Here is a 69,114-nt window from a genome sequence, read left to right as displayed (position 1 = left end):
GGAAAACTGTCCTACAAATCACCTTCAAGGGACATGTTTAAGGTTCTAGGCTTATAAAAAGGGCTCCAGGGATAAATTAATTATCCACTGACAGTTTTAGCTAAACATTAAACATCTGGCAGGTTCTAGGGAAGCAGGGGTGGGGAGAATAATTGGATAATTAGGGGTACTCAGCATCCCAAAAAAATGTGTTCTACCAAGAACCTTCTCCGACAGAAAAGTCAGATTGTTCAGTAACAAAGTGTTCCTCAAAAGGTTCCTCACATCATTCTTCACAACAGTTTTAGCTTCATGAAAGAGAAATCCTGTTATAGGGTTCTACATAGAACCTTTAAGGGTTCTGCCAAACATACAAACCAAAGAAAACCTTCAGAGTTCTAGCGTTTTTTCCTCTAAAAGTGTAGCTACAACAATGAGGAACATGCATCCTGTCAAAAGGGTCCCCAAGGGTTCTTTGGACAGTTAAGGGTTTGTGCTACTTAGAACCTTTACCGATGGTGAAAGAAGTTCTTCATCTTCCTCCGAGTGAGTAACTAATGACCAGCTGGATCACATCTGGATCTTTATTTGAGAAGGAAAAACAAGGTGTAAATGAGGAGCTGTGTGTACCTGAAAGCCTGATACACACAGCGCAAACGTGTTTACACACACACACACACACACACACACACTCTGCAGGAGCGTATTAATGAGGACTTTTAATAAAAGGTACAATAAAAATGGACTGAAATGATTTGAGAAGTTGTAAATGTGAACAGCGGACGTTTAAACTTTATGATCATGATTGAAACTGGGTTTAAATGACGAACATCACAGAACCACAAACACACAACAGCTCGTCTTCGCTAGCTTCTCGTTAGCCGACGTCTTCTCCTGAACCGACTCGGGAATATGAGACACGCGGAGAGATCCAAGTCACAGGTCATGGAAAGGTCAGTCAATAATAATAATTCTATGTTCATTTGCACACAGAACAAAGATGATGATGATGATCCATAATTCTGCTCGTTTCTGCTCATGCCACGTATAAAACATCTACTCTAGCCGGCGGGAATCGATTAAAGAGCCGGGTCACGATGTGCGGTTCGGAAATTTAACCACGCTTTAACGAGCGTGGTTCAGTCCTGGGAGGCGGATCTGGACCGGGATCTGGATTTAGAGCGCGAGCCGGATTTGGAGCGCGAGCGACGCTCGGGAGATTTCGAGCCGCTCTTCTGGGCCGGAGGAGACGGCGAGCGTGAGGCGGATTTGGCTCGCTGCTCCTCGTTTCCGTTCTCGGCGGGCGACGCCGAGCGGCTACGTGATTTCTTACTCGTGGATTTCTCTTTCGATCGGCCGCGCGAGCCGCGCTCCGACTTCACTTTGGAAGTGCTCTTGGAGCGCGACTGGCGGTCGCCGGAGCGAGAGCGAGACCTGCTGCGGGATTTCTGCGTGCGAGAGCGAGATTTGCTGGAGGGAGATTTGGAGCGGGACTTGCGACCCGACCTGGAACGGGACTTGTGATGGGATCTGGAGCGAGAGCGGCGCCGCCGGGAACGAGACCTGGAGGGAAAGGGGGGAGGGGGAAAGGCGGGAGAAACGAGCGTTAGAGCGATGAAGGAGTGATGAAAGAGAGATAAATTAGGAGTGATAAAAGGACACCTTGAGCGAGACCTGGAGTTGCTTCGGGATCGGCTGCTGCGGCGGCTCCTGCTGCGGGAACGCCGGCGACTGCGGGACCTGCACGCACAAATGGGGGAGAGTGATCAGATCCATGGGTCGGTTCTGAACATGACCCGCCTACTAGCTACAGTCAATAAAGAATTTCTGTAGAACCAGAGGCCATCAGCGCTGACTCCACCTCCAAGTCTAGACCTCTTTATGTATTCATTTGTCTAGTCGTTTTTGTTTACTTAACGAATAATAAATAAAAACCGCACTGCCCCCACCACACACACACACACCTGGAGCGACTCCCGGAGTACGAGCGGCGGCGGCGCAGTTTGTCCTCGATCAGCCGGATCTTCCTCCCGTTGATGTCGGTTCCGTCCAGTTTCTCCAGAGCCCTGCGCATGTCTGAGTGAGAGCGAAACTCGATCACGCCCTCGTTGGCGCGCTCCTTATGGGCATCTGCGTATGTCACCTCACCCGCCTGCCGCATGAAGTCCTGCAGGACGACACGCGTTATTCAACACAGTCCTGATATACAGGAGTATACTAACCCCACAACACAGTGTACTAACCCCAGCTCCGGCACGCGGAACCGCACAGGCGTACTAATCTCTGGGTTAATACACAAGTTCTAGCTAATATTTTCCAAACTGCTTCTCGAACAGCTAAGCAGCTACATTTCTGATATCTGAATGATTAAAAAAAAATGATTATTATTTTACTCCTTGAGCCCGCCCCCTTTCCTGTCCATTTTCACAAAGCTCCACCCCCAGGATCTACAGCGCTCTGTAAAGTACATCCAATCCAACAAGCATTCCAGACCAGAAGTCTGTTTTCCCCCCAAACGTGGTTTCTCAGACAGTAAAAGGCTTATAAACGGCTTAAACCTTTATATTTCATTTCAGTAAGAAATAAACAGATCGACTTCTGCAACTACATCATAATAAAAACGTCAGGACTCTCGACACCTGCGTGATTTCATCATACAGTTCCGGAAAGTCAGAACCTTAATGAAAAAGGTGCACTTGTGGAGCGTCTTCGATTTTCACGTGACGAAAATAATCCTTCGTACATTACAGCGGGGTAACCCACTGCGCCCTGAGGTTCTCGTTCTCACCTTGAGGTCCTGCCAGCTGCAGCGGCTGGAGAGGTTCTCCACGATGAGCCGGTACTCGGTGCGGACCGGAGGGCCGTATTTATCTCGACCCGAGCGACTCCTGCTGCTGTAGCCACCTTCGGACAGACAGGGGAAAGAGACGCCGCCGTCAGAGCGCAACTCCTCTCACACGGGTCTTACTCTGTAGTCTAATAAAACTAGCACCGATCGCCCTTTTTAAATCGCAAACCTGTTCTCTCTCTCTCTCTCTCTCTCACACACACACACACACACACACACACACACACACACACACACACATATTCTCAGGCATGAGCTTTTCTGCTGCCTCCCTCACAGGACATTACTATTAGGAACAGGGATATAAAGCACTGATAAAGTAAAAAAAGAAAATGTTAAAACAAAAAAAATATACACACACATGGTCATAATGTCTCCAGGAAAATCATGTCGGCTTTACGGTGTATCATAACTACAGAAAAATAACATTCAGGTTACAGAGATTTCTCCGATTAAGACATGGTTTTCCTTTTGATCACTAAGCCTGAGTCAGAACCTCCTCGTTCACACATCTGCTTCGAGTTTTATTATTTACATCTTTGGCTAGAGGCTTTTATTTCTTTTCTTTTCTTTCTTTCCAAATCGACAACATAATAACTAGCATTCCTCACCATCACCCCTGGTCTATTGGCAAAAGGCTGCTGTCATCTTGGCTTCCGGTTAGGTCAGCCAAAGCATCAAGGGGCAAAGGTCACACACACATTGTAAGGTGAAGGCCAAGGCCAAAGCGGTCAGGGAGTCATCTTAGCCACAACGAACTCGGCCACGGCCTCGGCCCCCACTCGACTGTCTCAAATTGAAACGTCAAGGACTCTGTTACTGTGGCAATCAAACTGGAAATAAAATGGCAACTTTAGCAGTCAGACATTCATCACCGATTGTGCTTTTTGTTGTTGTTTGTTTTGTTTTGTTTCCACTGGGCTACAATCAGAACAAAACATGACATTCATATCATTCATATTCATTTCACAATATTCTGTAGAGTTCCGTCCACACTCCGAGTGAAGACGTGACGGATCGGGTGTTTACATGACTTATACACTCGGAATTAATCTGTTTATTTAGACATTAACACACAGCCGAAGCAACAAAACAGCTTCGTTTCCACCGCAGGGTCAGACACGCCACGCCGGACACGCCGGGTCATGCGGAGAACTAAACCGGCACCTTCTGAACCAGAAATCAGTGGCGCGTATTAATCACGGGTTTATACTGACGAGCTCGTTCTAATACGCTACCGTTTCTATAGTAACGGCTCGTTCACTTTGTGTAAAAACGTTTTTTAGACAATCGTGAGTAATCTCCGACATGTTACGAAACGTTTAACATTCATGGAAGGAGTCTCCAGTGTCAGTGTTGGTGATTTGTAACAGTCAGAGGTAGTCATCTTGATATGGTGAAGTTATCTGTAAGGAGAAACGGTTTTTATTGAACATTTATGGAAGGAGTCTCCAGTACGGCTGGACGATATGACAAAGATATCATACCACGATACTCGAGGACGTTACGATACACGATGCGCATCACGATATATAATTTAGCCGACAAACTGTCCGCAAAAAAAAACATTAAACTGACTATGATGATACTTTTCTTCAATGCCTAAAGACAAAGCTTACTTTTTTTTTTTTTAAAGCAAGTCAAAATCAACAGCATAAATTCAGTACCATTTAAATTGTAATCATTAAAAAGATTTTAAAAATACATCACCATACCAACGATATCTCAGAAAAGTGTATCGCGTAATCGTTCATCACGATACTGACGTATCGATATATCGCCCCGCCCTCGTCTCCACTGTAAGCAGGACGGAGGAGTTTACTCTTCTTTTTGTCTGATTAAAGAGTTTATACCTGCTATAACGTAAGCGAGAACAGGAAGCGACTTGTTTCGTAGATGTTCAACTTTAAAACGTGACTATAAACGGACAGTGTCGTCGTTTATTAAATAAAAAACCCTGACGTTCACGTAATTCGCCTAAATGCAGGAGCAGTGGACTAAGTGATGTTTACGCTCTCTGTACTCAGAACCGTTCGACCCTACAGTGGAAACAAGGCTGACGGTTAACGTTCACCACCATGCTAGCGCAAAATAAATAAATAAACAAACAAACAAAATCCTTTACAGTTCACAAATGAGGGGTTTCGTTTAAAAACCCACACACTGCCACGAGGTCCTTCGTTTTACTCTTAACAGAACAGTCATGAGAGTTATATTAACTATAGAGGGTCACGGCTGTGACGGGTTTCAGGAATCGGAGTAGACGTTTCTGGAAAAATGTCACAAAATTATATCCAAGTCGTGATATAGAAGCTATACATCAACTCCAGATTGTATTTTATGTCTTTAGAGACTAGCAGTACTAACACACACAATATAGTTATGATACTGTTTGTGTGTGTGTGTGTGTGAGAGAGAAACTACAAAACGTAAGTTCTTTTCTTTCATGAATTTAGAAACACGAACAGTTAATCTGCGATGTTCTCCGGGTCCTGCACGCTTCAGTTTGAGAAAAATTCTGACCAAGGTAAAACACTTTCATTCAGATTTAAACAGAACTCTCTCTCTCTCTCTCTCTCTCTCTCTCTCGCGCTCTCTCATCGGTCACTGGTACAAACACAGGCTCCACAGGACTGACGAAACACTCAAAAGCCTAGATCGTTATCTATAAACGTGACCTTTACGTTCAACGAGGCCATGTTTGTGTTTGTTGACAGCGAGGACTGTACTTACTGCGGCCGCCTCCATAATAACCTCCTCCTCCTCCTCCACCACCTCCTCCCCCTCCTCCTCCGTATCCATCCCGGTCACGCCGAGGTCCTCTCGCATGTTCCACCATCACCCTCTCGCCACACAGCTCCTTCCCGTTCAGCTCGTACACGGCGTCGTCCGCATCGCGCGTGTCCTCAAACTCCACGAAGCCGTAACTAACGGAAACGCAGGACGAGACAGAACACGACAAACTCATTCCTTCACTGCATAAAGTACCAGAACTTATTTTCTTATTCAATAATTGCAAAAGGTTCCAGCTGGATGTTTTTCCTTCCGTAGAAACGAGAAATAAATGCACTTTGGGGCGGGGCTTGCAGCGTTGCTGGTTACTGATTGGTTACACGTAGACACTTTAGTTTCTAAATATAGCATCAAACTACATATTTGATCAGAATGAACATTTTAGTCAGAGTTACTGTGTGATTGCGACGCACAGGCGTGGACTCGCGCTCGCTCTGTGAAGTTTAACAGAGACTCGCTCGCTGTCAGGACGAGACTTTATGAAAAATGGAAATACTGGTGTGAATTTCTAACATTTACAGATAAGGATATCAAGGTAAAAATGTCATTTCTGCGCTGGAGAAAACACGTCTGGAACACGTCAAACCGCACACGCGTCTGTCGCAGCGTCGGACATGACGAGCCACGTTAATACACTTATGATAATGAGTCTTTATTAATCAGGTGTACATTTCAGCACAGCGGAATTCTTTTCTTTAGAAATTGGGGTCAGTGCACAGCCATGATACAGCGCCCCCTGGAGCAGAGAGGGTTAAGGGCCTTGCTCAAGGGCCCGACAGTGGCAGCTTGGCAGTGCTGGGGCTTGAACTCATGACCTTCTGATCAGAATTCCAACGTCTTAACCTGTAAAGCTGAGCTACCACTTCCCCACATAATCCATAATGACATTCGCTGTCCATTGTTTGAATTCTGGATCAGTTGTTGCAGGCTGAGTACAGAGACTGTTTGATTTGATGCACCTGTTAGTTACAGGTGTGGCTGATACACCTGAACTCAATCATTAGGAGGAGTTATCCTGGCAGAAAAATAACCTTTTACTTAACCATAACTTAATAAAACAGAGCCTTCTATATTAAAACAGGTTATACTCTTCCTAAATTACAGTAAATATAGACTTATATACAGACCCTGAGATGTAGAAAGTGTTAAATTCACTAAATAATAATCTAACACAATAACTGAGGTGCTAAAGTTCAGTATTCTCCCAATACTTCTAAACTTCGCTCTAGTAAACAGCAGTACTGATATTACAGGTCGGATCAGTGTGTAAATAAACTTTATTTATCTAAATCTCGGTAAGTGGATTTTGCCTTCAGCTGTTTTATTTACCTAAAAAAAAAAAAAAAAAAGCGCGCGCTTGTTTGCTGTTTCACAGTCACGTGATCTTGTTAACCAAACATGAATTCTTCAGCCCTTCCCACCAGTGTCTCATTTCGCCCCGCCTCCTGTATTATGATTGGCTGCCCCGAGCGCGATGATCGGTTATCGCGTCATATCAACAGAGTTGTCCGATCAGCAAACGTCTTGTACACACCATTAGCCAATCCGAATACAGGAGGCGGGATCAGCTGGGGGAAAAATGACTGTCTACTCATGCTAGGCCAGTTTTGCAAACTAACAGGAAATATCCTACGGCAAAATAAAAAAAAAACCTTTTCAACATCAACACTGCAACGTTTTATTGGATACAATTTTGCACTGTATATACAAATAAGCGAAACATATTAACGAAACATAATGAAAGCCAAACGCCGCCATTACGCTAATCTGAATGCTAACAGTATGTCCGCGTTTGCATGGAAGATTCACGAGTAACCTTTGACTAATTTTTATTGTTATTTACCCATTTTTCAGGTCGACTTCCAGCAGTTTTCCATATCCACTGAAAAACCGCTGTATGTCCTTCTCACGGACGTGATAACTCAAACGGCCGATATAAACGCGAGGCATGGCGGTCAGCGTTATTCCACACAGCCGCGCCGCTGGCCGAGACACACTGCGCATGCGCACATGTAGCGCCCAAACTGGCCAATGAGGAATCACGTGACATTCCTCCAGTCGACTAACATTCAGAAATCATAATTCATCCATTTCGGATTTATGAAATGGTTCCTCTTTATGTTTTGGGGGTTTTTTTATTCCCAAAATGGTGACTTTTCAAAATATAAGTCTTGGAATTTAGGAGATGTTAGAGTTACCAAGACTATGAGGACAGCACTGTTCACTGAGCGAATAAAAAAAAACACGTTGTTCAGAATTTATTTCTGTTCTGAAGACTTCATCAATTTTTTTTTTTGTTTTTCAGTTTTAAAACCTAAATAACTTATAAAGGAAAGATACACGACACAGTAAAGCATGTAACCTAGCAAAGCGAACACATAAACGATCACTGCTATTAATATTTGTCTTGCCTAAATGAAAGCGTTTCTCTTACATTTGATTTATTTATTTATTTAAATCAGGGACTATACTGTATAACTTGACTTGAATGATGTCTCGTGTAAATCTTAACGTTTTTAGGCTAATCACACGTCGTAATCACACGACGTAATCACGCGTCTGTTTTCGTCTGTGAAATTTTCCAAATGCAATTTTATTAATCTCGTCAATTACTGTTTCATAGGCTTCTGGTGCAAATACATTTTGCGTGAATATATTTTATGGAGAGTTTAGATCAACGTTAATTTGCGACATGGGAATTTGCGTCATCGACCAATAGCTCTCATTATGCAAAAGATCCAAAATGGAGAAGGTGCTCATTTTAGCTGTTTGCACACACGAGATTTTACACGAAACCTCCCAACTAAGCCTTAATTAAAGTGGTGATGATACTATAATCACTCAAAACTGTCTTTTACGCACTAATGTTGGTGATTAGTAGTGATGAGTTGTCAGCAAGTCTCGACTCTTTGAACAGACTAATTTAGGTGAGGGCTGACTCGCATAAATTATGCACCTTTTGCTGTTTTTTTTTTTAGACTTAACTGTTATCTCAGGGCACACCTCCTTCTGGTGGGAGGAAACCAGAGAACCCGGAGGAAACTCACGCAGACACAGCAAGAAACTATTCACCTGTAAGAAATAGTGAGAAATATAGACTCTCTGCAGCGCAGCACATCTGACAGGGGGGGGAAAACAACTTCCACACAAAAGTGCACAGATTTCAGTCCATTTAACTTTTATTAACTCTGCGTCTGCGAACGACAAAATGAAGACAGATGAAGGTTATAAAGGAGGCGCAGTCCATTTTAAATGCATAGATGCACGATTTTATAAACAATAAATATGACAATAGATTGTAAAAGCAGTTCGGTTTGAGGAACATTAAGAGTGCATGTGATGTAAAGGAAAAAAAAAATCCTTATTTAGAGAAATAAAGTGATATTAAGGGAAATTCTTTTGAATATGCAAAGCTGTCGTTATATATTCATTGCATAGCTAAGAAATTTGTCTTTTTTTTAACCCCTCACACATTCAGCCTGTCAGCATGAGAATCGTTTAACACTTTCATGAGTGATTATGATAATGTGATGTGTTTAGAGAACTGAGCTCGCGAAGAAATATTCGATGAAATGCAACAGAATTCCGGATTCGATTGTAAGCATGGGATATGATTCATTTGAGTTGTTTTATTCGTCTGAGTTTTATGATTCATTTGAGTTGTTTTATTCGTTTGAGTTTTATGATTCATTTGAGTTTTTTCGATTCAGTCGATTCATTTGAGCTGTTGGAGGTTTTGCTGATCCTTCTCTTAGGTAGCTATATATATTGTAAATTAGTAGTGGTTAAATTCTGCTCTAGTGACCAGAAGGTTGTGAGTTCAAATCCCAAAACTGCCAAAAGAGCAGAACGTTTATGATTGGATTGCATTTGTCTTTGCTGTGGATAAAGCGTCCACCAGATGAAGAAAAAGTAAACCGACAAGTATAGACGATTTAAATTTTACACAACATACCACTGTGAGTGCATTTTAACATGTAGTGTGTGCAAATGTGCAGCTTTTTTATTTCTCATCTCCAAAAACCAGTAACATTCATCACAACAAGCAAATTTAAGATTTAGTGTAATAATGAAAAGAAAAAAAAAAACTTTTCAATCTTTTAATCTAAAGTGCTTTTTTTTTCATTTTTGTTCTCCATCATTATTCTCATTCTGGGCCTCTATGACACGAATATACATGTTCAAAAAAAGTTAATAAAAAGTGCATAGACAAAGGAAAGGTAAACTAGCATATACAGTAGCGGTTAGCCTGCCGTGCGAATTCACGATACAGACACCTACATACGAGCAATGAAAATAAAAAATAAACGCAATATTCGTATTAAAGCTTTCGTAACTGATCAGAATACACGACACATCCGAGATGCTGTGTACACTCGGCCGTTGTTTTGTTTTGTTTTGACACGACACACATTTCGGGATAATCCGGATTGGAATAATCTGCATAAACATGTAGGTGTGAACGCAATTCCCAGGTCTGAGACATGAAGCCACGTCACAAGCGAAACTTCCTCACAATCCATTACATCATGACACACGTGAGCCGCACACGTCTTCAAGGAGGTTAAGGTGTTTTATGAGAACGTCATGCAATTATTTAGTTATTTATTTATTTATAACCACAAAGAGTGGAAAACTAGTGATCGAGCGTAATTAACTCACTCGCATATTAACACTTGATCAGACTTCAATCGGACCAATCAGAGACGGATTTGACTCTCCGCGTAAAGGCATGTGGTTAAAATCTGATCCAATCCCAATACGAGACGCACGAAACGAGTCGAGGGACGTGAAGAGCCGCGTCACTGCCGGGTTCCGAGTTTCACCTCGTTTAAGTTAAACCCCGAGGCTAATGATCCAGGCTTCATGCTGCAGTTAGTTTACTCACAATGTAAAATAAAGTAAAAAATCAATAAATATAAAGATGACTATGAAATTATGAAGTCGGAATTCCCAGACAGAAAGGCAGTCGGGTTAGACGTCTCCACAGCGAACAGCAAGCATCACTCGCGGTCCTTCATTTTTACTGACCAAAAAAAAAGCAACAATACTGTTGATTTTTCTTATTTTAAAGTGTAACTTTTTTATTTATTATTTTAAACTTTTAATTATAACTTTTTTTACTTGTAATAATTTTAGTTTTGTTTAGTTTCATAATTACAGCTTGTCTGGGGGAAATGCTCGTAACGATGACTTGGAATTTTTGCGGCAAACTTTTTTGAGAAACAAAGCTTGTACTAATGTTTCTGAATTTTTGACATTTTTGAATTGTGATTTTTTTTGGAAAACAAACTTCTAAACAATGGTTTTTTATTTTAAGCTTTTGGGGGAAAATCATAGTAACCCTGTTTCAAACTTTTCTTTGGGAATTTTGGAATGATGTATTTTAATTTTTGTGGGCTTGTAACAATGTTTTTAAATATTTAGAATTTTTAATATTTGGAATTTGACCTTTTTTTTGGGGGGGGAGGCTATTTTGAAATGTTTTAAAACTTTTTTTGGCGAAAAACGAGTCCAATGCTGTTTTTGTATTTGATTTTCTTTTTAAATAAAAGCTTGTTGCAATGTTTTTTATTTTTTTTATTCTGAATGATAACTTTTATGAAAGAAAAGCTTATTTCATAGCTTATTGTAATATTTTGTAGCATAAGTGGAGGTTTGTGCATAACACTGCAGGAAAGAAGTCGTCGCCTTTTCTAAATAGAGAATTAGGAAAACAGGAGGTGTTCGATGCTACGGTTGTAAAGAGACGTTTACATTAAATAAAATATTGCTTTTAATGATGTTTGATAAAGTCTATGATTTCCCACATTTAGGCGACGGCCATGTTTTCCTCAGCAGAAGCGCCGAAACACGTTCCGAATCTGAAACACACGTATCGGGGAGAGGTTTGTGCTAGAAAAGGAAAAAGGTGTCAGTGCTGCGGCCCTTCAGGACCTTCGGAGGAATTTAAACGTAAACATCATGGCTGCTGAAGGAAAGCGACGGAAATATTTGGGTGTAACAGTGCTATATAAGTAACGGATCAGGAGGAGAAACTCGGATAGGTTCGGATCGGATCGGATCCGTCCCGTCGCTCAGTCCTTCAGCTTGCTCTCGATGAAATCCTGGATCTTGTTGATTTTCTCCTCCTGCTGATCCAGCAGGTCCAAGATCACACCCATGGGAGTCTTCTTCAGCCCCACACTTTCTACCTTATTCTCCAGCTTGTTCTTCATGCTGCGCAGACGGAGCGAGGCGTGGATCAGGATCACTGCGGAGAGAAAGACAAAAAGTCAAGACGATCAACCATCCGGGAATTACAGCAGCTCGGAATGAAAAGAAAAAAAAAAGACTTTTAATTAAAAAAAATGAATTTAATAGTTTAATAATAATTCATGGTGGATGTTCATCAGCCATCAAATGAGATATTACAATTCCTAAACCCGTTTTTTTGGTCTTTTATATTTACATTTATTTATTTCTGAGCTAGCTAAATAGAATGACAGGAGGACACGGAGGTGTGTCTAATTTACATACTCGTGCATATTCATAGTTTTCATGTAAATTTTAACAAGGGGAAAGGTATAAAAGTATAAAAAGGTGTAACGACGTTCCTCTGCCATTTTTAGTCGTTTCTTGAGCACTGAGTAAGACACAAACAACTGATCACCGTTTAATAATATAAAATTAAAATATTATATATTTTGCGTATAAAATTAGTTTACAAGGAAAAATTGCTGAGTTTAGGCAGAAGTCAGGCCTCTCTACTGACAACCACAATTTCAATAAAGAGGCGGAGCTTATTCGGTCATAGAGCATTTGATTGGATGCAAAATGGAGGAGTATTTTCGTATAAATATCATCTACAAAGCTATTTTTTTTTATTTATTATTTTCGATATAGCCTGCATATTTGTGTCCACAGCGTACAAAAAGAGTCTAACACACCAAATCTGTTTTTATGCACACTATAAAAGAGTATTTAAGCCAAAAAAGTTCAAATTCAGCATAAATGATAGCAACAAAACATTTTTGCATGTAAACTGTTTTATATCTATAATGTTAGGAGACTAAAGTGTTAGTACACAAAGCTCTAAAACCAATTTGATTGTTTTCATGCACATTTTAAGCCTCTGGAGCGATGGAGAGCTTCAGTTTAAACCGAGCCAAATATCTGTGCAGCGAGTTTAACAGGCGAGCGCTAAAAATGGATCTGGTGCGGGGAGGAAACACGGCTTCGCAGCTTAGCAACAAGCAGAAAAACAAGGCAAAATCCGGCTGTTCTTCACACTGCGACCTGCAGAACGTGTTCACTGAGAATATACTCAGGATTTAAGGAACCACGTTCTCCGAGTGACTCAGATTCTCCGATCCTTCACTGTCAGAGTTTATACTGAAGACCACGCCTGTCATCCTCATGAAGCTCTACAGCAACCACCACAGAGATTTAAAGACAGCAGACACAACTGTCCCCTCCTGAGTACTTTGTTTTCCAGCCTCGCCTTCAGGTGTGACAGAACGGACTATTAAAACACGGTTGTGGAATTTCAGACGGTTTGTGGCCGGGACACAAGAACACGAACAGTATGATCACCAACGCTAGAAGAGTCTAGACATGTGCTTACGTGCAGATTGTCAACCCGAACAAATTCATCCCGGTCACAGATTACGAACAATTTAATCGCAAGAGCAAATCTGGAACAAATCTGCAGATTCCAAAAACATTCATCATGACTACAATTCCTAAACAAAATGTGCCCCAATTGCAAATCCTGAACAAATTCATCCCGATTGCAGATCCCGAAAATAATTCACCTTACTACTAATCCAGTAATAATTCATCCTGATTGCAGATTCAGAACAAATCTGAATGTTGGAGGCGGGGCTTCCAGGTGGTCAGTTAATACAGTCGAGTTCAAAACACCTGCGCAACCGTCAGTCATTCTAGAATCATGCGTCGATTGGCTCATCGGCCATTTGTGGGTAAAAAAAAAAAAAGAAAGAAGCCTGCTCTTACACATACCAGCGTACACCGACGTTAAAATGCGACGCTCCGACGCAAAATAGTTAAAAGTCGGCAGATCTTTATACGCATATATACTCACTCTGTTAAAAATCTCCGTTATAGATTTTACACCGGAGTTTGAGTAAATTTACAAAAAGGATAATGTACTAGTACTAATACTGCACTGCATTTGGACGTTCTTCCCATTCCTACTGAACAAGGAAGTTTAAAGGGATGTTAGTGAGACAACGCAGCGAGTGTGATTGCTCTCGGGCTCCTCAGGCTGCACGTGAACAGATGACGGTGAAGGTGTTTCGACTCACAGAGCAGTGGGAAAGTGATGCCGAAGATGAACACCATCACGCCGCCACACAGAGACAGCAGGAAGTAACTGGCTCCCAGGACGGCGATGACGAACAGCGACGGATGGTTCTTCTTAAAGTTCTTGATCACCGCCTTGTTCTCTCCGGCCCACACCGACCCCATGAACACCAACGACACCACGACACTACCCAGGATCATGCCGAGAGGGTTCATAAACCTGCAGCGAACATCAATAAAAAGAAAAAAAACAAAAACACACACACACAGACACCAGTCATAATTAATGCAAACATTTAACATTTGAAACACTGGGGGGGGGTGTAAACTTTTGCACAAGCATCACTTTGATTGTCTGACTTCAACATTAACATCCACAACTTGACATTTTTTGCCGTCTCAGTTAATCAAACATCCCTAAAATACAACACGCTTAAAAAAAACGACATTTATAAATGAGAAATCTCCTGCACTTTGTGTTAAGGGTGCACAAACTTTTGCACCCAACATTGCTTATTGACAGCCGACTCGCTTTGTGAGTTATATATAAATCCGGGCATGACTCAGTGATTCCTGACAGCTGCACTAATCACACACTCGGCTTTATAAACCTCACCCTGATGCTTCACCGTGCGCGTGTGTGTGTGTGTGTGTGTGTGTTTCTCACATTCCTAACACTAACACACAAAGGTTTGGTGTGAAACAATTTCAAGCTTGATTTTAGCAAAAAAAAATATCTACAAATAGGTTTATTTCTCATATTTATTGTAAAACAGTTTAATAAAGAAAAATGTTAAGCTGAATTTCCAGATTTTTAAGATATTTTTATTTTCAAAGACTGAATTTTTTTGCAGTCTTGATGCACAATTCTGACGCTTTGAGATCTGATTTGTTTTTTGTTTTTGTCCATCATTCTGCCCTTTAACCTATTAGTAGTGTAGACGGGACCGGCTGTATCCTCGCTCTCGGATAGAGCCCGGGTTCTCGAGCTACCCCGCAGGGGTTCTTTATTTTTTGGACCGGTTGTTTCTTCTAGATGCCACTGATGTCCCTTCATGATCCACATGAGTATCTTTAGGACCCAAAAAAGCGTCCCGTAACATGGACGGTAACTTCATACGTGAGCGTGTGGATCCAACCGGTACGACCAGATATCAGATATGATTCAGATCTAGAACCTCATTTGAACGTGGCTTGTGGTTAGACGTGGGGGAAAAAATACCCAATCTGAGGTGTTTACACTCCAGCAACAATATCCGATCCGCATCAGAAATCAGCAAACAATCTGAATTAGCTGGCAGTGTAAATGGACACAGCAAGTTCAGGAATAAATGACTCTTTACACACGTGTTGGTCGATCTGATCTGATCTGATCAGACGCTATTTCTCGAGGTCTTGGACATCATACACACCACACTATTATTACACAACCCCATATCAACATATCAACAACTTTCTATTCTTGGACACATAAAAAATATAACCATCTCAGTGGGATTTTCAGAAATGAGCTCTGAAGACATTCTTTCTGAACTCTTAATAAATACTTTGCTCTCTCTCTCTCTCTTTCTCTCAATTAAATAAAGTATATTCAGTATTAATGAGGACAATGCAGTGAAAAAATCTGTCCTCAAAGCCACATTAAAGCATCTAAAATTGACTAAATATTATTCTTCTTCCTTCTGACATCACTGCAATAACAAATAAATAAAGGTCTTAATTCTAAACCACAGTAATGAAGTTTTAATGCTGGATATTATTATTATCATCATTATTATTTTTATTATTATTATTATTACATTAAATGGGGCTGTTTACTGCATGGATGGACTCAGAGAGATGGCACATTTATTTAGATTTATACAACACTGTTAATGAAAGAAAACACACACAGAGTGAATAATCTACTCCTATACTAATACACGACATAACCTGTATTAGCTTAGCTTAGCTTAGCTTAGCTTCGCTTCATACGTACCCAACAAGGAGGAAAACCACAATGACCACGGCAAAATAATTGGTCTGGAAATAAAGCAGGTTGCTTATCACTCTGTTGTTCCATTTAGTTAAATCTTTAATGTCTGGTTTAGCAAATCTATCCGCTCCGGGGAAAAAATCTCCCCACTGTCTGAACGGTGCGAGCTCCATTCCGGTTGCCATGTTTGTGTTGACGAGTTCAGCTGTGTGTGTGTGTGTTTGTGTGTGTGTGTGTGTGTGTTTAAACCGCATTCCACTTGAATCCCGCCTCCTGCATTATGATTGGCTGTCAGGTCGTACTCGCAAGGAACGTGCCATCTTGATTTGACAATTGATAAGTCAATCATGACACCGCAAGTCTCGAAACATCCCGCCCCCTGCTTTATGATTGGTTTGTTTCACTGAGAAGCAGCACGATGATTGGGTTTAAAGTCCCGACGTCACAGGGCGACACAAAAACCCCGGAAATGCGAATTTTACCATCGTAAAGTCAAAAATATAATTATTTAATTTAGTTTAATGTTTTATTGACGCTACTGCTCATTCGTATTTTGGGGGCACATTGTAAATATTATGATTTAATGACAGCACAACACGGTCAGGACTGGGTAAAAATAAAACTTTATACACATTATCTTTAATTCAATTCAATTTTATTTGTATAGCGCTTTTTACAATAGACATTGTCTCGAAGCAGCTTTACAGAAACATATAAACACGACAGAAATATATAAACACGATCTTTATTCGTAGTAAGACAATTTACAGGACATTCATAAATAGAAGAAATAAAACCCCAACTTAAAAATCTAACCCTTTTTTGGAAAGTATATTACGTAATCAACTGATGAAAATCATACATAATACAAGCATTATATTAAACTCGTGATCTTTTAAAGACAGTAAATGTCCAAATCATTTATCTTAATATTTCTCCTAATATAAATTTCTGGAGAAGTTAATTTAACACTGCTCATTCACCATACTGTGTGTGTATGTGTATGTGTGTGTGTGTGTGCACGTGTGCTATTGTTGATTATATAAATTCGGACACAGTTCTCTTATAAAGGGACACAGAACCATGATTGTACTGCCTAAGGGGAGGAAGTAAAGAGCCCAGTAGAACAAACAATCCCAAAAAAACTGATGCAGAACGTTCCAGAAAAGCAGCCCGGTGAAACAGAACGCTCCTATGATACACACATGGCAGAAGAACATGGTCCGAATCGTCCTGGAATTCACAGAGAGAGAGAGAGAGAGAGCGAGAGAGAGGAAAATATGAACTCATTGTACAAAACACTACATCCTCTACCTCACCGCAGAGACATTTTAATGTGTCTTGGGGTTTTACAGATGTATACAGATGTTCCTTCATTGTAATAAGGAACAAAATGATAAAGAAAACACTAAACAAAACTGGAGAATATAAACGTTCCTTGTGAGCATCAGTGCTAAACTAAAGAAACAAACTTCAGACTTTTTTTCTGACCTGAGGTGAATGTGGCTTCGGAGACGCCACAGTATTTGACCTTCTCGCAACGTGAGTGTAAAACAGTGCCACATGATGATGCGTGATGTCCAGTAGTGAACATCCTGCCAATCCCACGCGAAGTCATAAATCAGCTGATAGGGCAGGAGGCAGAACTGCACCGTAAACGACAACCACTGTCTCCAATCAGGGCTGTCCTGAGGTGAGGGGCGCAGAGAGAGAGAGAGAGAGAGAGAGAGAGAGAGATTAAAGAACAGCAAAGAAACACACACACACACACACACACACACAAACACATACCAGGTTCATAAAGGGCAGGTCGTCTCCTGAACTATTCTTCTGCGCTGATGGACAGCTGACATGAATGAAAGGCAGGAACGAGTCGTAATAATCAAAGAAGTACATGTAGAGGATGGTGAGACGTGGAGAGTCGGTCATGGTGAAAAGGAGAATTAAAGACTTCCCTCCATTTACTGCCTTCAGAGAGGACAGAGACACAAGAGTTATTATGTAATAAATAAACACTGTGTGTGTGTGTGTGTGTGTGTGTGTGTGTGTGTGTGTGTGTGTTATAGTAAATTACTGAGTGGAGTTACTGTCACAGTGCCAAAGTTGATTGTATGCCTATATCATCACGTCCTAAGACCTTTTGTACTATAGCAATTTGCCAACAACTGCACTCTTTTATTCATTAAAGAACAAAATCTCATATTATTTATCCATTTATAGTTACATTTAATGTCCATGAAACAAGTTAGTAGCACAAGAGAAAAGTGTTCTGTCCTATCGTCTTAAGATCGCAAGATGGAAAAACTGATGATGATGATGAAACGTGGCCGGGAGGCAAGAGAGCAAAAATGACTGTGCTGTCTGGGTGGGAGGGGCATACTCACTCTCCCCTGTCAATCAAATTGACACTAGACAATTACTGATGTCTGTGAGCTCACGTACACAGAAGAGGGCAGATAGAGCTTTTCTTCGGAGTGTGTTACGCTGCCTCGCTGCCCTGTGACTCAGCACGAACTTTAAAAAAGATGCGGAGGTTGGCTTCACACGTCTCGGAGGAAACACGTGCTAGCCCCGCCCTCCCCGGTTGGTAGCTGCCGTGTGATGGGGAGAATTAGGGTGTGAGTGGGTGAGAATTCGCAAGACCGAATGGGGGAAATGTTATATTTCTCCTTTCAGAAAACTTCACCATAACCGGGAGGGTAAGTTCTGTAAGCATTCATCTTCCGAAGAAATAAAGTAATACGTAATACACCACTTTTCATACAGAAACACTGCTAAATCTGTTTGTTTGTTTGTGTGTGTGTGTGTGTGTGTGTGTGTGTTGTGTACCTTGTACTCCCAGAGATTTTGAGGTCGCTTGAAGCCGAGTTCCTGCACAAGGCGAACTTCTTTTAGCAACGCACGTCTGTGGAGCTCGTTCTCTATTCCATATGGAGGCTTCAACATATCCTGTTCTCCTAGTGCATTTAACAACCTTACACACACACACACACACACACACACACACACACACACACACCAAATTCATTCATTCATTTATATTTACTGTGTTTTTCAAAGCCCAGGTAACTTAAAATGGTCTAGAAACACCTCTATACATTTATCCTCATTAGAAATGCAAGGGTGTATGAATATACATGAATATGCAAATCACAAAAACACTTGTATGCTTTCCTGCCATGCCTAACAGCCTTACATTAGCTAGATGCTAGTGACTAGCTCACATTAATCGCAGGTCGAGTGGGATTTCAGTGTCAGAGTCTCGACTTCTCAGTGATTCATGTAACATCAGCCGGAATATAATGTTACCATGACAACCCCCAGTTGTTCATCACTAGCATTCACTAGCTACTTTAGCTAAATAGATACCTCATCATGGAGGGTTACTGCAGCACCTGTATTTACCTGCCATTGACCTGCTCCTTGAAGAAGATGTGTCTGTAAGGAGATGTCCACGTCCCCAGGTTCTCCATCCACATGGCCACCTCATCAGGCGTCCACGCTCCGAGCGGCTTCTTCACCAAACGCTCCACCTTCATGTCTCCTGCACGCCAATGATACACCAGAAACACCACCTAGCATTCACACACACACACACACACACACACGTTATCATCACATTCATCTTATCTTGCATGGTTAGTAAAAAAAAAAAAAAAAAACATGCAGAAATTTTTCCACCATGGCAGATATTTTCACATTCCAGAAAAACACACAAACATTTCCTGGTAAGAATTTACTGGAACTCTTCTACTACAGAGAAATGGAAGAAAGAGTGTGTCCAAGTTCAACCAGCTAATCACAAGTCTTTGTTTTCAGTTTCAATAGATTTTAATGCGTTTATATAGAAAGAGAAGCCTTTATTTGTCACCTACAGTACAGTGAGCTTCTTCTCTTCATATATCCCAGGTTGTCAGGAAGCTGGGTCAGACATGATACAGCACTCCTGCAGCTCAGAACGTTAAGCAACTTGCTCAAGGCCCAAACAATGGCAGCTTGGCAGTACTGGGGCTTGAACCTCTGACCTTCTGATCAACAACAACCACGACCCTTAACTATCAAGCCCACCAAAGTCCTCCGAAGCAAATTCTGCACATTTACCGTTGCTTACCAAAAATCTTGTTCTCTTGCTAGCAGACATCGATGACTGATCAGACAATAGGTCTCCAAGTGAGGTTCATGAACCATAGCCAGGAGGTCAGTGATTTAAATTTTTTGTTCCAGTGGTGGAAATCACAACTCACATTATCAAAGCTACTATATTTAGGGGTCCAAGCACCAAAGTCACCTCAGATGTAATGTGTGTATATTGATGGAAAGTTCAGGAATAGGAAACTCTATAGCTCTAACAGACAAACTGTTATTTGACAAATTTAAATAGTAATTTCCTCGTGAAATAAATCTATACAGTGGAATTTATTCGACAGTTTTTAAAGAGATCCCTGCCTGCGGAAAGTTTGAGAACCCTTGAGAGAAGAGATAATAATAGACATGTTGTTAATGTAAGTTAAGCTAAATGCTTGATTATTTGCTGAACTGAGGTAAAGATGACTATAGATCACTACGGGAATGTTTTTCCTCGCTGTTCTTTTCTAAAAATATCTTTTCTGCCCTAATAACATTCTGTAGGCTCAGCGGCATCAAAGTCCCTTTGAGTAAAGTCTGTCCACTCGGCGGCCATCTTGGCAATGTTCCCAAAACGTCTGAAACGGATCGACGGTGATGAAGCCTCAAAACGTGGATTTGAAATGTGACAAACAAATGGGCCCACAAACCCTAACAAATAAATAAATAAACACAAAATAAATACATTTTAAAAAACAAATAAATAAGTAAATAAATGAAAGAAAGAAAGTGTTTCAGGTTGCTGTAGCTACTGTGTAAGGCAAGGCACTTTTATTTCTAAAGCACATATAAAACAGCCACTGCTGACCGAAGTGCTGTACAATCTAACAAAATAAGACAATAAAATACACAAATTCATACGATTACACTGATCCAGATGCCAGAGAAAAACGATATGTCTTCAGTGAGGTTTTAAAACGATCGACGCCAGAAGACAACCGAACGTGTACTGGCGAATCATTCCACAGGCGTGGAGCTGCAACAGAAAAGCCACGATCACCTTTTAACTTCAAACGAGACCTTGGCACGGTCCGCATCGGCCTATTTGAAGGCCTTAAGGGTCTAGAACATTTCCGGTGGAGAAGAAGATCTGTAATGTATTGTGGAGCCTGGTCGTTTAACCCCTTATACACATACAATAAAAGCTTACACTTAACACGGTATTCGACCGGCGGTCAGTGACGTGAAGCCAGAACAGGAGAAATACGTTCCCTCTTTCTAGTTCCTGTAAGAAGCCTGGCAGCAGCGTTTTATACCAATTGAAGGCGGGATAAAGAGGACTGAGCCACACCAAGGTACAGTGAGTTACAATAATCCAGCCTAGAATAAATCAAATAAATAAAAGCATGAATTACTGTCTCCAAAATCCTTTACTGATAAAAACACTTTCAATTTCGCAATGGATCTGAGATGTGCGGAGTTTGCATGTTCTCAGGGGTTTCCTCCGGGTACTCCGGTTTCCTCCCCCAGTCCAAAGACATGCATGGTAGTCTGATCGGCGTGTCTAAAGTGTCCGTAGTGTATGAATGGGTGTGTGAGTGTGTATGTGATTGTGCCCTGCGATGGACTGGCACCCTGTCCAGGGTGTACCCCGCCTCGTGCCCCATGCTCCCTGGGATAGGCTCCAGGTTCCCCGTGACCCTGTAGGATAAGCGGTGTAGAAGATGGATGGATGATAAAAGCCACTCTTCACCACTGAATTGATTTGTTCATCGAATTTAAAACTCCCATCACTCCCAAATTCTTTACATGAGCATGAGAATTCACAGATAAAACACCCAGGTTATTTATCTGTGTAATAGAAACTGGCGGACCAAAAACTACAATATCAATGTACATGTAAACACGTTTCTTCAAATGAACAGATTAACGTGAACGTTGTTTACGCACATTTCAGCACCTCATAAAATGTATTTATAGGCCACTGTGTAAATGAAAGGAACAAAGTGGAACTCACAGCAGCGAAGGTGAGCGTGATAAGCACTCCAGAAAAGAATCCTCTGGGACCCAGCCAGGGGTACCACTGCACAGGGGGCGGAGCGGCTCGACAGCGAGTCACACGCTCAGCTTGCTGTAACACCTGCAGAGACCGAAGAACACGTGGGTCGGCCATGATGTTCTGTCGTCTTCTCGCCACGTCGGCCTGGAAATGTTTCTCCACCAAATCCCTGCACAGAGCACACACTTCATATCAGCTTCCAAGCATTTTGTTTCATAGCTGTCATTAAGCCTCTGACATCAGCAGAATTTTCTAGAGTAGAAGCGTCCGAGTCGGGTTTTTCAATATCGTCTAGTCCAGTGGTTTTCAAAGTGGGGGCCGCCAGGGGGCGCCCGGGGGCCTCTACAATTTGGTGTGAAAAATAAATTCTCACTCTTAGACAACCACACACACACACACACACACACACACGCACACACACACAATCAATTCCTAATGTAATGTGATGTAAAGATGTAAGATGTAATTATTAATAAAAAAGGGGGGGATATATTCAGAAATCTGTATTTTAATGTGTTTTAAAGACATCTTGCAAAACGGGGGCCTCGGTCAAATGTTAATGCCATTTGGGGGGCCTTGCCCTGGAAAAGTTTGGGAACCCCTGGTCCAGTCCACCACCTTTAAACCTGAAAAAATAAATCAGGGACCGAAAATGTGGAGTGAAATCGGAACTCTTTCTTTTCCCGTGCTGTCCAGTGTAATTCACTAACACAAACACAAAAGACAATCTAAAAATGAGAAATATAAAGACTAATATGATGAGATGGTGAGCTTTAAAATAAATCTAATAGGAGTGTATCGCCAATATATTGCAGCATGAACTGTCCTAGTAGTAATTATCACATTAATCACTGGTTTAATTTAACAAAACGGCTTCCACACTCATTATTATTATTATTATTATTATTATTATTATTATTATTATTATACTCAGTGTATAGAAAAGCACTTGATCCAGCACTTCTTATTATTTTTTATTTAATAAAGCCACAAAACACTAAATCAGTGTCGTGAAATTGTAATGTGTTGATGGGATGAAGGCAGTACTATCACATGTTTTGTTGACTATTTTGATTTGTTGAAATTCATGGCTCCGGAACTTTCCTAAACGTGCATGTGGTCGTTTAACCAGAAGAAAGTGAAGTGAACTGTAAACACTGAGAGAATTCCATGTGGTGTGAACACAGCGTTCTTACCTGAATGAGATGTTGACTTTGGGGAAACCGTGCCAGATCCTGCGACAGGTCGGACACATGGTCTTCCTGGAGGACTGCACCCACATGGCCAGACAATGACGACAGAAACTGTGTCCGCAGCTCAGCGTGGTGGGATCCAGCAACACGTCGTAGCAGCAGAGACACGTGACTTCAGGCAGTGAGATGACGTTAGCTTTAGCGTCATCATCATCACTGTAATCATCATCATCATCATCAAACCCTGCGATGTCGACGCGGCAGTCGGTGGGATTGTGGCGCACGTCTGCCATTGAACTGCAATCAGACATGAGATATCACAAATACGGAGGCATAAAGGTACCAATAAATGTTCTGTCTGTGTGTGTGTGTACTTATTATTTAATTTATTTATTCATTTTCATATGATTCATTTACATGTGATTCATTTTCATGTGATTCATTTTCATGTGATTCATTTACATGTGATTCATATTTATGTGATTCAGGGTCACCTCTCGGGAAGTCAGGGTCACCGCTCGGGAAGTCAGGGTCACCGCTCGGGGAAGTCAGGGTCACCGCTCGGCGAAGTCAGGGTCACCGCTCGGGGAAGTCAGGGTCACCGCTCGGGGAAGTCAGGGTCACCGCTCGGGGAAGTCAGGGTCACCGCTCGGGAAGTCAGGGTCACCGCTCGGGAAGTCAGGGTCACCGCTCGGGAAGTCAGGGTCACCGCTCGGGGAAGTCAGGGTCACCGCTCGGGAAGTCAGGGTCACCGCTCGGGGAAGTCAGGGTCACCGCTCGGGAAGTCAGGGTCACCGCTCGGGGAAGTCAGGGTCACCGCTCGGGGACGCGGATTCAGGGGAGAAGGAGACTCGCTCACGGCGCGCACACTAGGTCTCAGTCGTGTCAGAATGCTACCACCGTTTTCGTGTTCTTTCCAGACACCTTAACGTGCCACAAAGTTAAAAGTGCAAATAAGGAAACGAAGTAGAATAAGTCAAAATATATTACATTACCAAAAAGCGCTAATTAATTACAATTTTAATCGAAATCAGCAGGAGCCTCCAACTTCGCGTCCTACTCCATCGAACTCCGAATTCGAATTTGTGTGTGTTCTTTAAATGTCAAGAACTCTTTAATGGAGAAAGAAAAAAAAGAGATAATTTAATAATAGTAAGTAAGATCATTATTTGCAGATCTTATTCTTTACTCGTACAGATTTGTTTGGGAGTTTTGAGTTTCAGTTTTTTTTTTAAAGCCGGACCTGTAATATCCTGTATAAAAGATGAGTGATTAACAAAATTACAAAATCCACAAGCAAAAAAGGGTGACGTCATTAAATATAAATAAGCAGTCCCCTCCAAAACTATTGGAACGGCAAGCCTAATTCATTAGCGTGTGCTCTACACCGAAGACGTCTGGGTTTGAGATCAGAAGGTGGAGATGAGACGAGAGTTTAGGATTTCAGCTTTTATTTATTTCCTGGTGTTTACATGTAGACGTGTTAAACACCATAAAACATGGAACCTGTCGTATCAGAACACACAATATTTATGAGAGCAAAAGTATCGGAACAGATCAGTCTTGAAGTAAATAACAGGTCATATTTGGTTGCGTTTCCTTTACTCGCAGTAACTGCATCACTCCTGCGACTCACTGACACCAAACTGCTGGTTTCTTCTTCTGTGAAGCTTCTCCAGGCTTGGAAATCTGCCCTGTGGAGGTTGTTGGGAATGTCACTAACTGTTGTTTTGGGGTTCTTATTCACAGCTCTCACAGTGTTTCAGTTATCAGCTGTTGGGGTTTCCCTTGGTTAACCTGTTCCATGTTTGGTTTTTAGATCGCCAGTGCTTTCTTTCTTTTTCAGGACAGTCTGGATTGTCGTACTCGCTATGCCCAGTGCCTCTGCACTGCCTCTGATTGATTCTCCCTCTTTTCTCAGCTTCAAGAACAGCTTGTTTTTCTCCCATAAACAGCTCTCTGATCTTCATGTTCGTTTATCCTTTTTAACAACAAATGCAGTCTTCACAGGTGAAACCCAGGGTTCAAACCGAGAGTAGACATTCCGAACTATTAATTCTTTAAACAGTTAATTTAATAGGCCACACTCGAGTAACAAGAAACACCTATCGGTCACGTGTTCCGATATTTTTCATCACTTGAAAAAAAAAAGGGTGGGTTCGAACAAAAGGTGCCATGTTCGAAGCTCTTTAACACATCTAGATGTGAATATGAGGAAATAAAAGCTGAAATTTTGATCTAAATCTTTTGATCTCAAACCCAAATGTCTTCAGTGTATAGCAAAAACAATAGAACTGGCCTTGCTGTTCCAATACTTTTGGAGCAGACTGTAAATGGTGAAATGACAATAATTTATTTAAACCTGAGCTGGTGTTTGGACACGCCCACCCGAGAAAAGTCGGAAGAAGAAGGAAAAACCCCTTCCAGAGATATTTTTGGTCAAATAAAGTTTTATTGGAATTAAGAATCAATTATATTCATGTGTATTTACCACATCTTTTTTTTTTTTTTTTTTTTTTTTTTTTGGGAAAAACTTTGCTGGCAGTTTTTTTTTTAGTTCTTTGTAATATTTAATATTTTATACTTTTGATAATCTGTCAGAAATACCAGTTGTGTTTTAGGTTTCATAACATATAATAATACAGCATTACTGTAAAAAAAATAACTTTATTAAGGATTAATTGATGTATCTGAGGTGTAATCAGCATTATGTATGTCAGCTTTTTATCTTGTGTTTTAGGGAATTCCCACGGAGCAGCTGATTGACGGTGGCGTATAAACCGGGACTTGATAACCACAAACAAAGAAGTGAAAGTAAAAAGTTCATTCTTTGACAGCACAGCAGGTTTATAGTTATATTTAATCACCATAAGAGTTCGTCTCAAAGGGACTGCTGAAGAATTCCTACAGTTATCCCTTTCTACATCTGCACTGGGCTGTGCAGAATCATACGCTCCCAACACAGCAAATCACTCAAGTGAAATCAGGAAATTAGGAAGGAGAGAGAGAGAGAGAGAGAGAGAGAGAGAGAGAGAGAGAGAGAGAGAGAGAGACAGAGAGAGAGAGAGAGAGAGACAGACAGAGACAGAGAGAGAGAGAGAGAGAGAGACAGAGAGAGAGAGAGACAGACAGAGACAGAGAGAGAGAGAGAGAGACAGACAGACAGAGAGAGAGAGAGAGACAGAGAGAGAGAGAGAGACAGAGAGAGAGAGAGAGAGACAGACAGACAGAGAGAGAGAGAGAGAGACAGACAGAGACAGAGAGAGGGAGAGAGACAGAGAGAGAGACAGAGAGAGACAGAGAGAGAGACAGAGAGAGAGAGAGAGAGAGAGAGACAGAGAGAGACAGAGAGAGAGAGAGAGAGACAGAGAGAGAGAGAGAGAGAGAGACAGAGAGAGAGAGAGAGAGAGAGAGAGAGAGAATATCAGCAGTACTTACTTCCCTCCTGCTCGACTTACGATGATGAGAGTAGTTGTAGTGAAAATGAAACCTTCTGATCAAAACTGTTTACTTTAAAGCAGGACGTCTAAATTGAAAGCAACACCCACATCATCTCACATCACTCACGAGAGGCTGGCAGTAAACTCCACCCTAATTCACATTTCCTCCTCGTCACACTCAGCAAAACTTCCTGTATCTGTCATTCATCGTCATTCATCAGCCAGAAAGCACTTATGGTACACTATAAAGTCTACTTTTCATTAAACCTCTACACAATTAAAGCGTTCCCATCTCAATAAACTCACAGCTTCACCTCTGACTGTCACACAGCGCTGACACTGGAGACTCCTTCCCTACACGTTACATAAAGACGTTTCTACTTACAGAAAACCTCACCAAACGTCACATCATACATGTTTTATACCACAGGTGATTAGTTGTCCAGAACCGCGGCTCTGACAGTCGCGCAGGTTTATATTAACGCGCTCGTTCCGATACGTCAGCGTTTCTATAGTAGCGGCTCGTTCACAGGGACCCGTAACACAGCAACTCTCCACTGATAATAAACCGACTAAAAGAAATGATTGATGTGGTGAAGTTTTCTTAAAGTAAGGAGGAATGTGTTGATGTAACGTGTATGGAAGGAGTCTCCAGTGTCAGCGCTGTGTAACGGTCAGAGGTAAAGCTGTAACTTCAAAATTTCCGACATCTTAAAAGACAACGATTTAAATTCCAGATGTTTCCTACTGAAAGAATCATTGTTCAGAACTCCAGATGTAGATTCAGATCCTTAATGAACAACCCAGAGGACACGGTGGTGTGAAAAAACTCCCCGAGACGACAGGAGGAAGAAACCTCGACTCTGTTCTCTTCTGGGTGACGCCGGATAGTGCGATTATAAATCATTCCAGTGTACAGGTGTGGAAGAGTAAAGACACACTGTACTGAGTACCGATGTTCAGTACGAGTAGAGTAATGATGAGCAACGCGACAGTCTTTATGATTACAGCAGCAGCTCTTACACGCAGATCTCCAGCATCCAGGTGAGATTAAACACTGAAGGCGAGGGAGAGTTCTGGGAGGTGTAAATCTTTAGAGCATGCATGCATGTGAGATCTTTACCCAGGTCTGGAGACCGAGAGGAACCGACAGCACATCAGACAAATAATACACACTGGTTATACAAGTTAATAATGTTTATTCGTAATGGAACACATTTCATTTTATCATTAAAACCCAGTGTATAGCTGCCGCTGCTACTGCGGTGTGTCGTGCTCGTCCATGGCATTCCTCCTCAGGTCCCGTAAAACACGCTTTAGGACGCTCGTCATCGTCCCGTAGACGTCCTGACCATCGCCGGCGTTCTCCACCTGTAAAGAAGATCAAATATACGTACAGCTGAGAGGTGTGTAGATCATTTTCTGAGACGGGTGAAAATTATTTCTACTTCAACACCTTTCAAAACATGTTTCATCAGTGGGGGGGGGGGGGGGGGGGTGTAGCGTCTTTCAATGAGACAATAACAGAAGCCACGCCCTTTTCACTAAGAATGACAGGCACAGAGGCCATGCCTTCTTCACTGTGACTGAATAAAACAGAGGCCACACCTCCTTAACTGAGACTGACAGATAAAGGGACCAGGCACCCTTCACTGAGAATGACTAAAACAGAGGCCACACCCTCTTCACTGAGACTCACAGATAGAGAGACCACGCCCCCTTCACTGAGAATGACAGGCACAGAGAACACGCCTCCTTCACTGTGACTGACTAAAACAGAGGCCACACCCTCTTCGCTGGGACTGACGTATCATTTAACACAAGAAATAAATATAAAAATATAAAAATATAAAAATAAAGCCACAGGCAGCGATCACCGTGGTCCAAGCACTTTTTGTAAATGGACACCAAATCACAATGACTGCATAATTTTGGCCAAAGAGCTTCCCTTTTCCACCTCCACGTAATTAACATGAGCAGAACGGACTGTAGACGATGAAATTCACGTAACGGAAGCTAATATTGTAATAATCGCTCATCTGCATGACCTCCCATCCCTGCTTTTTATTATTCCATTCCATTTTAGGAAATGATGTCCTAGAGAAAGTGTAACAAAACATACAGTGGAACACGTGTATTTGTTAAAGCGCCCCCTGGTGGACTGTTTCCACAAGAGTCGGTCACTGATGGAGCTTCTTGGAGCCCTAATGAACATAATACGAATATATTGCAAATGTTATGCACACTCCAGAATAATAACACACACCCGTGTAAACGCCTTTATTATCCGCTCCACAAACGCTTCCTCCACCTCCTCAGGCATCACCAGCAGACGAGCGAAACAGTCTAACACACACAGCAGCGTTTCTCTCGAGGCCTGCAAGAAAAACTCGATCACATCCACACTGAAAGAGCAGGATTCTTTCAAAAATGTGCACATGAGCATAAAATTCACCAAACGGTAAGGGCTAGCGAACATCATTTACACTCTTCTTATTCTTTCTTTCTTTCTTTCTTTATTTCGTTTCCTTTTTCCTTTCCTCGTCACATTCTTTCTTTCTTGCTTTTTCCTTTCTTTCTTTACTTCTTATCTTCTTTATTTCTAAATTCCTTGTGACTTTCTTTCTTTGTTATTGTCTTTCTTTCTTTGTGTCGTTATTTCTTTTTTTTCTTTTTCTCGCTTGCTTTGATTTTATGGCATTTATGTTATGATATCTTTCACAAGGATTTGGATTATTTATTTATTTATTTATTTATTTATTTATTTATTTATTTTGTTACGTTCTACATAAAGCTTTAAAGTGGAATTTAATTAAATAACTAACTAATTTTTTACAACTAATAACTAACTAACATTTTTAGACTGGATTCAATTAGAAATGATGTTTTTTTTTTTTTTTTTTTTTTTTAAATAATCGTTATATATAATCAATGAAAGTGTTGCTGGCACAAAACCATTTTCAATTCGGAATTAAACTCCGTTCATGAAAGCAGTTCAGAAAAAGCTCTCAGGGAGCAATTCTTATAGAATCTGAATTTAATGCGCAAGATCTGGATGAATGTTTCGTGCTGCACTCCAGGTCATACAGCTGTTTATTTCATTTCAACTTCAACATGTAAACATGTGTAAAAATAAATAAATAAATCAATAAATAAAGCAGAGGAATATTATATTCAGATTTACAAAATATGACTCCTTTTATTGACTGTCTAATTCCAGTACGTGTGCAGTGACAGTGAGAGGGTTCCTACCCGCTGGAGTGAATTTAGGACGCCCGTTATCTCTGTGTTTTGTTGTTTCAGCGTCTGAACGTCTGTAATGGAGAGAACGGGTTCCTTTAGCTGCTCTAACCAGGACCACAGGATTCCCGTCAGGACGAACGGATCCCTCTCCAAACACAGACGCTCAAATCCTCCCTGAGAGTTCAGGTCCACCTGCAGGGACACACGCCATCTCTGAGCTTCATACACACTCCACACCACGGCGCTGTGCTTTCATTCTATAATCTCCTCTCTCTTATGTGCTTCTGTTCAGCACTTCTACTCTACCGGGGTAAACGTTGCACAAAGAAAGAAACCAGCAAGAAATATAGAAGAAGTAAGTCACAAAAAAAAAAGAAGGACGTCACAAAGAAATATCGGAAAAATGTCGGAAAGAAATAAAGACACACAGACGGTCACAAAAAATAGAAAGTCACTTAGAAAGAAGCGTAAAGAGAAAAAACAAGAAAGTTTCAAACCAAGGATGGAAAGTTAATATAGGAAGAAATTAAAAAAAGAAAAAAAATGCCCGAAAGAAAGAAAGAAGATGCAAGCGAAAATGAATATACAAAAATGCCACGAAATGGGCAAAAGTCAGAAAGAAATCCACAAAAATGTATAAAGTTACAAAAAAAAAAAAAAGAAAACAGAGCATTACATACAGCAAGAAATGTAATAGGTAAAAATAAGTTTTAAAAAAGTCACAAAATAAACAAAAATAAGAAAGAAAGAAAGTTATAAGGGAAAAAGATCAAAAGAAAGGAAAAAGTTATAAATAAATATATTTTAATAATGTCACAAATTGGATGAATATCTGAGAGAAATCTAGAAAAAAATTGAGAGAGAAAGAAAGAAAGAAAAAGTTGCAAATAGATAAAGAAAAAAAATCACCAATTGGAGGAACATCTGAAAGAAATATAGAAACACTTGAGAAAGAATGTAACTGGGGAAAAATATCAAAGGAAAAGGAAAAGTTCAAATTTAAAAATGTCATAAATTGGTTGAAGGTCTGAGAGAAATCTAGAAAAAAAATTGAGAAAGAAAGAAAGAAAAAGTTGCAAATAAATATAGGAAAAATATCACAAACTGGAGGAACATCTGAAGGAAATCTAGAAAAAAAATTGAGAAAGAAAGAAAGAAGGGAAGAAAGAAGGAAAGAAAGAAGGAAATAAATAAGGAAAGAAAGAAGGAAAGAAGGAAAGAAAGAAGGAAAGAAAGAAGGAAAGAAAGAAGGAAAGAAAGAAAGAAAGAAGGAAAGAAGGAAAGAAAGAAGGAAGGAAAGAAGGAAAGAAAGAAAGAAGGAAAGAAGGAAAGGAAGAAGGAAAGAAAGAAGGAAAGAAGGAAAGGAAGAAGGAAAGAAGGAAAGGAAGAAGGAAAGAAAGAAGGAAAGGAAGAAGGAAAGAAAGAAAGAAAGAAAGAAGGAAAGAAAGAAGGAAAGAAGGAAAGAAGGAAAGGAAGGAAAGAAGGAAAGGAAGAAGGAAAGAAGGAAAGAAAGAAGGGAAGAAGGAAAGAAGGAAAGGAAGAAGGAAAGAAGGAAAGGAAGAAGGAAAGAAAGAAGGAAGGAAAGAAGGAAAGGAAGTCTATAATGCAGTGAGGTGTGTGTTCACCTTCCAGCTGCTCACTTTGTGGACGTGCTCCTCTTTTCCATCGTGGTTGAGGTCCAGAGCGAGTGACTGAGCCACCAGCAGACGCCGAGCCTCCAGAGTCAGCTCTGATTGGATGGTGAGGAACGGCACCTCTGGTGACTGAACATCCTCCTCCTCCTCCTCCTCCTCCTCCTCCTCATCATCATCATCATCATCACCTCCTTTATGGTTCCTTGTATTCCCTTCATGATCGTTCTTCCACACCAGCACCTTCAAGAAGCTCCTCTTCTTCTCCGTTCGTTTGTGGACGCCGAGCGATCGGCTGCGCTGCAGAACCGACTGGCGCCGAGTGTTCAGGAGAGAACTTCCCTCCTCCTGTTCCACTCGTGCCTTTAGTTCCCAGAGGCTGCTGCAGGAACCGTAGGCTGATAAATCTCTCAGAGTGCCATGGGGGGCATCAGGGCAGTTATGGGAAATGTTGATTTGAGACACAGACCTCCTTCCTGAATTAGCTAAAACGGGAAGGTGGTTTCCTGAGACGTTTAGCGTATCACAGTGCCTGAGCAGATCCGAGTCGCTGTAGCAGAGGTTCTTGTGAGCGTACTGAAGAGGCAGCTGGGATCTGTGCTTAGGAGTCGCGAATGGACCAGGAAGTCGAGGCAGATTGAAATTAACCCCTCCCATCATGATGTGGCTGCTGATCTGAGGTTCTGATCTGGCATTAAAGCAAACCGAGCTCTCGTCATCAGACATCACGTCTGGAACCTCTAGAACGTCCTCCTCGATGACCTGCCGGTTCTCCGCGATGTCCAACAAGAGCCTGCAGATGAGTGGCACGAGCTTTGGTATGTGTCTCAGCTGCCGAGCTTCGTCTCCGTGCAGGATGTGCTTCTGACGGATCAGGAACTGGGATAGCGTGACGGGATTGGCCCTCGGATCGGCGTGGGCAAACACATTCCTCAGCGGAATCAAGAACTTTGCGAAGTTCCGAACACACGCCAGCTGCCCTCTGGTCTGGATGGAGTTCGGTCGTTTGGATCGCACCAACAGGACGGCCTGGTTGGCGGTCATGCGTGAAGTGAACACCAAGAAGCAGGCGAGTAAGACACCTGTGGGACCGGTCACCTTGATTAAAATATTCCGATGAAAATCGCACGAATGGGTAAGAATCGTAAGGTACCTGTTCTCCCGAGTCCGGCGTGACAGTGAACGGCGATCTTCCCCTCTTGCATGGAGAAGCACATGACCTTCACCATGTCCAGGATTGCAGTGAGGGAGGCCACGCCGTAGTCGTTCCATCCAAAGTTGTAAAAATAAACTGAAACACCAGAGCCATGTCATTCGAACACCATGTTACTGCACGTCATGAAGAACATGTGCTTCCATATGAGGGCAGTGGAACCTCAGTCCTCACGCTCGGACTGCTAGAAAGCCACTTGAACCATCAATACCCCCAAAACCACCATCTCAAATAAATACATTCCTCCAAACCCCACTCTCCGAACCTACTCCTCGTACTCTCCTGTCAATCACAGTGACACTAGCCAATCGTGGGTGTCTACAAGCTCATGTATGAGGAAGAGGGCGGATAGCGCTTTCCTCCAGGTGTGTTTCCACACACAGCCCCATTCCCAAAAACCCCAAACAAACCCATATTCTCTACACCCTGTGCCTGCTTTTCAACCTTATTGGCAAACTTCATGAAGAATTGCTATTATTTATAAAAGTGAAAGAAAGAAAGAAAGAAACATAGAATCTGGCTGAAGAACTTCTTCATTTATTCAGCCACGCCCACAAGAGACAAACTACAAGAGAGACTAGTTGGATGTTGAGGAAATGGGTATAAATTCGGATTATAACAGGAATCCCCTGGAATCCAGGACTCGTGACTTATTATCAAATATTCCAGGTTTCCTAAAAGCAGCTTACTGAAAAGCAGAAGATAATCTATTACAGAATTTGTAAGACATTAGTCCGTATGAGTTCTCCATCTTAGCCGCGCGTGAACACTTTCATTTGTGAAACTCACCGCTCTATCAGGCTCGTACACTATGTGACGTCAGTTTGATATAAATGACGGTTTATTGGTTCATCACTCACTGCCAGCCTCCATGAAGGTCTCGGGCCGGTAGGTGAAGCCGCTGTCCGGCTCTAGCGGGTTCCCACAGTCGGCGTGTTCACCAGGTCGCTGCAGGTTAATGACCGTCCTCAACCCACACCTTAACGAGGACAGGCACCGAGTTAACAAGACTACACCTGAGCGAGCAAGGTGAAGAACGGAAGAGTTGGACATCTGAAGCCTTTGGTTACCTTTGGAATTGCTCGATGATGTTGTACCTTTCCATTATTTCGGTAGAAGGCCGTGCCATGGCGAGTAAATCGTCTGTGATCCTAAACATGTGAGAATCTGGTAAAAAAAAAAACGTCGACTTTCCGACGTAACTTAACCTCACGAGCTCATCAACATTTCAGTCTTGAGATATTCACGAGCAATGGCTGCGTTCCATTCTGAAGCGATCATCACTGTGCGCTGTTCACTCAGCACATCATCCGACTCACTAAAACGGTAAATTAACGGACGTTCGTAACGCACGTCACTGTCATTCTTCACCACAGACACCGGTCTCGTTATTCCGACGTCACCCACGTTATCTCGCCGTTTCACGATCAATTGTTCGCGATCTGATTAGCTGTACACCGCATGTGTCTAATGTTAGCGAAGTGGACAGGCTGAAACCTCACTGATGTGAGATGGGGGGAAAGGGGGCGGGGCTTCCAGGGGATCAGTTAATATCAGAGAGTTCAAAACGACTATGGGACTGTCAATCATTCCAGATTCATACATCGACGATGTTTGTATTGTGGGGGAAAAAAGGAAGATTTTGGACACTCTTTTGGAGTATTTTTGCATGAGTACTCGTAACAGCGTACTCATACGCAAATCCGTGAACGTCGGAAGGTCTGGAATGAGTGTGTGAACGGACTGACGTTCCGTCCAGGGTGTATTCGCACTTTTTGGAGCCAGTGTTCCCAGGATAAGCTCCTGATGCACACCGATCCAACAGAGAAAACGAGTGAATGATTGAATGTTAGTAAACGTTTGCTGATTTGATAAATGTACAGTTTACTGAGATCGTGATAAAAGCACTGAATGTCCGTCAGAGCTCTACTCTGAATTCTTTTGACCCGTAATGTAGTTTTAATAAAGGGAGTGTTTCATAACGGAACTCGAACGTAGGCTTCATCGCTTCAGAATGGCCCGTTCCACACGCCGTGATCTTTTATTTCACGGTTATATAAAATGCACCGTGGTTCTTTTCGGGTACCAGGAGGAGTAGATGCCTCTGATGGCCTGTTGATCTTCACTCCAGCGTGACGCGTCTTCGTACTTGCAGGCTCGGCCTCCGCACCCGATGGAGCAGTGCATGTGGGTGGGAATCACATAACGCAACATCTCTCCAACCACCGTGTACTTCGCCGTGGCCATCGTCGTTCTTACTGCGAAACAGGAAACAGGGAAAGTCACCACAAACATGCGATGAATCTTAGTGTTTATTCTGTGCTCCAGGCCTACGCCTGAACACCACGAGGAGCGAGTGTGGAACTGTAACGGTGAGAGGACTCTGAGAACTTCAGCAGGAGTTCTGGGTGGCTTCTGCTCAGTGTAGTATCTTTGTTAGGAGTCTTTGGAGCAGTCGGTGAGGTGAGGTGGTGGAGGTGGAAATGGAGAGACGGGAAATTATTGAAGTTAACCAGGAACGAATCAGAGCGTCAGGTCTAGTCTTTCTCCCAAACGTCAGTTATCTCATGACTCCATTTTATACGCAAGAGTTCTCATTGGTGCTAATTGTTTATACCAAACTGCCGGTTTCTCAACGGTTCTTTGGATGGTTAAAAGTTTTAGCTCCTCTTGGAACCTTCTATTTTCTGAAAGAGAACACCCCTCCCTTTTCAAAATTAAGAATCCCGGATCAAAGTAATTTCACCGTGGAGGAAATCTTAAATGACAGACTATGGGTTCTTTGGATACTTTGGTTCTTGGATTTCTACAAAGGTTCTACTTGAAAACACCTTGTTGTAGGCTTCAGTACAGACCTTTTAAAGGTTCCTCCAGTAGGACAACCTAGTGTACATATATTTCCTTTAGATTTAACCCATTTTTTTTTTCTGCATGTAAACTTACAGCTGTAATGTTAAGTAAGTTTTCCAACAATTACAATGTAAAGTTTACGCTTCTTTGCGGTTTCTCGGTAACACGACAAGCTGCGGATTTAAATAAATAAATCAATAAATCAAATTGCGATCGTTAGCAAATCCATCACACCGCCCTGCTGTTGATTATTTTCCTAAAACAGCGTTCTTCATTCACTAACGAGTCCAAAATCTCAAAGCAGTTCGCATTGGAACATGACTATTTAAGATAAAGCGCATTAACACAAAAACAATCTACAATCATTCACTGAACTATGGATTAACAAGATGTTCTAGTAAATATTCTTAAAGAAATATAAAAATATGCAAATAAGATGTAAATTATGTCTGTTTTCTGGCTGTAGTCGGAAAAAATGTGCTCGTCATTTAGAAAAACGTACCAGACTCCATGTTTTTCAGCAGGAAAACAGCAGAAAGGCATTAAGACTGACTCCAACCTCCATTATAATATCTGTAAGTCAAAATACACGCCGAAACATTAACATTAAAACTTTGGAATACAGTTTTAGACTGAAAAGGACTGTATTATATCTACAGAGGAATTTCATGAACCGGAGCATTGGTGAGTGAGGAATAACCAGATTGGATTGAGACTCTTTATAATGTATAGATTGGATATAATATGAATTTAATTCACTAGAGACTCAGATAAACACATTGTTTTTTGTTTTTTTAAAATTATTTGTATCACGTGCATGTTCATGCGCTCTGTTTTTAACTACTACACTAAACTATTCTGCTGGATCTGATTGAACAGTTTCAGAAAATATATCTCGATCTTACCTGTAAACTGTAGGACGACGCACCGTGCTTCAGGTTTCTCAGACGTACACAGAATCTTGGGCCCTGAAAGGTGAATTAGCATTGCTCTTCAAAACCAAAAAAAGATTGGGTCTGATCGTTCCATCAGCAGCTCATCTGATCATCGTCGTGCCTTGTTAATATCCGGCGTGAAGCTTTGAAAGTCCAGCACACTTAAACACAATTTAAAATAAACACGGCGTAAATGTGAAGCAAAAAACGACAACTCCGAGGTAATAACGGTAAAGATCAGCAGGATATAGCACAGGCTGAAGGTCGGGAGATAAGCAAGGCTACTGTTCCTGACTGCTCCTGGTTTAAGCCACTAATCCACTTATTCCTGAAACAGCATGAGAAAGTCACCGAGCACAAAGAACCAGGACTGATCCTAACCATTTATATTCTTATTACATTTTGCTTTAAACTGCTATTAAACCTGCTAATGCTCTACAAACAGTATTTACTGCAGTAAATAACCTTGACAAAAAAATGTATTAACCTTATTCTGGATTCCGATTGGTCAGAAGTTGTTGATTAATTCCCTTTAACAGCATCTCTGGCATTAGTCTCTATAGCAACAGCACATTCACAGGGACTTGTGCGGCGGACGCTTCATATCTCTTCATATCACAATCCACGACTTTCTACTTTTCTCTAAATGCTACTAGTTTATTTGTGAAAATGTGTGTGTGTGTGTGTGTGTGTGTGGTTTTTTTTCAACACTACAGGTTTCAGTAACTCGGAGTGATCACATGACACCACAATAATGACACACACTGACAGAATATAATATATATCTTTTATTAAAATCTGACTTCGTCAAGTCACATAATAATCCAGCAAAGATATTCTTCAATCGTCACGCGGTTATTCATTTGTGTTAAAAATGTTCTACATGATAAACAACTGGCCCTCTGACATCCAGCATTTTAGGAGAGTACAGCATACAGAATTTCAAGGTTAAAATTCATGTTTCAGGTGTGAAAACATTAAACAGTAGCGTATTACGATGCTTTTACATGAGCAGATTTTTTCCTTAAGATTAGAAATGTGCAAATGATCCCGTTCTTCAACATAAACTGTATTGTGACAATGAATCGTCTCCGTGAACACTTAGGGAATCGTCTGCTTGAACACTTAGGGAATCGTCTGCGTGAACACTTAATGAATCGTCTTTGTGAACACTTAGTGAAACATCTGCATGAACACTTAGGGAATCATCTGCGTGAACACTTAGGGAATCGTCTGCGTGAACACTTAGGGAATCGACTGCGTGAACACTTAATGAATCATCTATGTGAACACTTAGGCAATCGTCTGCGTGAACACTTAGGGAATCGTCTGTGTGAACACTTAGGGAATCGTCTGCGTGAACACTTAGGGAATCGTCTGCGTGAACACTTAGGGAATCGACTGCGTGAACACTTAGGGAATCGTCTGCGTGAACACTTAGGGAATCGACTGCGTGAACACTTAATGAATCATCTATGTGAACACTTAGTGAATCATCTGCATGAACACTTAGGGAATCATCTGCGTGAACACTTAGGGAATCATCTGCATGAACATTTAGTGACTCATCTGCGTGATCATTTAGGGAATCATCTGCATGAACACTTACTGAATCATTTACTGAATTACTTAGGGAATCATCTGCGTGAACACTTAGGGAATCATCTGTGTGAACACTTAGGGAATCATCTGCGTAAACATTTAGTGAATCATCTGCGTGAACATTTAGTGAATCATCTGCGTGAACATTTAGTGAATCATCTGTGTGAACGCTTAGCTTTGCATGTGGTTATACTATTGTGGTAATGTAAATCCCTTTTTCTCAGTGCTATTGCAGTATTTTGTCCGTGCTGGTGAAGGATCTGGTCCGGCTCTCTGTAGTCAGTCGATGGTCATTTCTCTGGTTCTTCATTTCTTCTTCTTTTTCTGAGGTTGTGAGTGAGACGTTGCATCTTTCACAATTGGAAAACAGCATTCATAACAATTCATTAATTTAGCACCAGATCTGTCATTTCAAAGCAGATATGTCAAAGGGTTGTTTTTCTGTCACTGTATTTCTGACCAATGAGTGAGAGTTCTATGACTATGATTTCAGCTCCCCCCCCTCCACCCGCCCCCCCGTTTTGCATTTGGTTCATATGATTATATGCAGTGTAAAACCAAACCAAACGAAGACTCGCCAAAAAGACTAATAAGTGTGAAAGTGCTCTTAGACAGAACATTACACTGATGATGTCAGGTGTCATGGAATCGTCTCACCTGTAGGACCCCAAATGACACGGTTGAGTTTCTCCCCCAGCAGGTAAAGAGGAGCCATGCTGAGAGACGCCACGCTGAGGAACACGACGAGGCCTGCGGGACTGAGGTGAGCCATGATGGGGTAAACCCAGATCCCTGATGCATGCCGCACCCACAGCACCCTAAATTATACATAAACACACGCTCATGTGTATTTAACACTGTGATAAATACACTGTTAGACACAGCGCAAAAAAATGTCAGATCATGCTTTCATCGTTAACCAATAAAATATTTGGAGGTCACAAAAAGAATGATCATTTTAAAGCCCTTTTTCTTAAAGGGACAGTTCACCCAAAAATGAAAATTCTGTCATCATTTACTCACCCTCGTGCCGTTCCAAACCTGTAGGCATTTCTTTCTTCTGCGGAGCATAAAAGAAGATATTTTGAAGAATGTTGGTAACCAAACAGTTTTGGTGCCCATTGACTTGCACTGTATGGACAAAAAAAAACTAAACAAACCCAGACATTTCTCCAAATATCTTCTTTCATGTTCCACAGAAGAAATTCAGTCGTACAGTTTTGGAACAACACGAGGGGGAGTAAATGATGACAGAATTTTTATTTTTGGGGTGAACCATCCCTTTAATTGAATTAATGGAGGTGATTTGGCAGCGGAGATCTTTATTCTGAATACGTGATCATATAAATTCAGAGAATCGGGAAAGCAACAAAGAAAAAAAGCTTTTTACATTTTTTGTTCTATTTAACGGCAGAGATTAGGCAGGATGGATCTTTAATTTAAAAAAAACAACAACACTTTTTTATATACAGTAGTATTTTTATTTTCGACATGATTGATCTTTACTCCGAACCGATGCTAAAGAAATCAAGAAGGGAAAATTCACCATGGTGAGAAATATGTCGAAAATGCTGATCAAAAACATACTTTTATTGTTTCATTTCTTTTATTCATTTTGTGTAATGCATGGTTTGGGCTACACACACACACACACACACACACACACACACATTATATATATATATATATATATATATATATATATATATATATATATATATATATATATATATATATATATATATAGCCTCAAACAGTGATGGGGTCCAAGCACCCTTCACAAAAAGCTCACCAGTCGTCATTTACACAGAACACTAAAGAGACCAGAGAGGAACCCTTAGTGCTTGGCCCCCTATAAAACATCCCCACATCATGATGGAGGAAAAAAGTCCTGATGGTGATGGATGGCTCTTACTGTCCATCTCCATCAAGTGCGAATCACTACCGTCCGAACACAGCACAAGTTTTATTCAAACAGTCTGCAAAAAAATGTATTAACTCAATTTCTAACTCATTTGATTTGGCTGCCTGTCGGACATCTCGGTCTGGATGAGGGAACGCCACCTTAAGCTCAACTTGGTAAAATCGGAGCTTCTCGTCGTCCCAGCCTGTCCCTCAATCAACCACAACCTCACCGTACAGCTCGGCTCGACCACGCTCAACCCAAGCAGGACGGCCAGGAACCTTGATTGACTTTTGATGACCACTTGAACTTTACAGACCACATTTCAACACCTGCACGGTCCTGTAGATTCATTCTGTAGAACATCAAGAACATCAGACACTATCTCACCGATCAGACCACACAGCTACTAGTCCAGGCTCTTGTTATCTCCTGGGTCTCCCAGCAGCTCCATCAAACTCCTCTTCATCTCCCTCCACTGGCTTCCTGTAGCCGCTCGCATCAAATTCAAGGCCTTGATGCTCACCTACAAGACCTTGTCTGGAACAGCGCCCCCTACCTCAACAAGTTCCCTTTCCAGAACCTTCGCACTGACTGTCCCTCAGTGGTGGAATTAATTTCCAACCTCAATCCGGACCGCAGATTCTGTCACTATCTTCAGAGACCCTTTTAAAGACCCGCCTCTTCCGTGAATGCTTAACTAACCCCTAACTTGTCCGCTGGTCCCAACCCCCCAACCCTCCGACTAAGACCCAACCCCTCAACCCTCCGACTAAGACCCCCCCCACCACCTTTGTCTCTGACATTGACTCTTACACCTCGACTCTGCGCACTTTGCTTCTCTAGGACTCAATTAAAGATCGTGTACGGTAGCACTACTCGTATTGTTCTCCGCGTGATGTATCGCTTTGCTTGTGTTTCCTCTTTTGTAAGTCGCTTTGGATTTAAGCGTCTGCTAAATGAATAAATGTACATGTAAATGACTCGTGATCTGACCGAGTGACTCGGCAGCACGGGAGATAATTACCAGGCCAAGTAGAGGGAGGCGAAGAGCGCCAGGGCCAGGATTCCTCTGGAACGACTCGGGTGTTTGTGATGCTGAAGAAACATCTGCACCAGGAGCAGCGGCAGGATTACAGTGTGCTGTGGAGGAAAATAATCCATTAGAGTCAGAAATAGATAAACACTAAACATGATTAAAAAAAAAAGAACATCCTGAGAGGACCGAGTGAACCGATAAATAAGACATAAAACACTTCTGGTGCAGTGTGATGAAGCGGAGTTAGTGTTACCATACCGAACTTTATTATTATTATTATTATTATTATTATTATTATTATTATTATTGTCCTATAACAGTGTTTTACTCCTCTTATTCCACAGAAACTTACCAATTTTATATGTATGAAAGAATGACAAGCCATAAATTATCTGTTTAAATTTACACTTAATGTTCATGAAAACAGTCACTTCCTGTTCTCACTTACGTTACAGCAGCTATAAACACTCGTTCCCTCACCATCCCTCTCTCTATTCCCTCTCTTTATTCACTCTCTATTCCATCCATCCATCTTCTATTCCACTTTATCCTTTTCAGGGTCACGGGGAAACCTGAAGCCTATCCCAGGGAGCATCGGGCACGAGGCGGGGTACATCCTGGACAGGGTGCCAATCCTCCCTCTTTATTCTCTCTCTTTATTACCTCTCTATTCTCTCTCTCTATTCCCTCTCTTTATTCTCTCTCTATTCTCTCTCTTTATTACCTCTCTATTCCCTCTCTTTATTACCTCTCTATTCTCTCTCTTTATTACCTCTCTATTCTCTCTCTCTATTCCCTCTCTTTATTACCTCTCTATTCTCTCTCTTTATTACCTCTCTATTCTCTCTCTCTATTCCCTCTCTTTATTCTCTCTCTATTCTCTCTCTTTATTACCTCTCTATTCTCTCTCTTTATTACCTCTCTATTCTCTCTCTCTATTCCCTCTCTTTATTCTCTCTCTATTCTCTCTCTTTATTCCCTCTCTATTCCCTCTCTTTATTACCTCTCTATTCTCTCTCTTTATTACCTCTCTATTCTCTCTCTCTATTCCCTCTCTTTATTCTCTCTCTATTCTCTCTCTTTATTCCCTCTCTATTCCTTCTCTTTATTACCTCTCTATTCTCTCTCTTTATTACCTCTCTATTCTCTCTCTCTATTCCCTCTCTTTATTCTCTCTCTATTCTCTCTCTTTATTCCCTCTCTATTCCCTCTCTTTATTACCTCTCTATTCTCTCTCTCTCTATTCCCTCTCTTTATTCTCTCTCTATTCTCTCTCTTCATTCTCTCTCATCTTGTCTTTAGTTGCCTAGAAACAGTAAAGAAGTGTAAACTCCTCTGTGACGAAGATGTCGGAAAACTTAAAGTTACAGCTTCACCTCTGAATGTTACACAGCACTGACACTGGAGACTCCTTCCCTAAACGCTGCAAAAACACATTCATCCTTAAAGAAAAATGATTAGCGGCGTGTTCGCCACGCGAGTCCCTGTGAACGAGCCGTTACTATAGAAACGATAACGTATTAGAACGACAGCGTTAATATAATCATAGAAAAATGATTCGATACTGTCTAACCAATCAGAATCCGGATTTCAACAGCGCTGTGGGATAAAATGTAATGTTGTGATGTGACGCTTAAAAAGACTATGGTACAAAAACATAATAATAATAATACTAATAATAATGATGCGTAATATAGTATTTATTAATAAACAATCACAATGCATTAAGAATATAAATATAAATGGAGGTTTATTAGAAGGCTTACACTGACGATAAAGCTTACGCATGCGCAAATACTTTCATAAATAGCGACGCTTACCATAGCGTGATTAAGCCATGTAGGAATGATGTCATCTAAAACCTTGGGGAAGACCAGCTCTCGGTCGTAGGCGTAGATGGACCAGAAAGAAGCGAAGACAAACTGAAAACGTAAAACTGATTCATAACAAACCTGATTACACTAATCACAAAACCTCGTGTTTGATATCAGATTGCGAATCTCGGACACTCACGGTTCCCACCGGAAAAGCCAGAACGGTGAAGAAGAAATCCCGCGCTGTGACGAGGAACGACGAGTCGCTGCGTTTCCTCGGCAGCGCCATCTGGATTAGATCGGTTACAACACAGAGCCCGAAAAACACCGTCTGCATCACCTGCAGCACCAACAGGGTTCCAGTTAAACACACATATAATATAACACTGCAAAAGTTTGTGCCCTCGTGGTCTTTTAGTTTTTAATATATAGTTTATCAAAACATCATTACGTATACATGATAATGAATCAACTTTCCGACAACGTACAAACCTAAATATTCCAGTAACAAACGACTGGCATGCTCAAAAGTTTGTACACCCCTTTGACCTTCCCTAGTTAATTTATTGGCATTTGTGCCTTATTAAGTGTGTTGTTCCCAAACTTTTCAGAGCCAAGGACACCTCTGCGTCCTGTGTGCAGTATTTATTGTCCTGCGCTCGTCTCACGCAGTCTTGTGTTTTATGTGTTGCACAATGGTCCTGAAGAAATGACATTTTGTTCCGGAACATTCTGGTTATTTATTGGAGCATAGAGCTTCTCACTCCTGAACTTTCCACCAGTCGTTGTGTTTGAATGACTGAGATTTGTATTACACCCATTTAAACTTCATCATAACTTTTGATGATAATAATGTATTTATACCACTCTAAGAAAATAAAACATCTCAGACTCCCTGGCTAAGCTTCACAGATCCCGCTCTGAGAACCGCTGCATTAAGGTGCATTGAGGTGAATGAAAACAGTCATATGGTCATTTTTACATCTTATTTATGGCATGGAAAACTGAAACAGGACCAAACTTTTGGGCAGACCAAGATAGGAGTCTGTGAGAGTCAGAAAAACAGCTCTCACACACTCTGAAGCAGGAAACACTGACCTTTCACAGAGTTGGGGATGCAAACAGAGCGATATCGGAGTGTTTAGGGAGAGTTTAGCAACAGTGACAAACAGGAACATGACAAGAACTACAACGCAAGAGCAAAGAGTACAAGAACTGGGACAAAAACAAGGGAGGGGGACAAAAGAAACGAAAACGCCAGAAAGATTGACTACAATCCAAAGTTGGAGACCTCAAAATACAGTTGTGCCCAAAAGTTTGCATACCCCTTGTAGAATCTGCTAAATCTTAATACTGTTAACAAAATAAGACGGATCATAAAAATCCCAGGTTGTTGTTTATTTAGTCCTGTCCTGAATAATCTACTTCACATAACAGATGTTTACATATAGTCCACAAGACAAGATTATATCGGAATTTATAAAAATTACCCCGTTCAAAAGTTTACACACCATTGATTATTAATCCCGTGTGTCGTTACCAGGATGATCCACGACTGTGTTTATGTTTTGTGAGAGTTCTTCATGAGTCACGTGTTTGTCCTGAGCAGTTAAACCGCCCACTGTTCTTCAGAAAAATCCTCCAGGTCCTGCACATTCTTTACTTTTCCAGCATCTTCTGCATATTTGACTCCTTTCCATCAGACTATATGATGTTCAGAACCACCTTTTCACACCGAGGACGACCGACGGACTCGTACACGACTATTACAAAAGGTGCAAACATTCACTGATGCTCAAGAAGGCAACACCATACATTAAGATCCAGGGGGGTGTAAACTTTTGAACAGGATGATCGGTGTAAATTGTTAGTATTTTGTCTTCTGGGAGACATGTAAATATCTTATTTAGCGTCTGAATGGCAGTACTAAATGAAAAAAAAAGTTCTTTAAATAAAATAATAATAATTTACTCCGATCATCCTGTTTAAATTAAGAGTTAGCAGATTCTGCAGGGGGTATGCAAACTTTTGGGCACAACTGTATTCTTAGGGCCATAGGTTCTCAAAGTGGGAGTCTGCAGGTTTCTCATTTATTTTCTACATTTTGTTACAGTAGTGGAAAGTTATTATGCCGGTAAATAAAATCAACTGAAATGTAATAACAGTCAGACTGGACGTTTATTTACAATATGTTCTGAAGGTGGACATTTCAGAAATTGAAGAACAAAATCGTTTTAAGCTTCCATAAGCAGCCAAAATATTAATGTACACAATAATAAATACAGTGCATCAATACAATCTTTTAATAATTGTAATAGATAGTAAAAAAAACAGTCTGAGCATCTGTCCTATAGTGGAATATACAAAAGTAGAATAAAGGTCCAACTTTCTATCACGTTTAGAAATATTCTCTAATTGTAATAACTGAGTAATAACTCAATGAAGAATTATTTATTAAGCTGCTTTTTGTTACTGTGATGGAACTCAAGTTAAAGGTAAAACTTTTACCATCAGCTCTAAGTGCATATGTTAGGAATATTACAAGTATTTTTTCACACTAAGTAGTGCACTACATTGTTCACTCATTCAGGTCTCATTCAGGATTCATTCAGAACTCATTCAGGTCTCATTCAGGTCTCATTCAGGTCTCATTCAGGATTCATTCAGGACTCATTCAGGATTCATTCAGAACTCATTCAGGTCTCATTCAGGTCTCATTCAGGTCTCATTCAGGTCTCATTCAGGATTCATTCAGGACTCATTCAGGACTCATTCAGAACTCATTCAGGTCTCATTCAGGACTCATTCAGGACTCATTCAGAACTCATTCAGGTCTCATTCAGGTCTCATTCAGGACTCATTCAGGTCTCATTCAGGATTCATTCAGGACTCATTCAGGACTCATACAGGATTCATTCAGGACTCATTCAGGATTCATTGAGGACTCATTCAGGATTCATTCAGGACTCATTCAATATTCATTCAGGACTCATTCAGGATTCATTCAGGACTCATTCAGGATTCATTCAGGACTCATTCAGGACTCATTCAAGATTCATTCAGAACTCATTCAGGATTCATTTAGGATTCATTCAGGACTCATTCAAGATTCATTCAGAACTCATTCAAGACTCATTCAGGACTCATTCAGGATTCATTTAGGATTCATTCAGGACTCATTCAGAACTCATTCAGGACTCATTCAGTATTCATTCAGGATTCATTCAGGACTCATTCAGGACTCATTCAGGACTCAGCCATTTCCACTCACCAGGTTGATGAAGGTTAAATATTTCCACCGGCCTCCGTAAGACAGAGTGCCCGGATGTCGCCCTGAAACCGCTATGGCGCAGTTAGCATTCAGTGTGAACACATACCAGGCAAAAATCACTAAATGCGCAAACAAACATAACTTAGAATTCACACCGGACCTCAAAGCAGAAGCAGAAGCAGCAGCCATGTTTCATTCTGAACGAAAACTTCCGCAATACGTCATTTTCGTCAAGCCACGCCCCTTCTGGGAATGCTGCGCTGTGATTGGTTGAGCCGCGAAAATAAACGTTAGTACGCGGAAGTAGCGAAATATCAGCTTTATGCATACCTACATATACATATATATATACATATGTATATATAACAAATGTAAATTGTTATTAAATGTTGTAAATATAGCGTGATTTTTTTATTAGATAAATAAGGGCAGTTTTTTTGTAATTTTAAATCATTTGATTAGATAAATATAGGGCTATTTTTATTGTAATTAATTGGATTAAGTAACGTTTGAAATATTTGGTTTTAAAATTAAAATAGGAATTTATATAATTATATATGGGGTTTAATAATATAATTATTATACTGGGTCGTACCATCAGTATTAAAAAAACCCACCCACACTATTTTACCTCAAGTGAAATTATTTGTACAAATTCCTACAGGACTCGTTTCGCTTCTAGAATCGTCTGTGTAACGCGGTTGTGTTGTGTGCTGTATGTTTAACGTTTTGTAATGTCTCTGAGAGTATTAAGAAATATAATTAAATAAAAGAATAGTCGTAATATAGGCGACTATTAACTTTAAACTCTAATCTAAAACCGCAGTGCTAGCCTAACAAGCTAACGTCGTTATGAAAACGTCCAACTGTTTGTGCATTTTTTAAATTAAATATTTGCACATATTATATGTGAAAAATCGTTTGTACATTTTTTTTATTTCTACAAAATTTCCTCACAGAAGAGAATAAATGATTGATAATTAATGTTTTAATATATGTATCGAGTTTGATTTGGAACAGTCCTCTGTCCTGTGTGTGTTGAGACTGAGGCGTTAAAAGGCTCAAGCTGCTTGTACGGAGACCTGTTACCCCAGCAACCACTGACCAATCACGGCGCAATAAACTCTCCGGGCGCGTGTCCGTGGAGAAGCGGCGGGAAAAATTAACTTCCGGCAGTTAAAAAAAAAAACAAGAACAAAAAAAAAAAAAAAAAACAACGCACGAGCGTCACCTGAGGTATATTTCATACAGAACAATAAGGATATTCAGCACAAAAAATAAAACTGTTTACCCAAAATGGTTTTTGTTTTTTGTTTAGCCATCTAAAATGTGTACTATAATAGTATTATGTTTTACACCTGATCACCTGGGAAACAAGCAAAGCGAAAATCTGTACAGTTTTACATCCCAATCTTGAGGGGAAAAGTCTTTAAAGTATGCTTTGTTAAGCTTTACTAAAGTTTAAAAACCTAGTAGAGAATAAAAAGTGTTGGAGACTTTCCAGCAAACATGTTTAAAAGAGAGCGAAAATGAACATCTTTGGAATAGTAGTCAAATCTGTGGCAAAATAAACAAACATTCATTTATTTCATGTAATCCAGTTACTATCTCATACTTTGTGTACAAAAACACTTTGTGATTTGCAAATTTTAGGTAAAATAGACAAGTTTTGAGTCACTTTTTCTTGTACGCTGATGGGTGATTACACTTCTCCTACCCTAATCATAACATCACAACCAATATGGCCGACCTACGAATAAAGTAAACGGCTAACATGCTCCACAAATCGAATATCTCTTGCAGCACACAATCCAAATGATTACAAGACAACAAAACTGACACAGAGAAGTTATTTTATCAATCCATTCTTTTATCCAATGATAATTATATGTTAATGAGAAAACACATGAAAAGACTCATTCTGACACTTGGCATAGGAGATTAAAGTCACAATATAAAAAAGGAGAAAGGAGGCACATGAAAAAAATTCCACGGCTTAGTCCAGCATTCAGTATATACATGAACATGAATGAGATCTATCGTTTTATTTTAATGTTATATGATTCTACAGGTCAGATGTAATTAATAATGCGTAACAAAGGTCACACAAACGCGACATCAATGTTTCACGAGGCCGTTTACAATCCAGTTCCACTTCTTCCGTTTTTTAACTTCTGGCTCTCTCTGTAAAGTAATAATCGCTCTGTAGTGTGCTGAGGAAGTCGATTTCTCCTGGCACGAACTATAGAAGCCGCCATGGGAAAGAGACGTTTAAACCCTCCAGATGAAGCTGGGACAGCCAAAAGTCTGTGGCAGATATTTCGTAGCTGTGGAAACCGTGTGGCTCCTCGCCAGAACTCCTCAACAGAAGCATCTCCATCCAGTAAAGGTTCGGCGATATAAAGATCGAGCTCGGAGTCTTGCGTCTTCTTGGCGGAAGGCTGCATGAAGCTGAAGATCTTCTTGCTCTTGATGTTGCCCAAACTGGCAGCTTTCGCAGCAAGCTGGTCATCGTGGTCTAGTTTTACACTGCCCTCCTCGATGGGAACCCAGGCATCCGTTTCACTCATAGCGGATTCTAAGATCGAACAAGCCCAGAATTTGGTAGGGGGTGCGAGTTTGATATCACTGGCCTCTTCTTCGTCTTCGAAAGGTTGCAGTTTAATGCGAGGATCCAGGACTGTAGCGAGAATCAAATCTTTTTGCATGATCAGAGGTTGGAAGTAGTCGTGTAGTCTGGAGCGGAGAGCTTTGCGGAATTGGGGATATGAGGTTTTTTTAAGCTCAAGGGTTTTATCGAGTCCGATGATGGATGGAATGACGAGGGAGAACGTGATGCCATCTGACTGAAGCACTTGGACCGCCTCTTCGAAAGGTTCTAAAAAACCAATGATGTCTACGACTTGGTCCCAGATGACATGGATTACTGGAGGAGAAACAGTCGAGTCGTTCTCTTCTTTCTGCGCTTGGGCTATCAGGCCCATCGCGCCGTCCCAAGCAACCTTTGAAAGCAGCTTACGAAAAGCAGCAAAAGTGGAGTTCCATTTATAGCTGTTGAAGCTGTGAGGATCTGCGAGAGAGACATTACAGTCCCGCATGAGAACATTATTCCAGTAGGCACTGTGCCGAAAGAAGGCCACGATATCTCGGATCTGAGAGACGACGTAGCTGGCACACTGTGAGGCCTTTAGAGCTTCCTTGATTACCAAGTGCAACAAGCTACTAAAGCAGTCCACATTCCTGGCCAAGTGGACTTCCGAGAAATCCACGACAGACACTTGATCGTCAATGAAGTCGATTATTTCGTCTTCGTCCGGGTCGTTCTTCTGGACGCTATGCATGATCTTGTAGTCGCAGAAAAGGTTGTGTATGCTGATTGTGTTCTTGGCCTCGTGAAGAATAAGGTAGCCGATGTTCTCAGGAAAAAGCCCGTAGCTCAGGAGCACGGCTTCCAGCTCGCTCGTAACAATGCTGTTGAAGTTATTGTCGCTTAAATGCCGAAACGCAACTGTCGGCCTACACATGTTCCAGTCTCCGTCGAGGAAATGCAGCTGAACAGCGAGGATGGTTTCGGCATCCTCGCTGGCCCAGATATCCGCCGTGACGTGGATGTTCGAGTTTCCTCCAGTCACAGCGAGACAATCCCTCAGCTGTTTAATCAGGCTCGGTTTAACCGCCTTCTCCACTTCGACGTAAAGCCTCAATCCTACGCTATGCGGAGAAATTCTAGGGTACTGAGGACCGATCGCAGCCATGAAGTTTCGAAACCCGGATCCTTCGAAGATGCTAAAAGGCAACATGTCTTCAGAGATCATTTGCAGCGCCGCACCGATGATGATTTTCTGTCGTGACTGCGACCTGTCGCGGGGGCTGGAAGTGGACTTTACTCTGGTGATGTCGTTGGAGTCTTTCTCAGCATCAGGGGCTCCTTTCCACTTTAAATGCCTCTGGCCTTTTTTGGGCTTCTGTTTTCTTTTGCGACGCCTGGGTTCCCTTGCTTTCATTATCTGAAAATGATAGAGTAAATAAGACAAATTCCTTGGGGGGGGGGGGGGGGGTGGTTAATTAAGGATTGTCGGTTTGTTCCTCCAGAAAAACATTAACGCTTCTCTGCAGATGCCTACAACAGGTTTGTTTTCGCTCTACTTCCTATAGTTCCTGGTGTTTCAAGGAACCTTCTTCTCTAAAAAGAGTATACACATGAGCATGAAAATGATAACTAATACTTTACTACTCTGAGTTTCAAACATATGGGTTAGGACCTGCTTAAAAAGTACATCACAAATAACAAATCATATCGTTTAAAAATACTCTCACCTGCTCTGTAAAGTCGGTCATTAGGACCGAGCTGAAAGCATCGTAACAGGAATCGTCCGCACTGGTATTAGGAGTCGATGGGGCAGGCTGTGTCTGTTAGAGCAGAGAGATTTCCTTTATAGAGCAAGTGATATTCCAGACCCAAGATCTACAGCAATCAGGAATAGGGTAGGTTACCTGATCAGGAACGTCCATCACAAATTCTGACTGCAGACTGACGTCACAAGGGACATCCATCTAAACACACAACACAGTCACAAGTCAATTATTCAGACAACACACACTATCAGCATGAAATCATTACAAATGACGACAGCATACTTTAGTTTCCTCTTCAGTTGGACGAGTCACTTCTTCCTCCTTCTCCACTTCTATAGATGTTTCTTCAGGAGGTGAAGAGGCAACAGGATCAGCGTCGATCACTAGCACACCTTTGGCCACTTTACGCTTCAGAGTCGAGTACCAGTGGTTCTTGATGGAGTTATCAGTCCTATAAGTGCAAAATTGAACCATTTCAGGAATTACACACCAATTTAGTGAACACTGGATTTTCATTTCATATTAACGATCTGAAAGAAAGCCATTCCAAAACAAATCCGTTAACTAAGGAGAGATACGGCAGACAAAAAAAGCCATTCTTGTGTGTACTGGTCAATTTTCAGATTTTGGTATATTTTGGTTCTATAACACGTCTTATTCAACACCAATACCATAAAAATGACAAAAGTTCACATTAAAATGTTTATTTTTAGGCATTCGGTGCTCTTACGTCTGATAATTTCCCCGTACTTTGTCATAAGTTAGCATTTTTCAACCAGATATATCTCCGGGATCGTTCTTGATAACGGAGAGTCTTTGGTACCGTCGGAAAGCCTGTTCCCTCAACATGATAGCTGGTTTAAATACGCTCGTTTCCTTTTTAGTGCTCACCTATAGTGAGAAACTACAGGACCTAAACAAGGAGACCGAATTTCAAGCATAGGAACTTTAACGTTGTGATTCACCAAAACGTGTCACGTGACATGCTCCGACAGCTTACAACAGAGACATCAATACAGTAAAAATAGATGGGGAGAACGCCGAAATTCCGTGCGAAAGCATCACAAAACAGACGTATGCAGCTATCCATAGCTCGAATAAGTACATGTAAAAAAAAAAAAGACTGCTCACGACAACGAGGAAACAAGCGTTAGTACAGCGAAGAGTAAAATACATGCGATGAATAACTATTTATAATACAATTCACACAAAAAAAAGTCACATACAGTTTATATACAGTGCTGTGAAAAAGTATTTGCCCCCATCCCACTTTCTTGTTTTTGTGTATACACCATACTAAATTGTTTCAGAAATTAAACACAAAATACAGTTTTTAAATGATAATGTTATTTATTGAAGCAAAAAAGTTCTCCAATACCAACTGGGCCTGTGTGAAAGTGTATATGCTCCCATAGTTACTAATTCCCCAAATCTATGAAAGTGCATTGATAAAGGGGTTCAGCTGGACGAGACACAACCAGGTCTGATTACTGCAAACCCTGTTCAATCACATCTACACTTACATAGAACTTTTTCAACAGCAGGAAGCTGGTCAAAAGATCTTACTCAGTAACACACTATGGCAGAGTTGATGGAAATTCCAGAAATGATGAGGAGGAAGGTGATTGAAATACATCAGTCTGGGAAGGGTTACAAAGCTATTTCAAAGGCTCTGGGACTCCAAAGAACCACAGTGAGAGGCGTTATCTCCAAATGGAAAAACTCGGCACAGTAGTGAACCTTCCCAGAAGTGGCCGAGCTTCCAAAATTCCTCCAAGAGCACAGCGCCAACTCATTCAGGAAGTCACAAAAGAGGTAAGGACAACATCAAAGGACTTACATGCCTCTCCTGCATCAATAAAGGTTCATGACTCCACTATCAGAAAGACACTGGGCAAAAATGGCATCCATGGAAGAGTGGTGAGGTGAAAAGCACTGCTAACCCAGAAGAACATTAAGACTCGTCTGAATTTTGCCAGAACACACCTTGATCCTCAAATCTTTTGGGAGAATGTTTTGTGGACTGATGAGTGGAAAGTGGAACTGTTTGGAAGACCGGAGTCCCGTTACATCTGGCGTAAACCAAACACCGAATTCCACAAAAAGAACATCATAGCTACGGTCAAGCATGGTGGAGGCAGTGTGATGGTGTGGGGATGCTTTGCTGCTTCAGGGTCTGGGCAACTTACAGTAATTGAGGGAAACATGAATCCTGCTCTCTACCAGAAAATCCTAAAGGAGAATATCCGGTCTTCAGTCCGTAAGCTGAAACTCAAGAACAACTGGATTATGCAGCAAGACAACGATCCAAAGCGTAGGAGTTAGTCCATGTCTGAAAGGCTCAAAAAAACTACATTAAATTTTTGGAGTGGACGAGTCAAAGTCCTGACTTGAACCAATTGAGATGCTGTGGCAGGACCTTCAACGGACAGTTCATGCCCGAAAACCCTCCAGTGTGGCTGAACTAAAGCAGTTCTGCAAAGAAGAGTGGGCCAGAAACCCACCACAGCGCTGTGAAAGACTGATCTCCAGTTATTGCTGCTAAAGGTGGCACAACCAGATTTTAAGTTTAAGGGGGCAATTAGTTTTTCACATGAGTGATTGGTGATGGATAACTTTTTTTTTTTGCTTCAATAAAATAAGAACTGTATTGTGTCTTTACTCAGGTTGCTTTTGTTTTATGTTGTATTTCGTTTGAGGATCTAAAACTATTTAGTATGAGATGTAAACAAAAGCAGAAGAAATCAGCACTGTATCACTGTGTCACACTGTCAGTTGTGTAGTAGAGCTTTGAGGGAAATGATATACAAGTTACTGTTACAAAAATATTGTTATTTCTAATCAGAAATATAAAATTCTGCAGTCAATATCTTTAACAGTTGTTTTCTCAAAATAAGACTCTGAACCAAAAATGTCGACTTGTGTCGCGCTTACGAGTCTCTTGTTCACCGTTTAGTCGCCATTTTCCTTTCTCTTTTTCAGCTCTGTGTGAGATTTGCCTTTTATGGAGTTTTGTGGGCGCGGCTAAAAGTAAACACCGTGAACATACTTGGTAATTAAATGTATGGTTGCGTGGCATTTTTTGAACACTCGTGTGCGAGTACAAGGATAATAAATCTAGAGCTGCAACAACTAATCGATTAGAAAATCGTTTTCAACGAAGCTCATTATGGATTAGTTGGTCTGCGCGCGGCACGGGGGAGATTTACTCATTACGTTACTTCTGTTCCGAAAACACGCTTCGGAGAGTAAATACTAAAGTTGTGTCCCAAATGAAGTACTGTACACTTACACTATGCACTGTATACACTACCGTCTAGTGTGTGGATTTTAGAAAGGTAATATCATCTCAAATATATCACTAGTGGTTTTTTTTACTGACCGGAAGTATAAGCCGCTTCCTAGTCGACGGCGCATGATGTCATACACACCTTTTATTCCCAACATAACCTCAGTGTCCATCAGATGAAGGCGAAATCGTCACGCGACTGAGGAAGAAAGTCCTCTAAGGCAGGGAGCATTTTATATTAAACACCGCGGAGGTCAAACAGTGCTGCACGAGCACAAACTTCTGTTTATATCCACAAAATGCTCCTCTGTGTGTAAGGGGCAGGGAAAACTGGTGCAAGCTGCTCAAAAGGTTTAGCTTAATTTAAGTTTACTGTCATTATATGCTGTATTTGGCGCTTGCGGTGTAAATTCTGTTGTTTATTATAACAGAAGTGATGTGTTAGTGACAAAACCGCGTTCCTCCTCGTGCTGATACACAGTGGGAGCGCGAGTAAGATCTGTAATGTCTAATCAAAACATTATGATCAAAAGTAAACACGAGTAGAATTAATTTTAATTAACGTCTAAAGGCAGTGAGTAACAGAAACCACAAGGTGCAGTGAAAGTGAGTTTTTATTATTCATTTAGGACTGTAGTTTAATTCGGTGCTTTTTGTGCATCCATAAAAAATAATGCATATATACTATAAAATAAATTTATATATATATATATATATATAATTAATTTATTTTAGTTTATATTGTATATAAATATTTATGCATTATTTTTTATGGATATACAAAAAGCACCGAATTAAACTACAGTCCTAAATTAATAATATATATTCTGGTGTATGTGTGTGTGTGTGTGTGTGTGTGTGTGTGTGTGTGTGTGTGTGTGTTGGGGTCTTTTCTGTTTTGGACAAACATTTGTGTAAAGTTTTAGTCTGAAGTTTATATTTGTAACACTCAGTTTGTGGATTTTATTTTAAATAAACAAAAAACAAATGGTACTGAAAGCCCCCCCGAATCCGCTTAATCGAAATAATAATAATAGGCCAACTAATCGATTATGAAAATAATGGTTAGTTGCAGCCCTAAATAAATCTATCGGGGATTTTTAAATTTGGCTTGGTCTATGAAAACATTTACACGCTGCTAAAAAGGGTGTTAAATGATGTCCAATGTTATCAGTTCCCTCGCCTCCTAAACTGAAAATTTAATGTTTCTACAGTTTGATTAGAGCTAATCAGTTCGTACAGGATTTCGTAGGGGTTTTTTTTTGTGATTGTTGCGACCAAAAATGCTTGATTATGTCGTGGCTTTTTTACAAAAATTTGCGATGCAACTATTTGCAACTACTTACGATATTTCGCAGTGATGTTTGTTGATGTTGGTAAACGAGACCTTTTAGCTGTACTCGTGTTCGACGAAGTGAATCGAAGAAGGCTTCGGCTGAACGTGTGTTGCGATCACGTCGCGTGACCCGTCTCGGCCCAAATCCGCGGAAAATCGAAAGCTCCTCAGAATATCGCGAAGTTTGCTTGATTTTGCGTTAATTTCTGAGATCGCAAAATCCTGGAGGAAATGTTACCTCCCACATACCTCCCAGGAAGCAATTTGGCGATTCTGGCCCAACAGGTTCCCAGAATGCTGTGGGCTTTGCAGATGATGATGTCTTCTTCGGGAGTCCAGGACTGTTTATTCACCGACGGGTCCAGATGATTGTGCCAGCGTTCTCGGCACTGCTTCCCCCTGCGGCCCTTCAGGTGCTTGGCGATCCTGGTCCATTGGTATGTTCCCAATTTTGTCACTAATTCTACGAGCTACAGAAGACATTCAGGCTGTCGATTTTAGTGTGCTTTAAACCCGAAGCTGTACGTCATTTCTAAAGCATTGAGTGTACCCACAATGCTCACCTTCTCATCCTCCTGTTTAGTCCAGGTACCCTTGATCAAGTTTGGGTCCAACACACAGGTGTATCGGTACTTACAATCCTGTTCAGTCCGACCCTGAGACGCAGTTAAAAGCTTTCAGCTTTGTACACAGACCATATCTAATAAATAATAGAGTACTCGAGTATAATTAGGTTCTCTTTAATGTTTTTGTTTGTTTGTTCGTTTTACTTACAGGTAACATAGTCCCAATAGTGCTCCAGTTGTCGCCAATCCTCTCCACCAGACTCTTAAGATATTTATCCTGAACACACAACATATAAAAATGCAACTCTATGGTGCTGTTACAGTAAAATACTGACTGATGGCTTTACCTCTGACTGTTACAAAGCACTCACACTGGAGACTCCTTCCAAAACATGTTAAACACATCACTAGCTACACATAGTTGTTACTATAGAAACGATAACGGATTAGAACAAGCGCATTAATATAAACCTGTGACCTGCGGCCACATGGCATAAAGGAAATGAATCGACACCTTCTGACCCAATTTCTGGTGCGACTCTGAAGAAGCAAACTTGCTTGTGGTGCAAAGATTAAAAATGAAAAGTTAGTAGTAAACACAACTCACTTCTTCAGGACTCCACCTGGCTTTCGTCTTTTCACCCAGCCTCTGTTCGTCCGGGATTTGTACTGTAGGCTGTCTGGCCCTGGAACGGCCCTCCATCTGAGTGAAAACACACATCACACACTCGTATCGTGAATTAGACCATATAACGAGTCAGACTGACGGCCTTAAATTCGATGAACAAATCAATTCAGTGGTGAAGAGTGGCTTTTATCATCCATCCATCTTCTACATTGCTTATCCTACAGGGTCGCGGGGAACCTGGAGCCTATCCCAGGGAGCATGGGGCACGAGGCGGGGTACACCCTGGACAGGGTGCCAATCCATCGCAGGGCACACAATCACATACACACTCACACACCCATTCATACACTACGGACACTTTAGACACGCCAATCAGCCTACCATGCATGTCTTTGGACTGGGGGAGGAAACCGGAGTACCCGGAGGAAATCCCTGAGAACATGCAAACTCCACACATCTCAGATCCATTGCGAAATTGAGTGTTTTTATCAGTAAAGGATTTTGGAGACAGTAATTCATGCTTTTATTTATTTGATTTATTCTAGGCTGGATTAGGCTGGGGGAGGAAACCGGAGTACCCGGAGGAAACCCCCGCAGCATGCAAACTCCACACACACACACAGGATCGCAACGGGAATGCGGACACAGATTAAACCTTTATATTTTATCATCTTTTACATAACTTGAAGGTTATTTGTATAAGTGCTAATTGCACCTTTAAGTGAGTAATAAACTGTTCACCATACAAGTCACTGCGAATGAGCCGTTACTATAGAAATTATAACATATTAATATAAACCTTCTGACCAATCAGAATCCAGGGACAGGTACTGATGGAAACTGGACACAGCTTTCCTGCTTCATGGTTAATAGTAGCAGAAACAGGAAGTGACGTCACAAATTGTAACTAGGTTACTGATCTATATATATCTATATATTTATATCTCTGAATATATACATATATATATATATATATATATATATATATATATATATATATATATATATATATATATATATATACATATATATGTATATATGAATGAAGCTACTGCACCGCTATCACCTTCAGCTGGTGCACGTGTTATCTCAATAAAAACAAGTTTAAGAAACCGAGGTAAGATATCGGTAGACGTTTTCAAACAAAATGCAAAAATGTTTTGCAAGCTTTAAAGTGTTTATTCTGAATACATAATTATGCGATGTTAAACGTTAAACTTTTGTTTAGGTTGAATGTTTATCGTGGCTTTTTCTTAAGCTCAGTTATGTAGCTAACGTTAGCGTAGGAAAATAAACGCAATGATTAACAGTATAGCTCACCAAGTTAGCTTTTGGTCGAGTCTGGTTGGATATCTGTCAGAAGGTTTTGTTAGCAGAGGCTCCATAATCCATAAAGGATTATCTTATAATCATCTTTGTGATTGTCTGTTTTGAAGGATGTCTGTATCCTTTTATCGCTAATAAAATCTAGAAAGCAGATTGACTGCCGGTGTCAAACTATTTCACTCGTATTTACAGATTTCATTGCATTTTGGTACAATGATGGTCAGTTACTAGGACTTAAACATGCACTATATATTTATTCCGTATTTCAAAGTGAACGAGTTGTGAGCACAGGAAAAACTAAAAGATGGAGTCAAGGACAGGAAAAATCCATTTGCACAACGGTTAGGACATCGTGGTTAGGACATTGGACGTCTGATGGGAAGGCCGTGAGTTCAAATCCCAGTACCTCCAAGCTGCCACCGCTGGGCCCTTGGGCAAGGTCCTTAACCCTGAACAGCTCAGTTGTATAAAAATTTTGGGGGTCAGTGGTAGCTCTGTGGTTAAGACGTTGGACTACTTAATGGATGGTCGTGAGTTCAAATCCCAGCACTGCCAAGCTGCCACCGCTGGGCCTTTGGGCAAGGCCCTTAACACTCAAATGCTCATTTGTATAGATTACAGACATGTAAGTCACCCTGGATAAGGGCGTCTGCCAAATTCCATAAATGTAATGTAATGTAATGTAATCTGAATCTTTGCATAACAAGTGAGCGTTTTCACAGTACTTTATAACAATGAATAATTTTACAACTCTGACTATCAAGTTTGTAAGTAACTGGAGACAGAACCTTTTTTGTACTCTATATAGATCATAAACCAGTGAAATTGTTTGAGAAATGTAAAGTCCAGCCCCGATCAATATGGCGGACATGTTGGCCTATCAGCAAAAATTGACTAAGTTATATCACTTATATACATCACTTATAACATCAATTCTATATAGAATATAACTAGCAGGATATGTTATGCTATGCTATGGGACGCTGAAGAAAAGCGTTGTACCAAAAGAAGCCGCTTTGTAAAATGTGTGCAAATGTATGTTAAACTGTATTATACTGACATGCATAAAGTAATTTAACGACAACTTATTTAAAGCAAACAACTTTAAAAGGTTAAGTTCACTGTGATTTAATTAAAAGTAGCCAGCATTGGCGGACTAGCAGAACCGTTAGCTGTGCTAGCTAGCAGTTAGCCAGTTAGCTAAGAATGTGTTGTGGTTACCTGGGCAGTTAGAGCCGAAGACTGAACTTATCCTCGCTGCCTTTTAGACTTCAAACAACTTATAAGCAAACATTTCACTATGAAATTTTAAACGCACGTTATACTTTTGATCGAAAACATCCGTGAAAGTTGTTGTTGTTGTTTTTAAATTCTCGTATTGTACCGTGTAAAGATTAAACCGTTTCCACGCGCGCGCAACTTTCACATGCACATTTGTACTTTACCGGTCAGAGTCAAACGGCGCTCGCGCGCACAGAGGTTGCGTCGTGAGCGCCAGAGCTGCGCTGGAATTGCGCATTATTGTGTTTTTTTGCTGTTGTTGTTCTTTAAAAAAAAACTATTTTAAAGACGTACCTAGTGCTTCTGTGTGTAAAAAAAAAAGCTGCTAACAAGCTCTAAGTGTTAATAGGAAAACTGATAAAGAGCAAAAAGTACTGATTTGGATTATTTTTAAGTATTGTGTAATATTTCAAACGCAAATAGGCTGCGGTGCTTCATGTACATCAACGCAGCGCCGATATTGCGCAAGTATTTGAAGCGCTATATTTTAAACCAGGGGTTTAAACCATTTATTTTAAACCAGCAGGTTTTCATTCCAATCAAGCAGGAGGCACACCTGATTCCACCTGTTTAATCAGTTGATCTCGGCTTTCAATAGACTCAGGTGTGGCTTCTGTTTGGTTGGAATGAAAACCTGCACACACACACCAGCCCTTTCCGGATAAGATTGGATACCCCTGTTTTAAACACTACACTGTATAACACTCAAGGAGGACTTTATTACAGTAGGAACACCTGTACACCTACTCATTCTTGCAATTCTCTAATACGCCAATCATGTAGCAGCAGCACAAGGCATAACATCATACAGATACAGGTCAAGAGCTTCAGTTAATGTTCACATCGACAATCAGAATCGGGGGGAAAAAATCTCAGTGATCTCTAAGATTTTAACCGTGGTGTGGTTGTTGGTGCCAGATGAGCTGTTTTGAGTATTTCAGAAACTGCTGATCTCCTGGGATTCTCACACACAACAGTCTCTAGAGTTTACACAGAATGGTGCGATAAACAAAAACACTGAGTGACTGGAGGGTCTGCAGAATGAAACACCTTGTTGATGAGAGAGATCAGCCCAAAGGTTCCTCAAAAATGTCCTGAAAATGTCGTCATTCAAGCAAAACTCTAGTATCGTCTTCTTTTCTTTCAACGCCACATACAGCAGGAGTTTTTACAGAAACCGTTAGATGATTGACGTCATACTCAGGTTAATTATCCCAAACAGTGATCAGCTTGGGTGTGATTTACGCCGTTTATTTTTACACTTATTTTAATAAAGAGTGTTTGAGAGTTTTAGTGCAGTAAACTCACCTGCGTAATTATGATTTTGTAGGGCATTTGTAGAGCATCCAGGAAGCAAAACGTTAAGAGTAATTAAGATGGCTGATGGAGAGTAAACCTCAGAAAATAAAGGCATTGATCCAAATCACATCATGAACACAGCAATCACACACTGACTATGTTGTTGAGACAAAATCAACATCATCCATAACCGTCAATCATTATCACACACACAGTACCACTCACTGAGGAACAAGAAGGCGGAGTCCATAATTAGTGAAGCTAGTTCACTTAAATAAATAAATAAATAAAAACTCTTCTGCTGGTAGTGTGTGATCTTTACATCCATTCTTGAAGTGTCTCTCTAACATGCAGGTTTTCTAATCACTTGAACACCTCTAGTGGATATTTCACTTTAACTATGACTTGAAGTCTCCGAGGTACGTTCTGTTGTTAAAGAACTGCAAACTTTTGCATCGGACTTTTATTTCTTTTTTCGGCACCGGTACAACAGCGAGTGTAATTGCCCCAGTGTTTAGTGTAGCACATGCTTGGCTTTTGGCTATCGTACCCTGTTAGATTCATCCTACATTCACCTACTCCTGATGTTTCCAGAGCTTTCTGCGCTTGGAACTCTCGTGAAGCCGTGAATAATCTCAGCTGGATGCGGTAGTTTCGTACCTCCCGAAAAGACTTTTCCATGAGACTACACGACCCCATATTGCAATGATTTCTAATCACACTATCAAGTCTCATCCAGAAGAGGACTGGTTCCATTTTGAGCCTGGTTCCTCTTAAGTTCCTTCTTCATGTCGTCTCAAGGAGTATTTCCTCACCACTATAACGTCTGGCTTGTTCGTTAGGGATCTAAATCTGCATCTGGATTTCTGTAAAGCTGCTTTACGGGAGTGTTTATTGTTATTATCATCCAGTGCGCCTTTAATGAACCTTAAACACAATATACTGATTTTGTACAAAACAAAATCTGCCCTGAACAGTTCAAAAAAGACATTGTTCTATACTGTAATGTTAAAACATTCAGAGTGCACAGTGATAATTGCACTACAACACATCGCTAACACTACATGCACAAGCACAAGCAGCGCTAGGGTTAGGGTTAGGGTTAGGACAGTTATTTTAATACAGTGGGTGTACATTTTGTTTATTAAAATTCCCCCCGCAAAAATGTTCAAGAATTAAAGATGTAGGCCTTCAGGGCGTCCTTCCCATTAACGGCTTCCACCGAGGCGACGATACTCGCGTAATCACACGCCACTGCAGTGAATCCTCTGGAAATAAACAGTCACGTGATCAGCACATGAGGCCTGCACAAAGTGTTTTAATTCTCTCATACCATAAACCAATACATTTAGTTTACTAAACAATGACACGCTGTACTTTTAATCCGTTTATAATTCAATTTAATGTTATGGCACGTCCGTGAAACAAGTTATTTAGGTTATGTCAATATTTTGCAATAAGTAAACACATACGTAAACACGATAATGGAATTCTTAAAGTGAGCAAAAAGTATTCATTTTAATTAATAGATATTAGAAACGACGTCTCAAGATGTCGAGAGTCCTGAACTTTGTACTCATCAGAACTAGCTTATTTTCTATACTAATCTAAGCGCTATCTCACTGCTGATACAGCTCAGACCTTCACGGAGCTCGTATCATCTCTACCCCATCTTTCACTCCCTTCCTTAGACACGCTAGAGGAGAGCTTTAGTGTCATGCTGAATAAATGTATTAACTCTGTTGCCCCCTTAAAGACAAAAACTGTCTCTGGGATAATTCAAGCTGTCCCTTGGAGAAATAGTACCTCCACTGTAAGACTTAAAAGAGACTGCAGAAGAGCAGAAAGGCAGAGGAAGCACACAGAGCTTATGGTTCACCAAGCGATCTATAAAAACAACCTGAAAATACTTATCAATGAAATGAGGTCGAGTTTCAAGTTTAATTAATAACCCCTTTTTGGTTCTATTGGGAACTTTACTTTTAAGAGTGTAGGTTCTTCAGAGCAGTGTTCTTGGTTCTTCGAAGTATCTTCAAAGCGAACCTTATTAGGTTCTTTGTGGGACTGGAAAAGGTATTATATATATATAAGTCGGTGATAAAACTCGGACCGTACCTGGACATGGAGTGAGAGCCTCCTAGCAGGTTATACTGACTCTCCAGAGTCAATCCTTTATCTCCATCCTTCTTCCACGTCAGAACTCTCAAAGATAAATCCCGCGACGCAGTGACCACCCGGAAATCATCCTACCGGGAATCAAAGGCGTGTGAACGGGTTTCATTTCTGTGTGTTGTGAAGGTTAATGTGAGTGAGGAGGAGGAGGAGGAGGAGGAGGAGGAGGAGGAGGAGGAAGTTCTCACCACACACACAGATGTGATGGGCTGCAGATGCTCCTTAAAGCTGGAGATGAGTTCTCCTTTAACAGTGTAGATATTCAGGTCGTTACCGTCTGTAAGCAGAACCATGTTGCTCCCTTTCGCCTGGAGAACCATGTCCGAGTGCCAAGTGTTTAAATTCAGCTGGAAAGATTCAACCTCCCGAGCTGAAACATACACAAATCTCATTTTTGGCAATAATCCATTCATTAGTAATGAGATGAATAAAAATAAATAAATAAATAAAGCGGCCTTAAATAGAAAAAAAGACACAAAAAAACTTGATTTAATTACTCAAATATTTATTTATTTACAGTTCCGTTTCATTAATAACTGCAGTTTTTAATTATCTCTTAAAAACACTTTGTCAATATAAACAATATTATAATTAATAGTAGAATAATACTATCAATACTATACTACTATTAATAAAAAAAAGTAACGTTAACAACTAATGATATTAATACAGACAATTATTAATAATATTATATTATTATTATATATTATAATAATAAAGCCACATAACAATGTTATTAATATCATTAGTTGTTAACGTCATTAATCATTATAATTACATGTATTAATAATAAGTCTTATTAATCTCCTCATCTTGACTCATTAGAATGACAAACAATTCTAAATATTATCATTAATTATGTTATAATTATATATGAATAAAATTAGGGTACTTATAATAGTATAATAATCTTATTATAATGTCAACTATTCAATAATTATAATCGGTGTATATTATTATATGTGTTATATTTAAAACTGATCACTACAGGCTTTATAAATATATATATATATATATATATATATATATATATATATATATATATATATATTTTAAACGATTGCTGAGTGCAAAAGTTTGCATCCTCTTTATGGTTTTTAAATGGAGAAAAAGGAGTAAATGCACCTTGATTAAAAAATAAATAAATATCTACAAAAATTATAATTCCGATCTAAAACATGAGGGAGAAAATGAATAAAATAATCACCTGGATGAGGTTTGAGAGAGAGAAAGAGCTGACATATAAACAACTAAAGAATATTTATATTACCATGGCTGATATTTTGTTATTTTACTACTATTAATATAATATTAACCTGCGCGAGTTGTAAATAAAGCAATGCCTGTGAAAATGATTCGGAATAAACGACGTTTCCGTCGTCTTAAGGGGGTGTAAACTTTTGCACTGGGCTGTCTGCGGTGTCGGTGTTCGTGCTCGTACCCTGAGCCTCCTGCTTGTATCTGGACTTCTTCAGGCTGAACTCGAACACGGAGAGGGATTTCTGGTTGAACGGCGTGTTCTTGTGAACGATGGCGAGTCGCGCCGGCTGAGAGGGAAAAAACACCGCCGCTGCGCAGCCACTGATGGGTAAATTCACACACACAGCTTCAGCGTCTTCCACCGGACTACACACACTCGGACTGCTGAAAACCTGCCGTCAGAAACAAACACACACACACACACACACAATCCTGTATAGACACACAGTACTTAGTGGTGTACAGTAATAAGATTATTAAAAGATCATTAAAAGAAGACTATATGGGGGGGGGGTTAATGTTCATCTGAGTTGTTAATGTTCATCTGAGTTGTTAATGTTAATGATGTTAATGTTCATCTGAGTTTTCGCTGGTTAAGTTCTCGACTCCAGAACGGTACAGAGATTAAAAAAGCTCCCATAAACGGTTTATAATTCAAATAATGAATAGTTTATGAGTCAGGTATAATAGGCCAAAACGCCCTCATGGTTTTTAAAAACATACTTCCTGCCGAATGAGCTAATTATCACATTACAGACTTTATTGAAAAGAGGCTTCCTAATTACACCACAGTGCTGTTGATTAGTTTTCCATAACAGCGGCTCTGACAGTAGCGCAGGTTTATATTAATGCGCCCGCTCTGATACGTTATCGTTTCTATAGCAACAGCTCATTAACACAAAACATCGATTTATGTGCAGATGTTTACGTAACGTTTACGGAAGGAGTCTCCGGTGTCGGCGCTTCGTAACAGTCGGAGGTAAAGCTGTAACGTTAATTTTCCCGACATCGTCAGGACGAAGGAGTTTACGCTTCTCACCTTTGGGCTTAAATCCGAGTTGTCCTTGGATGCGGTGAGAATCCACTTCTTATCAGGTGACGAGAGGAGAATGTTCAGACTGAACGAGTCGCACACGACGTGGCGTGATATTTCCGACAGCTGTGGTGACGTCAGGGCGAGGAACGATCCCAGAACCGTTCCCACCTCAAACACAACAAATTGCATACCGATGTGATTTGGAAGCGTGTGTGTGAAAGCGTGTGTGTGAGTTTGAGACACTTGTAAGGACGCTGTGAGGACAGGGTTTTACAGACAGAGTTTACCATGACGAAAGAGTTTCCTTCCGTGCTGAACGTCATTAACGTGCACTGAGACGAGCCGGAGGAGAAGGAGCTCAGCAGCTCTCCCGTTCGTCCCTGCCACGTGTTAATCGTCCCGGCGCTGTCCGATGTGACCACGACCTCCTGCTCCGGGTCCGTGACGATACGGGTCAGCGGGTTCTGAGCGGAGCTGGACCACAGATTAACACCCTGAGACATAAACACACGCTGGAGTCCACTTCTAAAAAGATTTAGAGAGCTTAACATGGAGTAATAAACACAAGCACATTTCACAGGGGTGCCAATAGTTTTACTCTCATCCAGGAATATATACTTCATATATGAATATGCAAAAAGCTAAATGCTACATGCCCCGCCCCCATTTTTGCTAAAAATTTGCATATCGTCGAGCAGGTATTACTTTTTAGTATTTTTAAATCCAACAATTTGCACAAACGATTATTTCAATTCTCTCTTTCTTCACTGATAACTTCAAAGTCTTCCAAATATTGTTTGAAGAATAAAAATGAAATAAAGTTTGTACTTGTTTCACCATTAAAATGAAAACAAACGTAATTTTTCTCCTTCATTAAACAGTTTAGGAATGTAAAATCTTTGCATGTTACATCTTCTTAATTTGCATACTGATACGTGATTGGTTTTTATGTTTTATGATGCAACAGCACTCACATCAACATTTAAATAACTTCCTTTAAAAAGAATTGAATCATTTAAAAAAAAAAACAACACCTTTTTATAAGTTTAGAGTGATTATAGAACTATCTTTCACCTTGTAAATGTCCCAGGCTTTGAGCGTTCCATCAGTCGAGGCGCTGCAGACGATCGGCGTGAAGTTCCACATGTCGTGTAAAGCACTGTTTCCCATCAGGTAGGAGAAGCCGACAATCCGACCTTCAAGAAAAACAAATTATTCGGGAAAAAAAAACAGATTCCTCTCTCATTGATTCTCATGCCATTAAAGATGGCCGACTTTGTTGGATTTCTGGATCACAGGCTGAAGGATCGAGGAATCCAGGATGCATAGTGAGAGGTTTGGAAAGTGCCTACTACAGTATATGCAGATGATTTGTACCTGTATGTCCTCTCAGGCTCTTACAGCTGTAATCTCCTCCTGATCTCCCCAACTTCATGTTCAGCTCCAGTGAAGAGCGATGGAGATAATAACGCTTCCAGGTGTACGACTTCGTGTCTGATAACAGCTGGGCCACGTTACAGAAACCCCAGCGACGCAGACACATTTCTCTGGACGGAGGACATTTTTTTAAAAAATCACTATATTTTTATGTTAATAGACAGGAAACATGCAACAACATCACAATCACATGATAGCAATAAGCTTTATACGATCAATATGTATTTACCTCCATAACCACTGCGTTTCTGCAGCTTCGTGCCATTCCTGAACATTTAAAAGGAAAAAAAAAACAAAATGTATAATATTAGCTATATGTAAAAGGTGCATTTCCTACAGCGGTATTAATACGTAATATTGGATATCAACCATCTTCAGCCTTTTTTTTAAAACCCAAACAGAACCTGAATCTCTTGTTGAAAAATTACGAACTACTCTTCGATGTTATAGTTTTGAATGTTTGCGTCAAACTTGTTCACACAGTTTTGCTGAATTCGCATTTTTCCACTTTAAAACAAAGACTTTCCCAATACTTCTGTATGAAACTGGTGAGTGGGCGGGGCTACAGTTGAGCTCAATGAATGACGTCACTAAAGACGTCCACAGCTTTCAACCAATCAGTTAAACTTTATCCCTAGAAACAAGACTCTAGCTAACTGCGGTAAATATACACATATTAGAGTGATATTAGGCTGTTTTGGATGGCAGGAGGGAATGTGGGCGTGTTCACATTTGCATATTATGTTTATTCATGAATTATCATTTTAGTAGATTAGAACAAAAATGTTCAAATGTTTTAGTCTATGTAGATCGTTATTGCTATCTATGTTTACATTTAATTAATTAAATTAAACAAATTAATTCAAAATGTATATTCAGGAGTGTATAAATCATGCAGAAAATGGCCACAAAATCACTAAATATTGTGCTACATATAACAGATCTAATGTTTTGACACGTAAAATGATTTAAAGTTTGATTATTAACTAATAACACGATCTGCTGAAAAACGAATGTAGGCTATCTGTTTATTTTTTTTTCTCTTCCGTGTTTGATAAATCCCGCCTTCTGCGCTGTGATTGGATGCTAGTATGCAACCTGTCCAATCGGCAGACTGTATGAAACACTAGCCAATCCTAGCACAAGGGGCGGGACTTGGTCGGAAAACGAGTGGGGGGGGATAGCAACGAAGCTAACTTCCGCGTTCTGTAAAAGCGCCTTACCTTACAAACACACGACACTCTGATTAAATCATCTTCACTAAGAAAAGAAAATATGCTTATTAAACTGTCCAGAGTTAAACTGTGTTCATTATATTCCATATTGTTTGTCTTTTGGAGAATAAACTATAAAGTGCGACTGAAATAAAGTTGGTTTGACGTTCGACATTCGCGGATGTGCGGAAATTAAGGGACCGTCTCTAAAGTTACGACATTGTTAAACACGTTTCTAACTTCACTAGCATTTGAAGGGAATGACTTACAGTCATATAACGGTTATATGTAATGCAGTGTTCATTATAGCTGACACCTAGATGAACACTTTCCAGTTGGTTATATGACTGTACATCATTCCCTTCAAATGCTATTGAAGTTAGAAACGTGTTTAACAATGTCGTATGTAACATTAGAGACGGTCCCTTACTTTCCGCATCGGCAGCTACGGTAAGCCTATTGGGACAATCAGTTAGAATAGCGTTTAGTTTATCAAATCTGTGTGGCACAAGTACATATAATCGTAATAAAATAAAAATAAATAACAATAAAACAAACAGATAATAATAAATACTGTGTAAAAGATTACTATATTAAGTAATTGTTAAATTAATTAAATTGTTATGAACAAAATAAATGAATAAATAAATAGTTAATTTAAATGTAATTGTGATTGATTCGTTAATTAGTTTTTTGTTTAAATATAATAAAACTTAAATAACCCTGTTATCTAATTTACATAATTTATATAAGTGTAAGTTTTATGTAACGCAATTAAATTGCAATTATTTTAATCACAGTTAATTAACACTTCAATTACATTAAAATGAATGAAAGATGTATTTTTAGCTAGAAAGCAAATTAATCCGACGGGCACATATTCACTGCAATTAGCAAACAGTTAGCAAACGTTTCATCATCTGAAGACTTATTTTTTTTTGTTTTGCTTTGTTTTGTTTTGTTTTTATTAAAGCCAACATAAAAGCATCATCCATACACAAGGTGTGTATTATAAGAGTAATGACCTCTTTCAGTCAGCAGGGGGCGGAATAACTGCACTTATGATTAACACACACACAGCACATCCCAGGTCTTTACACTGATTTATTTGGCAGATATTTTATCTAAAGTATGAACACAAATGAAGTCCAGTCCAAGCTCCTGATACCTGAGCAGCTCAGAGTCTCATCACAGCCACATCAGTGGCTCTCTGGAAGTCCTGGGATTAGAACCAGTAACCTGCAGATCAGTAGATCACAACTGCACCACGGTCTCTGCTTCTGTGTGGAATTAAAAACCCGCCGTCTTCTTCATCAGATTCTGCACCTCAGCACATCTCTCAGAAGTTTATTACACATTTAGAAAAAAAAAGAGCAGTGTTTCTTTAGAAAGTTAAACGTTCTTAGCTTTATAAAAGGGTTCTGCTTAGAACCATTGTTCATAAAGAAAAAAATATTGCAGTTTCTCTACAGGGACAACTGAAGAACCCTTAAGCCATGTAAAGTAAACAACTTGTAGGCTAGATCTCAGTATTATAGTGAAACTGATTAAAATAAATTGTAAATGTGACAGAAATAAAAAATAAAAAAAATCTGATGAGAACCTTTGAAGAATTCCAAGTAGAACACTTCAGAACGTTACAAATACTTTAATTATACAAAGAACCCCTAGGGAACCTTTGAAGAACTCCAATCCCCCCCCCCAAAGTGTAGTTAGTTCTTCTAACTACGCTTTTAGAAAAAAGGGCACTCTAA

The 69,114-nt window shown here is 40.5% G+C and overlaps 7 protein-coding genes and 1 long non-coding RNA gene across 18 annotated transcripts in view; 1 reads left to right on the top strand and 7 right to left on the bottom strand.

Moving 5' to 3' along the window:
- Positions 1–679: 679 nt before the first annotated feature.
- Positions 680–7,611, bottom strand: srsf6a (serine and arginine rich splicing factor 6a). 2 transcript variants are annotated; one of them, XM_053643474.1, is made up of 6 exons: positions 7,464–7,611; positions 5,561–5,754; positions 2,768–2,883; positions 1,944–2,146; positions 1,642–1,719; positions 680–1,542 (listed from the first exon to the last, which is right to left on the bottom strand). In XM_053643474.1, exons 1-6 carry the CDS (start codon positions 7,568–7,570, stop codon positions 1,119–1,121), a joined length of 1,122 nt encoding a protein of 373 aa, XP_053499449.1. In that variant the 5' UTR covers positions 7,571–7,611; the 3' UTR covers positions 680–1,118. The 2 variants fall into 2 exon arrangements, with proteins under 2 accessions (XP_053499449.1, XP_053499450.1); XM_053643475.1 differs by having other exon boundaries at positions 1,654–1,719.
- A 2,095-nt stretch (positions 7,612–9,706) lies between these two features.
- On the bottom strand, positions 9,707–16,136 carry arl6ip5b (ADP-ribosylation factor-like 6 interacting protein 5b). Its single transcript, XM_053643481.1, has 3 exons — positions 15,906–16,136; positions 13,930–14,147; positions 9,707–11,873 (listed from the first exon to the last, which is right to left on the bottom strand). The coding sequence occupies exons 1-3, from the start codon at positions 16,085–16,087 to the stop codon at positions 11,698–11,700; spliced, it is 576 nt and encodes a 191-aa protein (XP_053499456.1). The 5' UTR covers positions 16,088–16,136; the 3' UTR covers positions 9,707–11,697.
- Positions 16,137–16,261: 125 nt separating this feature from the next.
- LOC128619336 (bifunctional apoptosis regulator-like) lies at positions 16,262–27,514 on the bottom strand. Of its 6 annotated transcripts, none has more exons than XM_053643472.1 (8): positions 26,658–27,514; positions 23,223–23,516; positions 21,985–22,195; positions 19,308–19,477; positions 18,732–18,876; positions 17,694–17,870; positions 17,394–17,590; positions 16,262–17,135 (listed from the first exon to the last, which is right to left on the bottom strand). In XM_053643472.1, exons 2-8 carry the CDS (start codon positions 23,510–23,512, stop codon positions 16,931–16,933), a joined length of 1,395 nt encoding a protein of 464 aa, XP_053499447.1. In that variant the 5' UTR covers positions 23,513–23,516; positions 26,658–27,514; the 3' UTR covers positions 16,262–16,930. The 6 variants fall into 6 exon arrangements, 4 of the variants coding, with proteins under 4 accessions (XP_053499447.1, XP_053499448.1, XP_053499445.1 ...); XM_053643473.1 differs by lacking the exon at positions 26,658–27,514 and adding an exon at positions 24,236–24,289; XM_053643470.1 differs by lacking the exon at positions 26,658–27,514 and adding an exon at positions 24,215–24,287.
- Positions 27,515–27,750: 236 nt separating this feature from the next.
- On the bottom strand, positions 27,751–35,052 carry ptpdc1b (protein tyrosine phosphatase domain containing 1b). Its single transcript, XM_053643709.1, has 8 exons — positions 34,833–35,052; positions 33,817–33,897; positions 33,607–33,725; positions 32,687–32,824; positions 31,528–32,615; positions 29,912–30,094; positions 28,926–29,036; positions 27,751–28,030 (listed from the first exon to the last, which is right to left on the bottom strand). Exons 1-8 carry the CDS (start codon positions 35,039–35,041, stop codon positions 27,917–27,919), a joined length of 2,043 nt encoding a protein of 680 aa, XP_053499684.1. The 5' UTR covers positions 35,042–35,052; the 3' UTR covers positions 27,751–27,916.
- A 1,085-nt stretch (positions 35,053–36,137) lies between these two features.
- On the top strand, positions 36,138–37,513 carry LOC128619343 (uncharacterized). The gene is made up of 3 exons (XR_008387928.1): positions 36,138–36,171; positions 36,256–36,280; positions 36,515–37,513. It is a non-coding gene; the product is annotated as an uncharacterized LOC128619343 (long non-coding RNA).
- Positions 37,307–46,384, bottom strand: adtrp1 (androgen dependent TFPI regulating protein 1). Of its 2 annotated transcripts, none has more exons than XM_053643479.1 (6): positions 46,161–46,384; positions 43,089–43,229; positions 42,896–42,997; positions 41,064–41,179; positions 38,791–38,951; positions 37,307–38,483 (listed from the first exon to the last, which is right to left on the bottom strand). In XM_053643479.1, the coding sequence occupies exons 1-6, from the start codon at positions 46,347–46,349 to the stop codon at positions 38,440–38,442; spliced, it is 753 nt and encodes a 250-aa protein (XP_053499454.1). In that variant the 5' UTR covers positions 46,350–46,384; the 3' UTR covers positions 37,307–38,439. The 2 variants fall into 2 exon arrangements, with proteins under 2 accessions (XP_053499454.1, XP_053499453.1); XM_053643478.1 differs by having other exon boundaries at positions 37,307–38,457.
- Positions 46,385–46,805: 421 nt separating this feature from the next.
- Positions 46,806–59,106, bottom strand: mybl2a (v-myb avian myeloblastosis viral oncogene homolog-like 2a). 2 transcript variants are annotated; one of them, XM_053644204.1, is made up of 9 exons: positions 58,883–59,106; positions 56,315–56,410; positions 55,916–55,984; positions 55,705–55,797; positions 55,391–55,611; positions 50,799–50,967; positions 50,655–50,714; positions 50,478–50,570; positions 46,806–50,167 (listed from the first exon to the last, which is right to left on the bottom strand). In XM_053644204.1, the coding sequence occupies exons 2-9, from the start codon at positions 56,408–56,410 to the stop codon at positions 48,299–48,301; spliced, it is 2,670 nt and encodes an 889-aa protein (XP_053500179.1). In that variant the 5' UTR covers positions 58,883–59,106; the 3' UTR covers positions 46,806–48,298. The 2 variants fall into 2 exon arrangements, with proteins under 2 accessions (XP_053500179.1, XP_053500178.1); XM_053644203.1 differs by lacking the exon at positions 58,883–59,106 and having other exon boundaries at positions 56,315–56,688.
- Positions 59,107–60,161: 1,055 nt separating this feature from the next.
- The window catches only part of fbxw12 (F-box and WD repeat domain containing 12), a 9,155-nt gene continuing 202 nt past the window's right edge, over positions 60,162–69,114 (bottom strand). The window contains exons 1-10 of one of the 3 annotated variants that reach the window (XM_053644180.1): positions 68,529–69,114; positions 66,376–66,413; positions 66,087–66,256; positions 65,784–65,905; positions 64,997–65,203; positions 64,713–64,877; positions 63,855–64,065; positions 62,602–62,783; positions 62,357–62,487; positions 60,162–61,509 (exon numbers count right to left, since the gene is read on the bottom strand). The exon at positions 68,529–69,114 is cut by the window's right edge and continues 202 nt beyond it. In XM_053644180.1, the coding sequence (XP_053500155.1) occupies positions 61,410–61,509; positions 62,357–62,487; positions 62,602–62,783; positions 63,855–64,065; positions 64,713–64,877; positions 64,997–65,203; positions 65,784–65,905; positions 66,087–66,252 (1,284 nt within the window). In that variant the 5' untranslated portion in view covers positions 66,253–66,256; positions 66,376–66,413; positions 68,529–69,114 and the 3' untranslated portion in view covers positions 60,162–61,409. Of the gene's footprint in view, positions 61,510–62,356; positions 62,488–62,601; positions 62,784–63,854; positions 64,066–64,712; positions 64,878–64,996; positions 65,204–65,783; positions 65,906–66,086; positions 66,257–66,375; positions 66,414–67,369; positions 67,574–68,528 lie in introns of those variants that run through there. The other 2 variants (XM_053644179.1, XM_053644181.1) reach the window with 2 other exon arrangements.

This window comes from Ictalurus furcatus, chromosome 15 (assembly GCF_023375685.1).
Source record: "Ictalurus furcatus strain D&B chromosome 15, Billie_1.0, whole genome shotgun sequence".
NCBI classification, from domain to species: domain Eukaryota; kingdom Metazoa; phylum Chordata; class Actinopteri; order Siluriformes; family Ictaluridae; genus Ictalurus; species Ictalurus furcatus.
Note: the sequence above shows the minus strand (reverse complement) of the source record. Positions and strands in the feature narration are given on the sequence as shown.

Coding starts and splice junctions, on each gene's coding strand:
- mybl2a (XM_053644203.1), bottom strand. CDS start 56,428: ATGTGTGTTTTCACTCAGATGGAGGGCCGTTCCAGGGCCAGACAGCCT. Junction 55,985..56,314: donor CCAGGTGGAGTCCTGAAGAA/GTGAGTTGTGTT, acceptor TTGTGTGTTCAG/GATAAATATCTTAAGAGTCT. Junction 55,798..55,915: donor CTATTGGGACTATGTTACCT/GTAAGTAAAACG, acceptor ACTGCGTCTCAG/GGTCGGACTGAACAGGATTG.
- LOC128619336 (XM_053643472.1), bottom strand. CDS start 23,512: ATGGCAGACGTGCGCCACAATCCCACCGACTGCCGCGTCGACATCGCA. Junction 22,196..23,222: donor AAAGTCAACATCTCATTCAG/GTAAGAACGCTG, acceptor TGCTCTGTGCAG/GGATTTGGTGGAGAAACATT. Junction 17,136..17,393: donor CGAAGCCACATTCACCTCAG/GTCAGAAAAAAA, acceptor TGTGAATTCCAG/GACGATTCGGACCATGTTCT.
- ptpdc1b (XM_053643709.1), bottom strand. CDS start 35,041: ATGTTTGTGGTGACTTTCCCTGTTTCCTGTTTCGCAGTAAGAACGACG. Junction 29,037..29,911: donor TCCTAAATTCACTCCAGCGG/GTAGGAACCCTC, acceptor TTTTTCTTGCAG/GCCTCGAGAGAAACGCTGCT. Junction 28,031..28,925: donor TAATAAAGGCGTTTACACGG/GTGTGTGTTATT, acceptor TCTTCTTTACAG/GTGGAGAACGCCGGCGATGG.
- adtrp1 (XM_053643478.1), bottom strand. CDS start 46,349: ATGGCTGCTGCTTCTGCTTCTGCTTTGAGGTCCGGTGTGAATTCTAAG. Junction 43,230..46,160: donor ATTTAACCTTCATCAACCTG/GTGAGTGGAAAT, acceptor TTGGTGCTGCAG/GTGATGCAGACGGTGTTTTT. Junction 38,952..41,063: donor GCCTCCCTCTACTTGGCCTG/GTAATTATCTCC, acceptor TGTATAATTTAG/GGTGCTGTGGGTGCGGCATG.
- arl6ip5b (XM_053643481.1), bottom strand. CDS start 16,087: ATGGCAACCGGAATGGAGCTCGCACCGTTCAGACAGTGGGGAGATTTT. Junction 14,148..15,905: donor GTGGTTTTCCTCCTTGTTGG/GTACGTATGAAG, acceptor TGTTCGCTGCAG/GTTTATGAACCCTCTCGGCA. Junction 11,874..13,929: donor CATCACTTTCCCACTGCTCT/GTGAGTCGAAAC, acceptor TTCTCTCCGCAG/TGATCCTGATCCACGCCTCG.
- srsf6a (XM_053643474.1), bottom strand. CDS start 7,570: ATGCCTCGCGTTTATATCGGCCGTTTGAGTTATCACGTCCGTGAGAAG. Junction 2,147..2,767: donor GCAGCTGGCAGGACCTCAAG/GTGAGAACGAGA, acceptor GTCGTCCTGCAG/GACTTCATGCGGCAGGCGGG. Junction 1,543..1,641: donor AACTCCAGGTCTCGCTCAAG/GTGTCCTTTTAT, acceptor CTTTCCCTCCAG/GTCTCGTTCCCGGCGGCGCC.